The sequence below is a fragment of the Neoarius graeffei genome, chromosome 1 (genome assembly GCF_027579695.1).
Source record: "Neoarius graeffei isolate fNeoGra1 chromosome 1, fNeoGra1.pri, whole genome shotgun sequence".
NCBI lineage: Eukaryota > Metazoa > Chordata > Actinopteri > Siluriformes > Ariidae > Neoarius > Neoarius graeffei.
In genome coordinates this window covers 110,268,312-110,340,400 of record NC_083569.1, presented here as the reverse complement: position 1 = coordinate 110,340,400, position 72,089 = coordinate 110,268,312, and the positions used below count along the sequence as shown (strand labels likewise).

The window sequence follows — 72,089 nt, the reverse complement described above, 5'->3', positions numbered from 1 at the left end:
TAAAATCAACTCCCAAAACCTACAGCCAGTTTCTAGAAGACACATTCTTCAAGCAGTGGTACAGGAAGAAGTCTGCATCATTCAAGAAGGCCATGATTTTTATGCAGGACAATGCACCATCACATGCATCCAAGTACTCCACTGCTTGGCAAGCCAGCAAAGGCCTTAAAGATGACAGAGTAATGACATGGACCCCTTTCCTCACCTGACTTAAACCCGATTGAGAACTTGTGGGCCCTTCTTAAACATGAGATTTACAGTGAGGGAAGACAATACACCACTCTGAACAGCATTTGGGAGGCCGTGGTTGCTGCTGCAAAAGAAGTTGATAGTCAACAAATGGAAAAAACTAACAGACTCCATGGATGGAAGGCTCATGGCAGTTATTGAAAAGAAGGGTGCCTATATTGGTCACTGCATATTTCTGAAATACCTAAAGTGTTTATTTGTTAATTCTGAGTTGTTTTTGTTACACTTTAAAAATTAAAATAAACAAGCGAGAGGGGAAAATTTTAGCTTTTCATTTAGTTGTGTAATAATTCTGCACACTAAATATTGCCTAGACTGCGAGCTGGCCTAGTGGTTAGCGTGTCTGCCTCTCAACCGGGAGATCGCGAGTTCTACTCATGGTGCAATACAGGCACACTGCAATACAGATGCAGATCCAGGTCTTGGCATGGAAGGGACTTTGACTTGAATGTTGCCTAATGAGTGTGGACACATATATTCCCATGAAAAAGCCTAAACTCCCTTTTCCTTTGTTAAACATTCAGGTTTTATGTTGATTAACAATTTGGATTGACTGAGAGCACTGTATTTGTTCAACAATAAAATGTATCCTCAGGAATACGACTTGCCTAATAATTGTGCACTCAGTGTATATGCTGTATGGTATATTTCATGTACCACTAGATACATGTACTAATAAATATAATTATAATTTTACAACCCCGATTCCAAAAAAGTTGGGACAAAGTACAAATTGTAAATAAAAACGCAATGCAATAATTTACAAATCTCAAAAACTGATATTGTATTCACAATAGAACATAGACAACATATCAGATGTCAAAAGTGAGACATTTTGAAATTTCATGCCAAATATTGGTTCATTTGAAATTTCATGACAGCAACACATCTCAGAAAAGTTGGGACAGGGGCAATAAGAGGCTGGAAAAGTTAAAGGTACAAAAAAGGAACAGCTGGAGGACCAAATTGCAACTCATTAGGTCAATTGGCAATAGGTCATTAACATGACTGGGTATAAAAAGAGCATCTTGGAGTGGCAGCAGCTCTCAGAAGTAAAGATGGGAAGAGGATCACCAATCCCCCTAATTCTGCGCCGACAAATAGTGGAGCAATATCAGAAAGGAGTTCGACAGTGTAAAATTGCAAAGAGTTTGAACATATCATCTACAGTGCATAATATCATCAAAAGATTCAGATAATCTGGAAGAATCTCTGTGCGTAAGGGTCAAGGCTGGAAAACCATACTGGGTGCCTGTGATCTTCAGGCCCTTAGACGGCACTGCATCACATACAGGCATGCTTCTGTATTGGAAATCACAAAATGGGCTCAGGAATATTTCCAGAGAACATTATCTGTGAACACAATTCACCGTGCCATCCGCCGTTGCCAGCTAAAACTCGATAGTTCAAAGAAGAAGCCATATCTAAACATGATCCAGAAGCGCAGACGTCTTCTCTGGGCCAAGGCTCATTTAAAATGGACTGTGGCAAAGTGGAAAACTGTTCTGTGGTCAGACGAATCAAAATTTGAAGTTCTTTATGGAAATCAGGGACGCCGTGTCATTCCAAACCACATACTGCATCAATTACAGCATCATGGCTGCGTAGAAGAAGGGTCCGGGTACTGAACTGGCCAGCCTGCAGTCCAGATCTTTCACCCATAGAAAACATTTGGCACATCATAAAATGGAAGATACGACAAAAAGACCTAAGACAGTTGAGCAACTAGAATCCTACATTAGACAAGAATGGGTTAACATTCCTATCCCTAAACTTGAGCAATTTGTCTCCTCAGTCCCCAGACGTTTACAGACTGTTGTAAAGAGAAAAGGGGATGTCTCACAGTGGGAAACATGGCCTTGTCCCAACTTTTTTGAGATGTGTTATTGTCATGAAATTTAAAATCATCTAATTTTTCTCTTTAAATTATACATTTTCTCAGTTTAAACCTTTGATATGCCATCTATGTTCTATTCTAAATAAAATATGGAATTTTGAAACTTCCACATCATTGCATTCCGTTTTTATTTACAATTTGTACTTTGTCCCAACTTTTTTGAAATTGGGGTTGTATAATAGATAGAAATATGCAAATATTAGTGTCCATCATTTCGTGCCTTGACCCTAACAACAATATAAATATGTTCTAATCAATCTAGATCATTCACTGGTGGTTATTTAAAAAAAAAAAAACATATTTACACGGGCTGTCATTAACTTGTCCACAGCTCTCCTCTTCTTGACCAGGGGTGCAAGTTGTCCTGGGCTGGTGGTCACAGATTGTTTGGCACTGGGATTAGACACTGCACTGGCACATGGAGATGTGTGGATATTTGGCACACTTCCTGGTTTTCAAAAGTTTTTTTCTTTTCTGGCCTGTCACCTGTTCCATCAAGAACATCTGTCTTTCATAGCAGTTCTTGTCAAAATGCTGCTCACAAATTCCCACTTGCCTCTAACAATTTATATTCCCCCCCGGTTTATTAATTCACTTTGGTTATTACTAATGATGTATATTCATTTTAAAGCATTACAATATAAGGCATTACATACACTTTAAACCATCAGGCTGAAACCTGAGCGTTCCAGAAGGACAATAACAAATAATAAATACACACCAAAGCTGGCTGTGAAATGGATAAAGCAGGCCAACATTAGGCTTTTGAAATAGACTGATGTCAACCATACTGAAAATGTGTGGACTGCTTAAAAGTCAGGGCAATGCCAAAAAACCAACAAATTTTTACTGAATTCTGCCAAGAAAAGTGCTCAAATATGCAACTGGAATTCTTCAGAAAATTGTTGATGGCTACCAAAAGCATTTGGTCAAGGTGAAACTTAAGGGACATTTAATCAAATATTAGTTGTGCTGTATGCATAATTTTGACCCTGTTAATTTCAGAAAACTCAAAATTGTGCACCCAATTCTTTTTTTTTTGAAAAGACGAACAATCCATTCTTCCCCCCCGAAAAGAAGTACAAAGAAAATCACTGAAACCCAATATTGCCATGATATTCATGTCCATATTGAGTGTATATAAACTTCTGTCCTCAACTGTAACCCCGTGTTGCTTATTTATACCCCTGCTCCAAAGGAAGGGGGCTATACTGGTTTACCTCTGTCCGTCAGTCCATCCAAAACACCCTTTTTCTCAGCAACCACAAATCATAGCCACTCGGTACTTGGTACCAAACTTCAGGTTGAAGTTCTATTGAGGTATTTCACTCACGTGACCAAGTCATGTGACGCTGCCATTTTGGACGGCACGGCTTGAATCAGTTTGAATGCGAGGAAGGCGACAAACGAAAAACATAAAAGAAAAAGGAGCGAGATGCAGAAAACACCTTCACTATCCAGCGACGTAGGGCATTTACAGGGCGAGCAGAGGGAGAGGTATTTGCAAAAATTGAGTTTAGCAGGCTTAGAGAACGACATTTACCTGCTTCCACCAGGATTGTTCACTGACAGCTAAGGTTTGTTCACATTTTCATTTACTTTCGGTCCTCAGGATAAACAAAATGTTATTAAATGTCATTGAAATAACTTCTTAGTCTGTTGAGACATGGCCCGTTATAAGTTTTTCTTTTACTGTATTTACTAGTTTACTGAGCGCGCTCCGGGGCTGGCTGGCTAGCTAGCTAGCGCTCCGGGGCTGGCTGGCTAGCTAGCGAGCGCTCCGGGGCTGGCTGGCTAGCTAGCGAGCGCTCCGGGGCTGGCTGGCTAGCTAGCGAGCGCTCCGGGGCTGGCTGGCTAGCTAGCGAGCGCTCCGGGCAGGGCTCGAAATTAACTTTTTTTCTTTGTGTCCCCCAGTGGTCCCGAATTCTGTGTTGTATTGTCCCAAATGGAAGCAATAGTGTCCCCATTTTTTTCCTCTCTGAAATAACCAGTGGTTAATATTATCATATGAAGTTACTATTATATTTGTAACTATGCGATTTTGAACCCTTTATATCATTTTTACAATAAGTCACAAGACACAAGCGATACATGTCCTATACATCATCTACTTCAAAATTACAGTTATTGCATTTTCAGTTTATTAAACTTTGGCGATCTCGCTGTATGAATAGATACCCGTTTATTTAAAGGGGCCAACTAGCTCATTCAGAAAATGTTTCAACTCCCTACATCTGCAGTACACTTTAGTTGAAAATAAGACCCCTTTTATGTTCATTTCATCTACTTATACCTTGAATATCTGTTGGCACTTATAAGGCCAACTTATCATTTTCACCATTACCGTTATCCATTTTTATGAACTTTCGCTGCCGAAACGTGGGTGCAAATGTTAGCAACATCAACACAGTGCCAGGTCCGAGCCTAGTTGTGCTGCTGACTGACTAAACTTTCTGAACTAGAAAGACACCAAGAAAACTCACTTATTCTGTTGAACGGTATCTTCCGTCAGTATCATCCACATCATTCCTGTTGTATTTTATAACGTGTCTAACAGTGTTCATTAAGTTCATTCAGTTGCTAGCGTTGCCTGCAGACCAGGCGATGACACTTTGGATCCTGAAGGTCCCGGAGACGTTATGTCTGGGCTTTCAGTTTCTTCCCCGCGGTCGGTCCGCTTCAACCACTTAAGCATTTTTGTTCTGGCCAGAGTCGGCGCAGCGTGTGCGGTAGCAATTCCATTCCAAGTCCATATAATGCGGACTCCGGCCGAAGATTCTAGAACAGAATGCGCTGCTCTGTAGCCTACGGATGCAGGTGCATCGAAAGTGTAGCTACTACGTATTTTTCGCTGTTAACGTTTTAAAATTAAAATTGACAAATTAGGTGAATGTCTACGCATGTGTTACGGCTTTGTAAATAATATTAATGTAGAACTTTTTTTCTAGATCTATTTTTTTCCATTGTCCCGGGATTGTCCCAGATATGATAATTTTGTGTCCCGATGACATTTTTTATGGTCCCCGGGACGTCGGGACACCGTTAGTTTCGAGCGCTGGCTCCGGGGCTGGCTGGCTAGCTAGCGAGCGCTCCGGGGCTGGCTGGCTAGCGAGCGAGCGCTCCGGGGCTGGCTGGCTAGCGAGCGAGCGAGCGCTCCGGGGCTGGCTGGCTGGCTAGCGAGCGAGCGCTCCGGGGCTGGCTGGCTAGCGGGTGAGCGCTCCGGGGCTGGCTGGCTAGCGGGCGAGCGCTCCGGGGCTGGCTGGCTAGCGGGCGAGCGCTCCAGGGCTGGCTGGCTAGCGCTCCGGGGCTGGCTGGCTAGCTGGCTAGTGCTCCGGGGCTGGCTGGCTGGCTGGCTGGCGCTAGCTGGCTAGCGCTCCGGGGCTGGCTGGCTCAGTAAACTAGTAAATCCAGTAAAGGAAAAACTTGAGACTGAAAGGTTTTAACAGTCATCCAAATGACTGAACGTAAACATTGCTACAGTAACATACCAGCTACTGTTGTCGACATTAGCTAGCTTGCCGTCCAAAATGGCGGACACCGGGGCGTCACGTGACCCTGTGACGTCAGGTGAAATACCTCAATACCATGTATACTGTTTTCAGTTCTGTTGCACATCAACTTCCTGTTTACCAATTGAATGTATTTACAAAACATATAGGGTGGATTTACAAAATTTTCCTCACATTTTTCTCAGCAACTACAAATCACAACAGCTTGATATTTGATAGTGAGCTTCAGCTTGGGGTTCTATACCATTTATACCATTTTCAGGGCCCTGTACTATGAACGGAGGTTAACCTACCCAGAAGTAACCCAGGGTTCCCCCGCTAAACCGGGGTTGACAAAACCTGGTTATCTTGTTTGGGGTTAAACGGTACTACGACGCCAGTTATGAAGTTGATTTGTTGAACCTGGTTTAACCTGATCAGGGTTAATGCGCGTTCACGTTAAAGGGGAGGTTATCAGCACAAATCCCCACTGTTCACAATGGCACGGTCGCCGCACTTCACGGAGGCAGGGGCGCCCTCATGTGGTGGCTAGGGGTGGCTGCAGCCACCCCCAGATTACTCTGAGCGGAGGAAGAATGCGCTGTCATAATGCAAAGCTACGAGGAGTTCAAAACAACATTCAGAGCAAAATCTAACACAGCGGCTGCCAATAAGGAGCGGCAAGCATGTTGGCAACGAATTGCCGATCGGGTAAATGCGCAAGTACATTCTCCCTTCTACATGTTCCAGAACAGAAGTATAGGATGAGAGAAAGCTTCATGATCAATCACAAGTCACAGAAAATGGTCCTTCGACGTGGCCCCAGTCATATATAGCTTGTTTAATGTCCGAAAAATCCTGAATAAAATTTGGTATGGTAAATTCATGGAGTAGCCTACTTAAGCTGATATGTGCACAGAGTCACATGAATTAGGATGACTGACTGTTCAGTCCCTTTGACTAAGTTGGTGTATGTCCTGTGAACATTTCAGAGGCAACAGCAGTGCCAAACGCACCTGGCAACAGGTGAAAATGAAATATAAAAACATCATTCATAATGGTAAGTGTGTGTGTGTGTGTCGTTCTTTTTCTGTACTGTGTTTCAGATGAAAAAGCTTTTGCCCAAGGACAAGAAGTAGGCTAAACAGCATTTGCCTTTTATTTATTCAAGTTTTATCTGTTTGCCTAATAGTTCAAATTGTTTTGTATATAGTTTATAATGTAGTTGTGTGATATCTCATCTCATCTCATTATCTCTAGCCGCTTTATCCTTCTACAGGGTCACAGGCAAGCTGGAGCCTATCCCAGCTGACTACGGGCGAAAGGCGGGGTACACCCTGGACAAGTCGCCAGGTCATCACAGGGCTGACACATAGACACAGACAACCATTCACACTCACATTCACACCTACGCTCAATTTAGAGTCACCAGTTAACCTAACCTGCATGTCTTTGGACTGTGGGGGAAACCGGAGCACCCGGAGGAAACCCACGCGGACACGGGGAGAACATGCAAACTCCGCACAGAAAGGCCCTCGCCAGCCCCGGGGCTCGAACCCAGGACCTTCTTGCTGTGAGGCGACAGTGCTAACCACTACACCACCGTGCCGCCTAGTTGTGTGATATTAATGATAATATTGTGGGAAAACTACTTTGCACGGACGTTCATTTAATTTATTCTATCGTCATTTTGTTTGTTCTATTTTTGTGTACTTTATTTATTTATCTGTTTGTCTAGTTGTATCTATTTTTCTAATATATTTTTTGCATTAATTGTTTTTTCCTATTAAAATAATATTGTGTTCTTGTTATAACTTTATCTATTTATCTGACTGTTTAGTTGTATCTATTTTTGTTACAATTTCAATATTTTTAATAAGTTTTTTTCTATTAAAATGTTCTTGTGTGATAACTAGTTCTTGTTATATTTATTGTAGTTGTATCTATTTTATATCTCAGACTTAAATATTTTTGTAAAACAAGTGTTTTTCTATAAAATATTCTTGCGTTCTTGATAACTATGTTCTTGAGTGGGTTTTTTTTTTTTTTTACAGAAAAGCCGTTCTGCATGGACATTCATTAAAGCCCTCATTGTTTTTTAATGGTTATTTATGAGCGTTTAGGGGTTACAATAATGTAAGTCTAGGTTGCTTTATATAAAAGGTATGTCCAGAAATATTGATGTCACTGTCTAAGCAGAGGGATCTGGCTTCTTTAGACGCTGTCTTCTTAAAACTGAATAAATATTTAAAAAGAGCCAAATGAGCCAGTCTTTTGAACGGCTCTTTTCAAAGAACGGATCACAAAGATGCGGATCCCATCAAAGAGCCATAAATCCCATCTCTAATCTGCGCTCTGATATCGCACGGGCCATCCAGGTACGCTGGCATTGTCTCTAGAGGAAATGTCGGTGGAGAGGTGGTGTTTAAAAAGGGTGTGGTTAATTGGAAACCTCGGGTTAACCAAGAACATAACCTGAGACGAGCAGGTTTGAGATGCAGCGTAAGTTGCCATGGCAGCATACCTCGGTTTGAACATAGCCAACTTTCGTAGTATGGGTTAATCGGGAAGTTACGCTGCACGTGATCAAGTTACTCTTGAAGTTACCCTGGTAAGCCAGAAAACCCGCTTCGTAGTACAGGGCCCAGGTCTGTCGCACATGAACTTCCTGTTTACCGACTGAATTACAAAAACACATAGGGTAGATTTTGACACAATTTCAAGAAGCAAAATACGATTTCAAAATGACAGTTTACTAAGATACTATTTTAAATACCTGGGGAGAACACTGCTCTTTACTTCCTTGTTTCAGGGTTAATTATTTGTTGGCATCAACATTCATAATAAGCAATGCCGGGGTGGCCCTATATTTAGCCGGGACCATCCCCGGCCCAAACCATCAATGGTAGCCTGCTTGGAGCATGGGGAAAATAATTTTCACTAATTTTGGTTACTGATCTTATTCTTGCATTAATTATCAATTCAACTGCACTCTGCATTTTCACATGGCAGCCCAGACGCCGAAAGCATCGCAGCAGATTAAATAGGCGCTACCAAATAAGGAAATTCTCCCCTCCCCTCTATTGCAGTTGGTTTGGTCCAAGACTCCTCCTCTGTATTGCGGGGAACTCAAACAACATTGGCGCGAAACAGCGCGCGTCAGTGATGGAGGGCAGAAAGAGGCCAGGTGGAACCGAAAGGGCGAAGCTTAAAAAAAGGAAGGAGGTGGCAGCAAAATGTGCCAAATTGACAGATATGTTCTCAAGACCAGCTGGTAGGTTACGAAAGATATGGAGTATGATAACCCTGTTTGTCGATTTTATCAGTCTATGCTAGGCCTATAATGTGTCGATAGTTTGCGATGTCAATTCAGCTTTTTGATGTCATGTGAAATCTCGCAATTTACACGGTATAGATGTGGTGTATGTCTTAATTCTAAGAAGAACCGGACATTGCTTTACATCCCAGTTATTAACAATTTTAGATGAACAGGTCCCAAATGTGCTGTTGCGCGTTATTTCCTCATCCAGCCTATTTCATCTCGCTGTCACACCGTGCATTTCCACAGGCGTGCGCACATTGTGGTTATGAACACATAGGCCTAGAAGTCATATTTGATGTTAAATAATTGTTGTTAAATATATAACTTAGAAGAGGTGTATGCGTATGCCAATATTCTAAGCAGAATCGAACACTTGCTTTAGCCTACATTTCATTTAACCATTTTTGAGTTGCCTAATGCACCCTCACGCTTTATCTGCCGGTTGCTGAGTACCCAGCATTGTTGATTTGCCATTATTTTCGAGGCGTATGCGGCATGTAATGCACAAGCATTGGTTCAAATGCACGCGAGATGGGTGCTTTCGTTATTTTAAGACTATGTGACTAAAAATGTGTTGTGTAATTCGTCTTAAATAACGCGAAACAATCAGCCATACTCGCTGCTTTGCTATTTGGAGTGGCAGGCAGCTGGATTTCGCCCCCGACGTAAAAGTTCATTCCCACACCCGGGCCGAAGATGCCGATTTCTGAAGATGCATGTCCTTTGGATGTGTTTTCAAATATTTTCACTAAGGAACTTTGGGACATGTTGGTGACACAGATAAATGTATATGCGGATTAGACACGCGGCCACACACCATCCAATTTTAAGTGGAGCCCCGTCTCATACTAGATGAAATCGTTCGTCGGTCTCTGCATTACGTTTGTGGTCATTAAACTACTGCGTAATGGAAGTTTTATTAACCCTAAAGTAATGCAGAGAACGACGAACAACATACATTGTCACTACCTGAATTTAAACCAAATAAAAAGCATTGTGAAAGAACAGTTATTTGTTTTATCTTTTTTTAATGTACTCAAATTCCTCCTCCATTTCAAAGTGGCCTGAATGTGAACTAAACTCCCGGACTGAAAACAGGGCCCACTCCGGCCCTGATAATAAGTGACCTATTCCTTCAATTGCTTGCATTCTGATACAAGCGACAGCGGGGGTATACGCAAGTGAGCAGTAGCTCAGTTGATCTTGTTTGTTATGCTTTTCATGTTTGTATCATGTTAACCAATGTCTACTTTGGGTGAGTAATGTTCTCTGTTAATATGTAAACCAATCCAAAAGTCATGAACACTGACCAGCAATATGGCACGAGCATGACAGCTGTTGTCCTGAATGTCAGCGGTGCTGTGATTTGGCTGCAACACAACTGTGATTTATAAAATGTGCAAAGTGGTCATGTTGAACACTTTTATCCCCTCCATTCTATCAGGACCTATTCATACATATTTCCCCATTTACCTGGTGTTCTTACAGAACACTACAACAAAGTAGATCATTGAACAATGCAACAGCAATGCTGGCTGATTTATTTCAGTGTTTGCTTTTCAAAAACAGTGCAGTGGTTTTTCTCAGCAGTAATATGCTTTGAATTTACGGAAGCGTATTAGGGCCACTTGGAGAAAATATTTTTTTCTAAATTCCGAGATTAAAAGTCGGAAATTTCAAGAAAAAACTCGAAATTCCGAGATTAAAAGTCGAAATTTTCGAGAAAAAAAGTCGAAATTATGGCATACAAAGAACGCATGCTGGGCAGCACGGTGGTGTAGTGGTTAGCGCTGTCGCCTCACAGCAAGAAGGTCCTGGGTTCGAGCCCCATGGCCGGCGAGGGCCTTTCTGTGTGGAGTTTGCATGTTCTCCCCGTGTCCGCGTGGGTTTCCTCCGGGTGCTCCGGTTTCCCCCACAGTCCAAAGACATGCAGGTTAGGTTAACTGGTGACTCTAAATTGACCGTAGGTGTGAATGTGAGTGTGAATGGTTGTCTATGTGTCAGCCCTGTGATGACCTGGCGACTTGTCCAGGGTGTACCCCGCCTTTCGCCCGTAGTCAGCTGGGATAGGCTCCAGCTTGCCTGCGACCCTGTAGAAGGATAAAGCGGCTAGAGATAATGAGATGAGATGAGAACGCATGCTCTAACTGCTGCCATGGCAACGAATGGCCACCGGAAAGGGGAGTCGTGGAAAGTGGCTGCCAACCGGCCTGGCCCTGAACATGTGAACTTAGCGACGTTGACTCTGAATGCAAGACACAAGGGATGCAGTTGAAAGGTAAGATTATCATTCTGTTCTGTTTGATGTTACATTGCATTGCGGATATGGTTAAGGGTACGCAATATCAATTAGGATCAGAAGTGACACTTACTACCATGCAGGCTGCATGCTACAACCACAAGGCGTACTGCTAGTTTAGAAACCTGGACATGACACTGCCCTTAGTAGCCGATCATGTCCGAGTGCTAAACGTTTGTGCGTACAGTGAAACGACACAATTGGTGTCCGTATAATGACTGCAGAAACCCATTTCATCTAGCTAGTAACTTATTGCTAATATTATGCTAACGCCACTACAGTAGGCCTAAGCCTCGTCTGTAGAGCAGAAGGGTTTCCAAGTCACCTCTAATATTTCAATCTAGAGACATCAAACATATAATTTGCCTCGGCAGGCTAGATGAATAATTCCACTTGTACCTACCTGAAGTGTCATGAGTCCAGGAGTTAAATTCCTATTAAACGTTTTCTGGTGAGATTAGCCCACTGAATTGTTTTCGTTTTGGATTAATTGGCTATGAAAGTAGTTTAATCAAGGGAGATAACGTTAGCCTAAATTTGGGCTCAGCATGGGATGACTTTTGATGTTATCAGGGAAGCCTGTGGGGATAAGATGGAACAGGCATATCTGTCCATACAATGTGATAGTAAAATATTGTGATTTCTATAGAAAGTATCATATGTGAACGTTCTGTTATGACTTTTCTCAGTTTAACGCACTGATTTTCATATTTTCCTGTATGGTGTTATCACACATGAAAATTAAATACATGATGTCAGAAGCACTTTGCAAATATTATCTGGTGCTACTCAAATTCTTCAGTGTTATAATTTAATGCACTTGATCTGAGAATTTGTTACACATGGCATTACACAATAGTGCCTCGGCCTAAAAAACCGTCCCATCCCTAGCCCAGGGCCCCTACTACTGGGTCCTGGATAATGAATCCCACTTTGCCTCCCACTTCAACACCCCTGCTCCTGGTTTGTTTGTATTGTGCCCACCCCCTCTCCCACCCAAATGAAACCATTTCAACCACTCCATCTTAAATAATCAGGATACTGTTACTGAAACTGTAATACAGAATTTATATACTGAATATTATGTCTGATCTCTAGGAAGAAGTTGATGGGGTTGTATCGACTTGGAATGACCACAGAGTCCGTCAAGTCCACAACTCTTGTTCACCTCATGGACGTCCCTCCATATTACATGCAGTCCCTCAGCTGTACGGAGGCAGAGACTATTTGCAGAATGTGGACCTGGAGAAAGTTGAAGTCTGCCTTGAAGAGTGTATGTTCAAAGACTTTCCATGTGATGAGGATGTGTTTCACACTTGTGTGGACCTAATGTCAGAGCATAATCTGTCATTAACAAATGTGTTTGAAACAGTTAACCTGTATCTCACACTCAGACAGCTGATAAACAATGATCTTGGTGTAAATCATTAATTTTATTGGATGCGGTCTTGTCACCTGTTGTAAGATGAGATAGTACTGTATTCAAGCATCCCGTAACATCCACAACAAGATACACATGATGTCAAGGTTGCCATGGTCGTGGACACCTCAACAGGCACAGGCCATTTCAGAGATGTCTTTGTTTTTTCCTTTGCCCATTTTATTTACAATTTGAAATATTGCAGTTTAACTGATTGCCAATTAAAATTTTTTTTTTTTTTTTACTTGTAATACCTGCTTTAAAAGATGTAGCTTCTTATTTTCACATCAAATGTATTAGCAGTCAAGTTATTTTGTTCTACCATTCAACATTTGCAAATATGAATAAAAATGCAAAATCCTAACAAGTTTTAACTGAATTATTTATTCAGATATTTAAAAGATCACAATACAAAGAATGCAAAACTTTATAATTTCATTGGAACTGTAATGCCACCTTAAAATCTTTACAGAAGGAAGCCTTCAAAAGTAAGATGACTTTTGTAAACAGCAACTGTATGGAGTAAAACAGTGGTTGCCATGAGAAATGTAAACAAGTAGTCATACATTGGTAATTCCGACTAAAATCCATGACATCTCATCTGAAATTATTTATAAAAGATAACTGGAATTTTCTGCTGATAATAACTCTTCCCAGGCAGACAAAACAACAACAGTAGGCCTAATCCATTATTAGAAGGCATTTTGTTGTCCTTAAAGCACACAACAGGTATTCACAATTCTCTGCAGCATACCACTTAAAGTTCATGCCACTTAAAGTGCGTAAAGTAAACTCAAACAAAATAAAAAAAAAAAAAAGTGGTCAACAAGGTGGTGACACTAACATCTAGTGAATGCTGCTGAAAGTCAGTTAACTCACAGTCAAAATCATCAAGCTTCCCGTCTGCATTTCTTCCACCTGGAAAAAACAACTGCACAGCTTTATCAATCAAGTCTGATTTTTTACTTTCCTTCTGAACACTCGTTTTTCTGGTTCCACCTCCTTTTTTGGTTCGTACCTGCACCAATTCCCCTTTCCTAAAATGCAACCATCCCAATTCAATTTTTCTCTCATTCTTCTGAGCATTTCTTGCTGTGGTTTGACACTCACTCTCAGACACACGATCAGCTTTTTTCCCTGCAATCTTTGCTTTAAGCCACTCAAAGACCTTTGACTTGTGACTTCTGGGTTCTTTTTCCTTCCGTCTGCAGTATCCAAAAACAGCCAGCCGGTCACCATAGGAAGGCAGATATTCCCTTAGCTGGTCATCTGTCATTAGGTTTATGATGCTGGAATCAATCTACAATAAATATATACATTATGAATTCTCAGATCAAGTGCATTAAATTATAACACTGAAGAATTTGAGTAGCACCAGATAATATTTGCAAAGTGCTTCTGACATCATGTATTTAATTTTCATGTGTGATAACACTACTTCATACAGGAAAATATGAAAATCAGTGCGTTAAACTGAGAAAAGTCATAACAGAACGTTCACATATGATACTTTCTGTAGAAATCACAATATTTTACTATCACATTGTATGGACAGATATGCCTGTTCCATCTTATCCCCACAGGCTTCCCTGATAACATCAAAAGTCATCCCATGCTGAGCCCAAATTTAGGCTAACGTTATCTCCCTTGATTAAACTACTTTCATAGCCAATTAATCCAAAACGAAAACAATTCAGTGGGCTAATCTCACCAGAAAACGTTTAATAGGAATTTAACTCCTGGACTCATGACACTTCAGGTAGGTACAAGTGGAATTATTCATCTAGCCTGCCGAGGCAAATTATATGTTTGATGTCTCTAGATTGAAATATTAGAGGTGACTTGGAAACCCTTCTGCTCTACAGACGAGGCTTAGGCCTACTGTAGTGGCGTTAGCATAATATTAGCAATAAGTTACTAGCTAGATGAAATGGGTTTCTGCAGTCATTATACGGACACCAGTTGTGTCGTTTCACTGTACGCACAAACGTTTAGCACTCGGGCATGATCGGCTACTAAGGGTAGTGTCATTTCCAGGTTTCTAAACTAGCAGTACGCCTTGTGGTTGTAGCATGCAGCCTGCATGGTAGTAAGTGTCACTTCTGATCCTAATTGATATTACGTACCCTTAACCATATCCGCAATGCAATGTAACATCAAACAGAACAGAATGATAATCTTACCTTTCAACTGCATCCCTTGTGTCTTGCATTCAGAGTCAACGTCGCTAAGTTCACATGTTCAGGACCAGGCCGGTTGGCAGCCACTTTCCACGACTCCCCTTTCCGGTGGCCATTCGTTGCCATGGCAGCAGTTAGAGCATGCGTTCTTTGTATGTCATAATTTCGACTTTTTTTCTCGAAAATTTCAACTTTTAATCTCGAAGATTTCAACTTTTTTTCTCGAAGATTTCGACTTTTTTCTCGAAGATTTCGACTTTTTTTCTCGGAATTTCGAGTTTTTTTCTTGAAATTTCCAACTTTTAATCTCGGAATTTAGAAAAAAATATTTTCTCCAAGTGGCCCTAATATGCTTCCGTATGAATTTGAGGTGAAATCAACAAAAAATGAATTCTTCCAGAAATAGTTCTGTAACTTCTATTTATTGTGTCAGCAAGAGAGACAGCACAGTCTGTATTATACAAATAACAGGAGAAGACTACATGGCAGTTTTGACAAGGCAGGCTTTATAAAAGTTGAAGACAGGTCTGTGAATTAAAATAAAAGCTTGTTTGAGGAAATATCTGCATCCTTAATAGACTTTTAATAACCATTTACAGATGCAGGACTTCAGACATAATTTTTCCTCGTGAACTATTAATCAAAGCTTTACTAAAGAACTGCCACCATTTATAAATCGTTTTCCTCTAGATCACTCATTATTTCTTCCTCCTGAGTCGAACCCGAGTCATGGTGTCGTTGCTTGTGGTTCTTCAGGCTGACGTTGTGACTGAATGACTCTCCACATTGCTCACACATGAAAGGTTTCTCTCCAGTGTGGACACGCATGTGGGAAGTGAGGTTTACTACTTGGTTAAAGGAACGCTCACACACTTGGCATTTGAAAGGCTTTTCACCAGAGTGGATGAGTTTATGCCTCCTCAACCTGGTACTATACTTAAACACCTTGTTACAGACATCACACACATGTTTACGTGGACCTCGATGGGATCTAACATGTTTATCGCGTTTGTGCATCTCACGAAACATCTGTGGACAATCTGGACAGCTGTAGGATGGAGTTTCTTTAGGATGAGTCTGCTCATGGTCCAGTTTTGCAGATTTGGTTTTGAAGACCTTCAGACAGTATTTACATGGATGATCACCAGCCAAATGGACCTGATTGTAGTGCGCCTTTAAGCCGACCTCAGTGAGGAACCTTTTCCCACAGTCTGAACAGACAATTAATTTGATTTTGTGTTCACAGACATGCTCTTTATTTGCTCTAACAAACTTGCCACAATCCTGACACAGTATATTGAATGGTTTGGCTCTGTGCTCCTGCTCAACATGCATTTGAAAACTGGCAACATCATCAAACTGAACAGGTAGAATTTCACAATTGTGTGTTTGAACGTCGTCACCTGTCCTGCACTGAGAACAGCAGAACACTTTTTTGTGTTTAAGGATAGAACAGGAGCGCGAGGCCTCAGTCTCACATTGTGTACACCACACCACAAGTTTACCCTGACCCTCCTCCTTTAAAGCTGTGAACAGGTCTTCATCCATAGACACATCAGAGTCTGTGGCTTCTTCATCTAAACAAGGCTCCCACTCATCTGAACTATCAGACTTCCTCTTTCTTTTCTTTTTCTCTTCCTCTTCTGAAAGGCTTGCTTCTTCATCACTAGATAAACTTGTGGGAGGATGACTCATCCAGTCTCTGCGGTCGCCACAACTCTTACAGTCCTGTGTGACTGAAGACAGCTTCTCGTTGCCCTCAATGGTAGTACAGCACTCTCTCTGACAAAACCAGCAGAACTGGAAAAGCTCCAGCAAACATTGCGTGTTCACCATCACCTCAGTACTCCTGAAATGAAGCAGGGGAGAAAACAATATCAGTACATTTTGGAAATAAAAACTAAAAGGGTCATTATGTGCCAAGTCAATACATAACCCATGCCCTTTGGCCTCAGATTTTCTTAATTCTAGAACTAAATGTCCCTTTACCCACCAAATGAACAAATCTCAAGTTTGAGCCCTGCGTCAAATAGATTCGTGAAATTTGACACCATGTTCTGAGTTTCATCTCATCTCATTATCTCTAGCCGCTTTATCCTTCTACAGGGTCGCAGGCAAGCTGGAGCCTATCCCAGCTGACTACGGGCGAAAGGCGGGGTACACCCTGGACAAGTCGCCAGGTCATCACAGGGCTGACACATAGACACAGACAACCATTCACACTCACATTCACACCTACGGTCAATTTAGAGTCACCAGTTAACCTAACCTGCATGTCTTTGGACTGTGGGGGAAACCGGAGCACCCGGAGGAAACCCACGCGGACACGGGGAGAACATGCAAACTCCGCACAGAAAGGCCCTCGCCGGCCACGGGGCTCGAACCCAGGACCTTCTTGCTGTGAGGCGACAGCGCTAACCACTACACCACCGTGCCGCCTCTGAGTTTCATATTGCATTAAATATTACATCCAGAAACCCTAACTTTTCCATGGCTCTAAACCAGTGATTCTCAACTGGTGGGTCACGGGGCCTTGAATAATAAATCCATCCACACCAGCATTCATCACCCACCAACAAATGGCTTGGTAGAATGATTCAAACACCTCAAAACTTAATTTGGAAGTTTGTAAGCAGAGATGTATGTAATTGGGATTGCAAGCACCCAATATTTAAGTCCACCCTACTGGCTTTGTTCACTGACAATTAGACAGCCTGACAAGTATTTTGCTGTTGAACTATAGCCACACCTCCAAATTTGGAAAGAAAGCGATTTGGAGGTGATTGTCAGGGTGTCGGAACTCAAGGTGGACATAAAATCAATCACCGATTTAACAACAAACATTTTAATGGATTCATTTTGAAGGACTTGACATGCCCAGGGCGCTAAAGCCTGGGCGAGGACTATGGAGAATTTAAGTTGCTCAAACATCAAGATCCCCCTCTCAGCATTGCTGTAGGATCCAAAGGATAGGGTGAATCAATACAGTTTGGTATCGGCACAGCAGAAGTTGACGGAAGGCAACATGATGTGCCATCCAGCTGTCTTAGGGACTCCACTCTGGACTTCTGTAGGGTTTACTCCCTTAGCCTTCTCCTGAAGACAACCACACAGCAGTGGTTTAATCCATAGCTGAGCCGTAGTTGACGAGTTCCCAAGGCGGATCCACGCAATGGTCAGCCTGCAGGATTAACGCTACGTTCACACTGCAAGGCTTAATGCTCAATTCCGATTTTTTTGTGAAATCCGATTTTTTTGTGAGGTCGTTCACATTAACAAATATATGCGACTTGTATGTGATCCTCAGTATGAACGAAAAGCGACCTAAAAGTGTTCCGCATGCGCACTGCAGGATACGACGACGTCACACGCAGTGAGCATGGCCAGTGTTTATGGAAGTAAAACCGCCCGGTTGCGGTATGACTCATCCAATCTAGCTTGAATAGCTGCATCCCCCCAAATGGAAATCAGCTCCCTAACCTCTGCGTCCTTCCATTGAGAAGATTCAGAACCTTCACAGCCCGAAGCGTCCCTCGCATTGATGTCATGCGCAGGGGCGCAGATACGTTTTTTGAACTGGGGGGGGACAAAAAACTGGGGGGGGGACAAAGCTGCCAGCAAACCAACCCCAACCCCGATATGCCTGTCAAACTTGTGGGTTACCATAGCAACCAAGCTCGAGCTCGCAACCTGTGCAGTCTGCGCAGCTCAACCAACCGAATATCAGTCTTTGTTTTGTTTTATGTGAGTTGTTGCAACTATATGTATACACTGCTGTGCACCTCAATAAACCGAATGGTAATTAGTCTTTTGATTTTTCCGTGAGGTTTGCCTTATGCAAAGAAAGACAGCATAGACGTTTTTTCCTCCCTATAAGTAGGGGGGACCGAACGAGGTGAATTTAAATATGACTCGTCCCACCCTCTATCTGCGCCCGTGATTATGCGCCATGTTGTTGTAACTTTTTTTGAGAGACCCGCCGCCTACTTCAGCGCAGAATAGTGACGTTTGTGGCTTGTTGATGACGTGTAAGTCGGATGAATGCGACCTGGCGGTTCAGATTGAAGTCGCATATGAAAAGAGCGGATAGAAATCGGAATTAGCACCACATATCCAAACGGCCTGGGTCGGATTTGAAAAAATCGGATCTGTGTCGTTCATATTGTCAATAAAAGATCGGATACAGGTCACATATGGGCGAAAAGATCGGATTTGAGTCACTTCAGCCTGCAGTGTGAACGTAGTCTAAGTCTTCAGGGAGCTACAGTCTTCCCCCACCAGAGCCTTGTTAGCACCAATGGAGCACTTGCATGTGACGTCACAGCCGATCCAGATTGTGACAGACGCCATCTTGGTCAAACGCCATATTTCCGCCTTCTACTTCTGGTTCTACTTCTGGTTCTACCTTTTCTTCTGGAAAACCCTACTATATACAATTCTACTACAACGGCTGCGGCTACAAGCTCTCCCTACCTGTGCACGTTTTTTATGTGTATTTTTGCGTGTTGTTCATCTGTACCGGACTTCAATATCCACTACAACCGGATGGACTTACTGGACATTGGTTTCCAGCAGAAAATGACGGTTTGTAGCGATTTCCATTGCATGCACAACATTCTGGACGAGATGGCGAGACCAGCGGGGTCTCCGTGGATTGTTATCGGAAGCAAAGCGAAGGAGGCGGCGCCGGGAGCGGAAGCAAAAGAGAGGCTGCAGAGCCGGCCTGTTGACTAAGCTCAGAAAACAGCCACTCAAATCTCCACTTCTAAGCCTCTACCTCTCCAACGCCGGATCCATGGTAAACAAGACGGACGATTTGGAATTACAGCTGGAATTACCTTATTCTATTCTATAATCGGCTGGTCAGTGCTATACTCAATACTTAAGTGACTTACCCATCCAATGAGGATTGTTATTTTCTTGTTTACAAGATGCCACATCTGAGTCGCTGACAAATCCTGAATTTCTGTAAAGATAACTGTCCAGAGATTTATAAGCACGCAGTGCTTCACCACTGAACAGCGAGGGAAAGTTAATGAGGTAATTATACACGTCTGGGTATTCCGCTGGCAGTTCAAAATCCACTGACACGGTCGTGAAAACTACGTCCGGTAAGCCATAAGGGTCACTAATCTGTAGATCGTTTATTTTAGACATATATCTAGTTATCTGTTCATTAGAAAAATGAGCCGTGTAGTCCGTCGGTTGAAATTGATCCATTCTGTACACGAGTGCAGCAGTATTCAGCTGTGTTTTTTACCGACAAGATGGCGGCTGTGTATTTTCCGGTCACGTGACTGCAAGATCTCTATTAAACAACTGGTGGTCCCAGGGTACACCAGAATAGCTTGGTACAAAGCAAGTCAGGGTACTTTTATTACCTTTTTTGGCTCCACTGGCATAGAACCTAGACCAGGCACGGCAGTCTGCACTGGGACATGCTGTGAATGAGGGGTGAAAACCAAAACCACAGCTACCATGACAGGTCACAACAGGCTGTATACAAAGCAACTCTGACTACAAGACACACATGACACAAATATGTACAGACATTCTACCATACAATACCCACACCCTTACAACCCATGGCACTGTTTGTACCGTTGAAGCAATCTCCAATGCCTTTCCTGTGAATAATGGTGTGAAGCAAGGTTGTGTCTTGGCACTGACTCTATTCGGAATTTTTCTCCATGCTCCTCCAGTACGCCTTTGCAGAGTGCAATGAGGGAATTTTCCTTTGCATGAAAGACAATGGGAAACAACAATACTGCCCAACTCTACTCCAAAACAAACGTTAGGGAAGTCCTCATATGCAAGTTGCTATTTGCAGACGATGCAGCACTGGTGTCACACAGTCAAGCTGAATTGCAGCGGTTAGTTAACTGTCTCACACCTGTAAAGAGTTCGGGCTGACCATCAGCCTGAAAAAGACAAACATCTTCACCCAGGATACCATCGACAATACCCATCTCAAAGTATCAGACTCGTTCACCTACCTTGGGTCTACCATCTCAAGCTCCCCTTCCTTGGACGCCGAAGTGAGCTCCAGAATCACCAAAGCTACAGCTATCATGGCCAGACTGAATAAGCAAGTTTGGTACAATAGCCAACTAATGAGAAAACCAAGCTACGTGTCTACGAAGCTTGTGTACTCGGCACGCTTCTATACGCCAGCGAGACTTGTACAATGTATGCCAAACAAGAGAAGCGACTCAACAGCTTCCATCTCCGCTGTCTCAGATGTAGCCTCCAGATCAAGTAGCAGGAGAAAGTGGATAACACCGAGGTCCTTAAGCATGGTAGAATCCCTAGCTTGGTTGCACTTCTCAGCCCGAGATGCTTCAGGTGGCTTGGTCATGTTTGATGGATGGAGCCAGATCGAATTTCAAGGGACATACTTTACAGGGAGTTGTGCACAGGATCTTGGTCAGTTGGGTATCCAAAACTCCGATGCAAAAGGGACATGCGGCGAACCGTCATCAACACTAACAACTGAGAATACATCGCAGACAATTGTGATAAATGGAGAGCTATAGTCAGAGTTGGACTGCAGAGGGCAGAGTCTCACAGAAACATTTAGTTCGCTGAGAAGAGAACCAGAAGGAATGCAAGGGCAGCCTCTAAAAGGTCATTTACCTTAGTCTGCAGACAATGAGGAAGAAACCGTCACTCTAGAGTGGGCCTGCATAGCCACTTAAAGGTGTTCTTCCAGCTCCTAGCACTATACCATCGTCTCCTAAGACAGATGGATGCCAACAACAATCTGATATGTCGTTTAATTCTACCAAATATTGCAATTTGTTCAAAACACCTTCAAGGTTAAAAAAAATTGAATGAATGAAAAAAAAAAATTAGAATACCGTATTTTTCGGACTATAAGTCGCACTTTTTTTCATGGTTCGGCTGGCAATGCGACTTATACTCCGGTGCGACGTATATATGTTTTTTTTTTTTTTTTTTCACCGCGGAATAACTGGAGCTGATGCTGAGTCTGACGACAGCCACGCAGAAGAGGAAACGGCGCTTCATCTGCCGCTGGAGGCAGAGTTGTTCAGAAGCGACACCGAGGATGAGGAATTCAATGGATTTGCTGATTTAGAGTGAAATCATCAGCTTGATAAACTTGATTGACCTGTGTTTTATTATTAATGATAGGCCTATAGTTATTTAAATAAGTTATGTAGTGATTTTAGGCAGTGCTTAATTTGTGAAGTGGGAGGTCCCGGAACGCAGGAGGTGGGTGGGTCCGGCGACTCAAAAAAAAAAAAAAAAAGGTGGGGGATGGTTTACTATAACTTAAAGCACATGCGCTTATTGTGTGTGTAAAATAATAATAATAATAATAATAATATCAGACATTATGATCTTAGAAAACGCTTTAGTGACAAACAGTTACAGACAGTAATATGTCGTGATATTATATTATAAAATATTAATTTTTATTAGTCTATATATTAAATTATATATTACATTTATCTTCTAAAATAACAGACTGTACTCATCACAACCGGTTTATTTCACCATTGGAGATCGGCTCACACAAGACATGAGTTAAATGACTCATTTTAAGGATTTAAGTAGGGGATTTAAAAGCGGTTGTTGTTGTTGTTGGTTTTTTTTTCACTAGACGGTTGTTTTTACTACCGTACCTGTCTTTGGAGATGATATACCTATAGCCTACTTGACCTCTGATTTGATGAAATAAAATTCGACAAAAATGAAGAATGACACTCCTCGATGATGACTACAGCTTTAATAACACAGATGAAAGAGCCATGGGGCGATAATAAGCCCTACCGGTAAAAATATTCTAAAAGCAAACTGATTAATGCATCAGTAATAGGCTACTAATATTAGTTATAATAATAATAATATAGGCTATTAGTAATAACGATAGTGATAGTATTAAAGATAGTAGTAGATATTTAAAATAATGAGACTAGGCTACTTACAGGGCAAAGGGCGCGTTATCACTGCTCAGCTGTTCGTTTATTAAATAAACAATGCAGTCGCGCAGTAACCACGCGCCGCTTATCAGATACAATCACAGATTCCATGGATAGAATAACCCTTCAAAAAAGTGCGACTTATAGTCCGGTGCGACGTATATATGTTTTTTTCGTCTTCATAATGCATTTTTTGGCTGATGCGACTTAAACTCCGGAGCGACGTATAGTCCGGAAAATACGGTACATAGGGAAAGCCATGGCCTAATGGTTAGAGAAGTAGCTTTAGGACCAAAAAGGTTACTAGTTTGATTCCCTGGGCCAGCAGGAATGGCTGAAGTGCCCTTGAGGAAGGCACCTAGCCCCCAACTGCTCCCCAGACTGCCCTGGGTATGTTATATGTCGCTCGGGATAAGAGCATTTGCTAAATGGCATTAATGTGCTATTGTGTTGTGTTTTAGACTCCCATGGCTTCCAGGCAATACCTCAGAATATACTTCTTGTAGAATGTTAAGAAAATTATTATTATACACGAATAAATTTTCACTTACTTATGATATTCCAATGTCTTTTAGTTGACATCTTGATCACATCTAACGCTTGGCGTCTCTGGCCACCGCTGGATGGTGCACGTGACCTAGAAATCAGCTAATCTCACATATGGCTGAGTTGGTATGTCCCTATGTCCCGAAACAGCTTGAACAGAAATATCAGGATATGGTTGTGGTGCCTTATGTGAAATGGCTCAGCAAAGCTTACACCAGGATTTTAAAGTCCTACAGTATTACTACAGTCAACCGTCCCCTTAAAACCATTAGGAACATCCTTGTCCACCTGAAAGACAAAGTGGAGAATGAACAAAAGATGGAGGTGGTATGCCAGCTTCCCTGTAAGAATTGCCCTCTAAGAGTGTATACATTGGAGAAACAGGGAGGAAGCTGATACGTTCACTCAGGCCACACAGACAAGAGCTGCAAGGACTCAGGCTGGGACCATCACACACAAGTCAGCCATTAGACTGTTATGGAAAACCATGTGATTGATTGGGAGGGGGTCAAGGTGATCGATAGGGAGGCACACAGGCAGACCAAATGGATAAGAGAGGCTATATGGATCCAGAAGACAGACTGCTGCATGAATCGGGACATACCAACTCATCCATACATGGGATTAGCTGATTTCTAGGTCACGTGTACCATCCAGCGGTGGCCAGAGATGCCAAGCGTTAGATGTGATCAACATGTCAGCGAAGACAGACACTGAAACATCATAAGTAAGTGAAAATTTCTTCAGTTGTATATAAGAATTTAAGATTAATAAATCAACCAACTGGATGAAACTTTTCGAAAAAAAAAAATTCTTGTAGAATGGTTTTGCACTGGCTGTCCAACACAAACCTTGTTATTCAAACAATGCCAGTGGGAATAATGTGTAATATGTAATGAGTAGGAGTGGGCAAACTGGCGGTTTTGTATCATCATCATTGATGGTGATGTCCACAATCTACTTTTCAAGTAAATTGTAGAGGCCGTGACCTTTTATGTCATCCTACTAATGTTTTCAAACTTCCCATAAAACTTGGATGGCCAGTAATAACCGAATCTATGCAACATTCACAAACCAACATAACGACTGCCTACTAGGTGGATGTGCTGATTGGCCAAATTATGAGGGGACTTCAAAAAGTTCTCAGCCTCACCCGGAAACAAGGGGCACAACTCCCATTTCAGGGCGTAACTAAAGCCTTGTGTCACTGTCCACAAAAACTCAAATAAAAGAAGCAAATCAAAGAGAAAAGAGAGAAACGCTTCTAGCTGGCATACTGTTGCTCCAGGACAACGTGCACGTCCACACTGCACAGGCGGAAAGAGCAGAAGCAGCCAAATGTGGCTTTGAACTGTTGCCCCATGCACCTTACTCACCCGACCTGGCACCGTCTGACTTCTATTGGTTTCCCAAACTGAAATCCCACTCGTGTGGTCACCATTTTCAGAGTGATGAAGTCATTCATGCTGTTGAGGAGGATCTGGAGGCTCAAGATGTGACCACCTTCCGTGAAGGGATAGCGAAGTTTGAACATCGGTAGACCAAGTGCATTGAAGTTCAAGGAGACCATGCTGAAAAATTATACAAGAACAATCTTTCTCCTATGACACTTTCTGGGTGAGGCTCAGAAATTTTTGAAGTACACCCGTATATCATGCGTCATCATCACAGGGTGTCTTTTGTGCAACGTATTTGGAAAACATTTCAAATGAGGTGCTGGTGCCAGTTTTTTTATTTTTATTTTTTTAAATACTCGATGTCAGCAGTGGTTCGGCAATGTGTGGTCAGATATTTCTCAAAGCAAAGTTATCTGTAAACTTTGTTGAGCAACAGTTGCCACTTCCAAAGGTAATACAAGAAATCGTGAACAGAGTGCGTTTCACTCAAGTCGGTAGAACCCCATTCATCTGCATCTTACAAAATATTGAAATAAACAGTTATAATTTACTGATGCATTAGAGCAGTCGAAAAAAATTACAATAAAAGCAGCAAATGACGCAAAGAGGTGACTGAGCTGATTACATTTTATCAAACTATGGATATATGGTGCTGTTCCAAACTGTGATTTAAAGCACTGATGCACACTTTACATCAGGGGTGCCCACAATATTTTGATTCGCAACCTACTTTTAAAATGACCATGTTAATATGATCTACTCGGACTAGGTTGTTACCACTACTAGGCCTACTATGACTACTAGTTCTGCTACTACTACTACTACTACTACTAATAATAACAACAACAATAATGACACTTGTTTTGATTTATAAACATTCATATGCAATTTGTTTAATAATATGCAAACATGCATACAAAAAGGTGACTGAAATTTACATTCAAATTATGTTAAATGCATAAGCTTTGTACTCCTAAACGTATTTTTGTTCAAATCACTGTTAACTTTTATAAACCGCAAACTACTAATAAGTAAACATGAAACAAGCCCACTGTAAAAAAAAAAATGGGCTATGTTTAGAAAAAAAAAAAAGTTAAATGCATCCAGACAGGCATTGTAAACCCCAAAACATTTTTGTTCACATCAATTGACTTTTGTATAGCCTGCTAGACAGAGATTTGACATTTACAACAATTTTATATAAAAACATTTTTCCTTCTTATATATATATATATATATATATATATATATATATATTTTTTTTTAACCGTGGAACTTAGCAACAGCACAACATTAATACATAGCATACTGATGTAGGCCCTAAATCAGATCTTAATCCGATGATGATCGGCACTGGAGGGAGTCAGAGAGGGCTGCATAGTCTGGACAGTAGCTGCTGGTAGCGAGCCTCAAGCAGGCCTCGAGATGATCGTTGGACATACTGGAGCGGTATTTGGACTTAATGATCTTCATATGCGAAAAGGCCGACTCGCACAAATAAGTGGAGCCGAACAATGCGGTTAAGGAGGTGGCACATTGCCGCATGTTCGGGTACTTCGCCTCCGTGAGTAAATTCCAAAACGGCCCATGCGCCCTGGACTTCAACTCGATGTCAGACTGCAGCATCAGCATCTCGTCTTGCACGGCAGACGTGTTCAGCTGAAACAGTGCCGCAACTTTTGAGGCGAGGGAATCCACCTCAGTATCTTCCCCGAATGGGTGGCACATGAATGTAGCTAGTGGCTCGAGCAAAGCAAAGTCTTGAAATCGCTTCTCAAACTCTGACTGGAGAATTTCAATCTGCTCAGTGTAGCGCGCACTGTTAAGTTGCGCAAACGCACTCCCTTGCATCTCCAGGTCCGAGGCGAGGTTTCGGAAGTTTCCTAAATCACGGCGCTGCATCTTTGAAACCAGCAGTTTCATTTTACTGGTTGTCATGGTAACCTAATGTAACATTTTTTTTTTGACGCAGCGCTTGGCTGACATTTCGCTTCAGGGAAAAAGCAAATTTGTTTAAATGTAAAAATGACCACGACGTTTTTTTTTTTTTCATAACAAATATATTAATATTTACATATCAATCATGAGATCTACCATCCCTGCCTTCGAGATCGACCGGTCGATCGCGATTGACGTAGTGGGCACCCAGGCTTTACATGCATGGTACGATCTGCCAAGCACCAAATATTTTTCTATCATCATCATCATCATCATCATCATTCACCACAGGTATAGCGAATCACAGTCGATGACGACTGCACAAATAAAGCACAGCAAGTTTTTCCACCAACGAGTGACTCGTGCAAGAGTGAAAATGTTATTTGAAAAGAGCACATTTGAGTTGATTTGAAACATTTGTGCTGTTTATACTATCAAGACTGTGTGCAGGCTGTCAGAATACGTACACAAAACGCTGTTTAAGTAGGTGTTCTTGCGACATATCTTTGGAAAGCTAAGGTCCTTGTGATTCAAGTGATGCAAACTATTTCAAGATACAACCACAACAGCAGGTACAATCAACAATTTCAAACTTGAGGAACCTCACTCACGAAGCCTCACAGTAATCCACAATCGCAATAATTCTGACAAAAACAGTTTCATACACAGGCAAAAGGTCCAGATCCAATTATTATGTCAATAAATACTCACAGACTGCTGTTACATCACTTGCCTAATTTTCCATGTATTTTAGATCATAATTCATACCTCCAGTTTTCATGCAAACAACTTACCTTTCAGAGAAGACCAAAAGCATGCATGTACTTCAAATGGTTCAAGAACAGCATTCAATTTACTTTGGGTAGGTCTTGGAGAGGCCAGTTTTGGTTTGACTAACTCCACAATCATGTTAAAAGGGGTTAATGTCTGTGTTTGAGTGACTGCTGATCACAACTTGGTTTAATATTTAAAATCAAGTTTTGAAAACAGTCTTTAAAGCAATATAGTGTTTTAAAAATGGTGCAAACAGATAAGTCTGTAGACATGTTTGATTCTGGATATTCTCAACAATACATTTCAAAATCCGGAACAAAAAAAGTCATAATTCAGATTATGAATCATGACGTGTTAAAAGTTCATCATGTGATTTTTTAAGGGGTGGGGAGGGAGGGAAGAGAGAGAGAGAGAGAGATTGCCCACTCTTAAATCCGAATTCTCAAAAGGTGGATGTCAGTGTAGCACTGGTTATAACAAATGATGCTTAAAAGAATCACTCCTGTCAGTACAGGCCTTCAATAAAAGGGGAGATCATCTGAAAGGACACCATCATTCATTTGTGTGAAAAGGAAATGCTAATGCACTCACGAAAACTGTGACGATTCTATCGTAACTGTGACTGACTCGACAGGATCATCGGTGGGAGCCTGTGGTTCAGGGACCTCTGTGGAAAGCTCTCCTCTGTCTTCCTCTTCGAAATCCAGCCGAGGTCTTTTTGCTGGCCTCAGAGCCTTGAAGGGTGGGGACGCCAGAGGACATCTTTTGGTCCAAGGTGCATCTGTGGTAGTCGTGCCAACCTCCACATTTACAGAACCTGTAACTTGTGTACCTAAAGAAAAACAACCATTCTTTAGATATAGCATTTTGTTTATATGAACATTTTAAATACTAGTGTATAAATATTACAACACTATCCATGTCTAGTGCTGAAACGAGTCATTCCACTGTTATAATAGTAAAGCCAATAAGCCACTCACTGGTGATAGACTGGGTCATTCCAGAGTAACAACAGACTATAATGTCTGATCATTAAAGTGCATATTCTGGACCAATTTCATGTTTTTTTTATATGAAAGTATGTCCCTTTACACACTCATCCAGAAGGGTAATTTTGCACAAGGCCATCTGTCTCCAGCAGAAAAAAATAAAATAATAAAACGCGTCTGGAAAAATCCCAAGGGAGTCTGGAGCCAGATTCGTGACATTATCTGTGGAAGCGCCAGCAGGCTGCGCGAGCTTTGCACGGTTTCAGTGCACAGCCTGTGTAGACCAAGCGCTCCCATTTCTCTCTCTCACTGTCCAGTCTTTTGGAAAACAATGAGTACTAATCCCATCATGATTGGTGTTGCTACACCCTCCTACAATACATCTGTTAACCATTTTAATAATTACACGATAACGTTGAAGAAATTAGCAGAAAATCACCAGGTCGTTTTCTCAAACAAACCAGTGCTGACATAGGATTCAGAGGGAGGCGTCCTGCAGATGGCGTCACGAAAATCAATGTTCGCCGGGAAATTCAAATGCCAAGTTTTTTCAGAGGCGGACCAATTCGCCTCAAATGGCTTGATTTCAACTGAATTTTTCTGGTATTGCGCAAGGTAAAAAAATTGCAGAGAATGCATAATGTTACAGATATTTGACCAAGTTTAATATAAAATAGAAGAATTGCATTGATCTTGCTCCTGAATTTACCCGTGATATGCACTTTAACATGTCAATGTGTCATAAATAACAACAGGACAGAACTGTGGTGAAGGAATTTGGCAAGATGGTTACTTTTGTTCACAAACACCACCAACAACAACAACTTGGAGTCACAACTAAACATAGGAAGCTTTTAATACATTTTTGGGAACACAAAAACAAATTAAAATTACAGACAACACAAACCTTTAGTTCGAACACGAGGGCTTAGCCTACGCAAGGAGAGCTGTGTACCCTGAGATGACCGGCCGGGTGGGTCTGTTTGGCAACCAACATGGTTACCCAACAAGGTCTGTGATGTACTCTGGAAGAAAGACAAAAAAAAGACAAAAAAAAAAAGCATAAATAACACCAACTTTAATGAAAAACAACCCAAACAACGTACCTTCAAGATCAATTGAGGCTTTCACATAAAACTTCTGAAAACTTTTACACAGATTCTTGCCACACAAATTCAAGTCCAATCATTGCTAAAGTAATGTTTTTCTACCAAAGTGACAGAAAAAGACTGCATCAAATTACACAAGCTCTTCTGGTTGCAAGCAAGAAGCCTATCCCCAAGCTAGCCTATTAGCTATCATAACTAGAAAGAAATGAAGTAAAAGAAATACCACAGAACTGTTTTGCTGTGGTCTTCACATTGCTTGTTTTTATGGAGACATGCAGATGCATGTGTACAGATGAAACAAATATTCCAGACACTAGTATGTACATTAGGGCTGGGCAAGTTAACTCGTTATTATCGCGTTAAGTCATTAATTAATTAATGCTGACAATTATTTTATCGCACATTAACGCAGTTTTTATTTTTATATTATTGTAAAAGTCTGCTGCTCACAGGCTTTTATTTTGCGAAAGTCTGTTGCTGACTGCTGCCGTGCTTACAGGAACCGGAAAAGAAAAGAATCGGCGGACAAACAAACCAACAAACATGGAGAAGGGTACAGAACTTTTACACGGCCATTTTCATTTCAAAGTTTTTCCAGGCGGCGTAGTCGACAGAACCAAAGTTATTTGTAACCACTGCAAAGCTCAATTTTATCATCACTGGAGTACTTCGAGTCTTAAATATCACCTAAATGCGATACACACAGTTGATACCAGCAAATCATTCAACGAAACAAACAGTGGCGCGAGGCTTCGGCAGACTACGTTAGATGCAGCGTGTGGGAGAAGTGTAGATAAACAAAGGCAAGAGAAGCTAGCAAATGCCATAGCAAAGTGGATAGCAACAGACTGCAGGCCGATTAGTGTTGTGGAGGACATCGGTCTGAGAAACATTCTGAGAATCGCAACAAATGACGGCAGGTATGAGATTCCCTCAAGATGCACCATCACAAGAAGAATACACGAGTTGTATGAAAAGGAGAGGACTGCAAAAGCGACAACTTTATAACGTGCACCCGTTGTTGCTCTCACTGGGGACTACTGGACATCATTGGGTAACCATCATGACCTCGGCGTTACAGTGCATTATACTGATGAACAGTGGGCGCTGCATTCACATGCTCTGACAGTAATGAAGACAGAGGAGAGACATTATGCTGAAACGTGCGCGGGACACTTTATTGAAGTTGCACAACAGCGGAATGTGTCAGTCACCACACTTGGCACAGATAGTGCACGAAATATGATAGCTGCTGTAAGACATCTGCCTTTTGATCATGTTCCCTGCTTTGCGCACAGTCTCCAGCGTTCTGTCACAGTATCTCTGCATAACAGTGCGTTTGACAATGTCCTGGCGAAGTGCAGGAAAGTTGTGGGGCATTTTAAACACAGTCCAGCAAGTGCTGCAGAATTAGAGCAACAAGTTGAACATGGACAGAAGAAGGTCGCCGCTTACGCAAGACGTTCCAACAAGATGGAATTCAACTCTGGACATGATAAAAAGCATCCGCAGAAACGAACAGCCACTGAGAGATGTCCTCACCACAAACACCAAGATTGTCATGCCAACTACAGCTGAAATGGAAAAACTGCAGAGGTTGGAAACCCTACTGGAGCCTTGCTGGTATGTTTTACATCATATTTCTTACTATCCTGGCTGAGTGCATGTAAGAGAGAAATAGTGTAAATAGGCCTGTGTGTGTGTAAAAATGCAGCATGAATATGTAGAGGATATTTTTGTGTACAAGTGAATGCGATTTATTTTGCCTGAAGTGGAGTTGATTTTCTGCTGCAGGTATGTGACTGAACTTTTGGGAGGAGAAAAGTATGTCTCATGCTCTGTGGCTCTGCCTGCTTTTTGCCATCTCTCTCAGGTGATGGAGAGCTCAGACGATGACCCTGCCTATGTGGCCAAGTTCAAGTCTACATCTTGTCTGCTGTACTTTTTGAAGAGACTCTCCCTGCATTACTTTCTAAACTAAAAAAAGCATGGAATTGATAAACTGGTCTCCTAATGAAATTGACAGAGTTTTCTCGATGAGAAGCCTGGGTTCGGGGGAATCCATCTGTCCTGCCGGAACGTTTGCGGCTGGTTACATGATGGACGCGTGGGAGCGGTGGCGAGTTGTGTGCCTGGCGATTCTTTCTGTGGAGGACATTGAAGATATCTACCTATTTGAAACCATGATTACAGCACTTTTGCTGATTGGATTAGGCATTGCCCTGGTATATCGAGGAAATCAGACAACGGCGACAGCTGTTCAAAGCCCCACAAAGCTGCCCGATATGATTGGAGTGGTGGGCAAAGCTGTTGGCACTCAGACTGTGGACATTCAGAACTTGAACCACAATATGGTTGTCATCTCGGAGAAGCTTTCAGCTTTGCAAGGAATGTGTTTTTTGGAGACCAATTTGAACAGAATGGACAGATATGGACGAGCGGTGTGGACGTGCAAAGACTGCGTCTGGAAAGACCAAACAATTTATATCTTATCGACATTCGGCTCCCTGAGACTGCACCGGCCTCGGTTAAGGCCGTTGCTGAGGCAACATTTCCCCCTGAAGGTTACTGCTGGGAGACGCTCTCGCATTCCTTCTCCAACTTTCCACGGTCACCATTTTCATCCCCAGTGTGACAAGCGGGTGCATGACCAGCGCCTTCATGGCTGCAGGAGTGGAAGGCTGCTTGCTTGCGCTGGATTACCTCTACCTCCTCCCCTCCCCCCCACCCCTGATTGCCCCCTCCTTTCCCCCCTCAAGTCCCGTGTTTAAAGTGTACTTGTGTTATTGTGTGCTTATGTGCAAAGTTTTTTTTAAATGTTCCCACACTGTACTCCTGACAGGAGCATAGTGTGTGTGTGTGGGGGGGGGGGGGGGGTTCTTTTTTTCCTTATCTCTCCTCGTGTTGTGTTTCCTTTTCTTTTATCCCTGTCTTCCTGTCCTGTTCCCCCTCTGTAAGGACAGGTTGATGGTCAATTTCACTGGCAACAGTGATAATAAAGGGTTCATTCATTCATTCATTCATTCATTCAGAAAAGACCTGGACACGCAAGGAAAATGCCAATATTGCATATCTGAAGATTGCTACTGCATTGGACCCTAGATTCAAGGACCTCAAGTGTATTGAGGTATTTCACTCACGTGACCAAGTCATGTGATGCTGCCATTTTGGACGGCACGGCTCGAATCAGTTTGAATGCGAGGAAGGCGACAAACAAAAAACATAAAAGAAAAAGGAGCGAGATGCAGAAAACACCTTCACTATCTAGTGATGTACGGCATTTACAGGGCGAGCAGAGGGAGAGGTATTTGCAAAAATTGAGGTTAGCAGGCTTAGAGAACGACGTTTACCTGCTTCCACCAGGATTGTTCACTGACGTACGGAAGTACACGAAGCCCTCGTCTTTATCTGACTTCGGCCCACATTATCTGTGTACCTATGTCGTTAAAAACCCATCGCCATACACAGGTATTGATCTGAAAGCGTATAAGAGTTTGGATGCCTACAAATATTTTGTGTCAGGCTGGGTAACATGCCTACATCAGTGGGTCGTCCCTGGAGCCGGTGGTCGCCATCTGATTACAGCTAAGGTTTGTTCACATTTTCATTTACTTTCGGTCCTCAGGATAAACAAAATGTTATTAAATGTCATTGAAATAACTTCTTAGTCTGTTGAGACATGGCCCGTTATAAATTTGCTGTTACCAGGCAATGACTAAGAACTGTATTATTAGGGTCGGTGTAGTTGTAGCAGTGTATTAGCAACTAGCTGTTAGCACTAGCTAATGTCAATAACATCGTAGCTGGTATGTTACTGTAGCAATATTTACGTTCAGTCATTTGGATGACTGTTAAAACCTTTCAGTCTCAAGTTTTTCCTTTACTGGATTTACTAGTTTACTGAGCTAGCGCGCTCGCCGGCCAAGCCGGGAGCCATCGCGCGCTCGCCGGCCAAGCCGGGAGCCATCGCGCGCTCGCCGGCCAAGCCGGGAGCCATCGCGCGCTCGCCGGCCAAGCCGGGAGCCATCGCGCGCTCGCCGGCCAAGCCGGGAGCCATCGCGCGCTCGCCGGCCAAGCCGGGAGCCATCGCGCGCTCGCCGGCCAAGCCGGGAGCCATCGCGCGCTCGCCGGCCAAGCCGGGAGCCATCGCGCGCTCGCCGGCCAAGCCGGGAGCCATCGTGCGCTAGCTCAGTAAACTAGTAAATCCAGTAAAGGAAAAACTTGAGACTGAAAGGTTTTAACAGTCATCCAAATGACTGAACGTAAATATTGCTACAGTAACATACTAGCTACTGTTGTTGACATTAGCTAGCTTGCCGTCCAAAATGGTGGACACCGGGGCGTCACGTGACCCTGTGACGTCAGGTGAAATACCTCAATACCCAGAGCTGAGAGGAGTGAGGTGTGGGCCTCAGTCACCAGCTTAGTCAAGGAACAGAGGGTTATTGCAGAGAAACCTGTGGAAGAAAAAAAACATCCGCGCCACCAAAGAAAAAGTTAACCCTATTAGCTGCTTCATCTGAACAGGAAGAAGACTCAATTGAGAACAGTGTGCGTCGATACAGAGCAGAGCCCGCAGTGATCAGTTCAGAGTCCTGTCCATTAGAGTGGTGGTCCAAAAATGCAAGCTCACACAGCAGGCTGGCCCCCATGCACTGAAGTACTTGGCCACACCTGCAACCTCCATACCCTGTGAAAGGTTGTTTTCCCTTGCTAGTCATATTGTACAGAAGAGAGCTTCTTTATCATCTGAAAATGTAAATAATCAGGGTTTTTTCTAGAAAAATTTAGTATGCGGGCACTCACCATGGCAAGGGAGCAAAGCGGGCGGGGGGGGGAATGGTGCCGGTTGTCTGTCCCCCTGTCGTGCGAAGCCTTTGAAAAATTGAGGCTACAATGGGACATTCTGAGGCTATCTGAGCAGGAAATTGTAACAAATTGTCTGTCAACATTGAAAAAGAAAGAAGTAATCTTCTTCTGCCCCGGACAGTCTTTGGCTTTCTTCCGTTTCGTGCCGTGGGATGACATCTTTAAATGCCCAAGTGTCAACAAAAACAACTTGCGAACTACTTCTGTCTAAAGCTCCCACGCCGGTGGGTGAAAGGTCATTCAGTCTCGAGAAATCTCGCTCTACAAGTCAGCTGACCTTGTATGTAACCCATGTCAAATCTCGCGAGAGCAGCCGTGACAAGTAAACAACTAAACAACATGGCGCCTCAGTCTGGAAAACGCCAATTCGGATTGTTTTTGCACCGTCTGGCGGTGTATCTACTATGATTGGAATATTTTTGGAGTAATTATAACGTATTTGATGATCAGACACATTGTCACGCGGTGTTGCTGGGATGTTTTCACGGAGAAAAGATCGTTTTGAGAAAGATTGCATGTTGTGCAGTAGCATATAAGTGCATGGCCTAAGTGTGACTTGGGGTTCAATCTGCATTTCGGTAAGGGAGCGCACAACGAGAGTAAGACGGCGCAGCGCCCCTGTTCCCCGGTTTAGACGAAAGCCTGATTAATCTTGTGTGCCTTAGCAACTGGCTTAGTGCAGAGGAGTTTAAAAAAAAAAAAAACGTCAAGTTTTAGGAATCTACAAACTGCACTGAAAGTGTTTTCTGGTTCTTTTTTGAGTGACGTTCTCCAAAGGAAATCCAGTATAAAACATGGACTTTACAGACTAGTCCTATGCACAGTAAATGCCAGCAGTGAACTATTTTTGTGCTTCACCTCACTCTAACTTTGGTACTGAACATATTCCCTGTCCACACTAGGGATTTTGTACTGATACGATACTACTTTCGTACCGCAACACCTGTCCACACTAGCAACTATACCGGTACTGTAGCAGTATAACTGTATTGGTACGAAACCCACAAATGTATGGGTTTTGTACCGGTACAGTATCGGTACTGTAGCGCTTCGCTGTAGTGTGGACAGATGAAGCGGTTCTGTATTGATACAAATATAATGCACATGCGCAAAGTCACACACCTCAATCGATGTCTTCGCTGAATAAAATAGTGAAGAACGGAGATTCGTTTTCTTTGTTTCTTTCTCAACTGCCTCGTGCGTTTTATACGATTCGACTGAATAAATGACCACCAGAAATACAGACTGTATATTGACAACAAAAAGCACACACGTTTTATCCGCCATATTCTCGGAAGGAAGTTACTCAGTAACCACAGAAACATTTCGCGCACGCGCATTTCAACTACCGTGAAAGAAAACCACAAACATTTCTCGCTAGTGTGGACAGATGCACTAAACTGTACCGGTATACTTTGTATCGATACAGTTATACCACTATCGTACTGGTATATATGTGAACACAGCTATAGACTGGTTATGCTACTCCCTGATAAAAGAAAAATGTTTCTGCTGTTACCTCAGAAATTGCCTGTTTTAATGTTATAATTGTGTCTCAGGATTTTGTGGGCAGTTTTGTTTTTTTTGTATATAACAAACAGGATAACATTAATGCCCTGGCAGTGGCAATAAGCTTTAATTTTGTATTTGCTTTGATAACATTAAGTTGAGATTTACACTAGATATTTTATTTAACTGCCACTGTATAAACAAAATGCTGATGTTAAGTGTTTGCAGAACAAATGTTATGGCACTTTTCATATGGCAGAACATTTAAAATAAAATTGTGCTATACGCTACTTTTGAATTCATTATTGGATTTTGCGTATAACAATGTGCAATGCGCAATGATTAAATCAGGGAAATCATGCAATTAATCACGATTAAAACTTTTAATCGTTGCCCAGCCCTAATGTACATATTTACACAGCTTGTAATATACTATTTGGCATGCTTGAACTGATAGAGGCTGGTCTGGTTGCTACTTGTTCTTGAAACTAGTACAGGCTGGTCTGATTACTACTTGTTCTAGTTTGTTAAATCCTTGAGCTTTATCTTCACTTGCACATTCTGCTCTCTGCTTAATGAAGATGACTTTGACCGGTAACGTCTTGCTTCTTTTCATAAGGCTCTGATCCTGACAGGTGATGTAATGCTACATAAAGCAGTGCAGTCTAAACCAGTGATGTAATGCATCACCCATTTACATTATAACTCAGCTTCGTCAATTAAGTCATCGTCATCCAATCACGGGTGTTCTGGCGCAGCTTCAAGATCCAAGAGAGCTTTATTGTCAAAGCGTTCATATACAAGGTGTACACTGCATTGAAATACCATTTCCCTCAGGCTCCCCATGGTGCATTTAGAGAGAAAATAGATTACAAAACAAGGTTGTGGCAGCGGGGGCGTGGTCAAGCGCCGGTCTGTGACAGGAGGGCGGAGTTGGGGAAGGTAAGTGGCAGAATCGCTTCACCTGAGTGTCATTAACCTGTGTTTTGTGTGCGTTCTCCCCAGTAAACCGCCCTACTTAAGGAGGGAAAGGGAGAGCGGAAGGGAGCTTCTTCCCCGGCAGAGCCGACAGTGTGTGTGTGTCTCTCTGCCTACTTGGTTTAAAACATTGTTAGACTGAAAAGTTCGGCAACAAAGCCTTCTGAAAACCCTTGATCTCTGTCCTGCCGTCCTCTGTGCTCCACCCACACGCTATTCGCGCTACAGTGGTGCCGAAACCTGGGACAAGGTGGAGCATCAGTCCTGCAGCCCCATGGAATCCTCCCCGTTCGCGGACTTGGTCCACGCCCTCGCCACGGCTCAGCAGAGCCAGCACCAGGCACTCGTCACGCTCCGGAAGGAGCAGGAGCTCCGCTTCGAAGCCCTGGTGCTGGCTCAACAGGAAGATCGAGAGGCGTTCCGGCGTCTCCTCGCGTCGGCGGGGTCCACCAGCGCCCCGGCCGCAGGCCCGTCTCCCCTCACCTTAACTAAGATGGGCCCGCAGGACGACCCCGAGGCTTTCATCACGTTGTTCGAGCAGGTCGCAGAAGCCTCGGGGTGGCCGGTGGAGCAGCGTGCGGCGCGCCTCCTCCCCCTCCTGACGGGAGAAGCGCAGCTGGCCGCACTACAGCTCCCCGCTGATCGCCGGCTGGCCTACGCCGACCTTCGCCGGGCTGTCCTCCAGCGCGTGGGGCGCACTCCGGAGCAGCAGCGCCAGCGCTTCCGCGCGCTGCGGATGGAGGAAGTTGGCAGCCCGTTCGCGTTCGGCCAGCAGCTCCGAGACGCCTGCTGGCGGTGGCTGAGGGCCGAAGATCGCGACGCCGAGGGAATCATCGACCAGGTGGCGCTGGAACAGTTCACCGCCCGCTTACCAGCCGGAACCACGGAGTGGGTCCAGTGCCACCGCCCGGCGTCGCTGGATCAGGCCGTAGGACTGGCGGAGGATCATCTGGCGGCTGTTCCGGCGGCAGGACAACCACCGACATCGTCTTCTCTCTCCTCTCCTCTCTCTCTTTCTCTACCCCCTCCTCCCGTGTCTCGTCCTCGCCCCATTCCCCCACCACGGAGGCGGGGGCCGGCTCCACCCCAGCCGGCCCGCCGCACCCGTGGTGCCCTCCCGTTTCTCCCTTCTGTGTCTGTCTCTCCCCCCCCTCAGGTGAGTGAGCCTCAGAACACAGCTGCAGAGGGAAGGCCTGGGCCGGTTTGCTGGCGCTGCGGGGAACCGGGCCACCTGCAGCAACAGTGTGCAGCGATGGAGGTGGGGGCGGTGGTGCGGATCCCCGACGTGCCAGAGGCTGCCCTCGATCGGGCCGGAGCGTATCACATACCGGTAAGTGTACAAGGGGCGACATATCAGGCGTTGGTGGATTCAGGTTGCAATCAGACCTCAATCCGCCAAAGCCTGGTGCAAGACGAGGCATTGGGGGGAGCACAAGGGGTGAAGGTGTTGTGTGTGCACGGGGATATTCACAGCTACCCGTTGGTGTCAGTCCACATATATTTCAGAGGGGCAAAATCAATAGTGAAGGCGGCGGTTAATCCTCGCCTTACCCACTCTTTGATCTTGGGGACTGATTGGCCGGGATTTCGGGGTTTGATGGCACGCCTAGTAAAGAGTGGGTCCTGCCGGTTGATAGGGGAGGGTCCCGGTGTCGCTTTGGCTGGAGCGGCGGTCGCAGAGCCGTCTACGTCATCTCCGCGACAGAGTGAGGAGCCCCCGGCCCCTCCTCTTTCTATTGGGGAATCCCTCGCGGATTTCCCACTGGAACAATCGCGAGACGAGACTCTGCGACACGCGTTTGACCAAGTGAGAGTAATTGATGGTCAAACGCTCCTGCCGAACGCCACCCCGCCCTTCCCCTATTTTTCCATTTTGAAGGATAGGTTATACCGAGTGACGCAGGACACTCAGACGAAAGAGCGGGTCACCCAGTTGTTAATTCCAAAGAGCCGCCGGGAATTGGTATTCCAGGCGGCTCACTTTAATCCCATGGCTGGACACCTCGGGCAGGATAAGACACTAGCCCGGATAATGGCCCGATTCTATTGGCCGGGGATTCGCGGCGACGTCCGTAAGTGGTGTACGGCGTGCCGCGAATGCCAGTTAGTAAATCCAGCGGCCATTCCAAGAGCGCCCTTGTGCCCCCTATCATTAATTGAGACCCCGTTCGAAAGAATTGGGATGGATCTCGTCGGGCCATTAGACCGGTCAACACGTGGGTACCGCTTTATATTGGTTCTGGTGGACTATGCAACGCGATACCCGGAAGCGGTGCCTCTTCGCAATATCTCAGTACGCAGTATTGCAGAGGCCCTCTTCCACGTCATCTCCCGGGTTGGAATCCCGAAAGAGATTCTGACTGACCAGGGCACCTCGTTTATGTCACGAACACTGAGCGAACTGTATGGGCTACTGGGTATTAAGCTGATCCGCACCAGCGTTTATCACCCACAGACGGACGGTTTAGTTGAACGGTTCAATCGCACCCTCAAGAATATTATCAAAAAATTCGTAAGTGAGGACGCACGTAACTGGGATAAGTGGCTCGAACCCTTGCTGTTTGCAGTGTGAGAGGTCCCCCAAGCCTCCACGGGGTTCTCCCCATTTGAATTATTATATGGGCGTAAGCCGCGCGGCATCTTAGATGTACTGCGGGAAAATTGGGAGGAGGGACCTTCACAAAGCAAAAACGAAATTCAGTACGTTATGGATCTGCGCGCAAAACTCCACACGCTCACCCACCTAACTCAGGAGAATTTGCGCCAGGCCCAGGAACGGCAAACCCGCCTGTACAACAAGGGCACGCGCCTTAGAGAGTTCACTACGGGAGATAAAGTACTCGTCCTGTTGCCCACGTCGAGCTCCAAATTAATCGCCAAGTGGCAAGGACCCTTTGAGGTCACACGGCGAGTCGGGGACGTCGACTATGAGGTTAGGCGAACGGACAGGGAGGGGGCGCTACAGATCTACCACCTCAATCTGTTAAAACTCTGGAAAGAGGAGGTCCCCGTGGCGTTGGTGTCGGTAGTTCCAGAGAAGGCAGAGCTGGGGCCGGAGGTCCAAAAAGGGACATTGGCATCTCGTACCTCTCCGGTCCCCTGTGGAGACCACCTCTCCCCGACCCAACTCACGGAGGTCGCCCAGTTGCAGGCCGAGTTTTCGGATGTATTCTCGCCCCTGCCCGGTCGCACTAACCTCATAGAACACCACATAGAGACGCCCCCGGGGGTGGTAGTGCGCAGCCGTCCTTATAGATTACCCGAACACAAAAAAAAGGTAGTTCGGGAAGAACTTCAGGCCATGCTCGAAATGGGCATCGTCGAGGAGTCCCACAGTGACTGGAGCAGCCCGGTGGTCTTAGTTCCTAAGGCCGACGGCTCGGTCCGGTTCTGTGTGGACTATAGAAAAGTCAACGCGGTGTCTAAATTCGACGCGTACCCGATGCCTCGTATTGATGAGCTGCTTGATCGACTAGGCACGGCTCGCTTTTACTCGACACTGGATTTGACGAAGGGATATTGGCAGATCCCCTTGACTCCATTATCCCGGGAGAAAACGGCCTTTTCCACACCGTTCGGCTTACACCAGTTCGTCACACTTCCGTTTGGGCTGTTTGGGGCGCCCGCTACGTTTCAGCGGCTGATGGACCAGGTCCTCCGGCCCCACGCCACCTACGCGGCCGCTTACCTAGACGACATCATTATTTTATAGTAATGACTGGCAGCGGCACCTGCAACACCTGAGGGCCGTCCTTAGGTCGCTGAGGCGGGCGGGGCTCACTGCCAACCCGAAGAAGTGTGCGATTGGGCGGGTGGAAGTACGGTATCTGGGCTTCCACTTGGGTAACGGGCAGGTGCGTCCCCAAATTAATAAGACAGCAGCGATTGCAGCCTGCCCGAGACCCAAGACCAAAAAGGGGGTGAGGCAGTTCCTGGGGCTGGCTGGCTATTATCGTAGGTTTATACCTAATTATTCGGACGTCACCAGCCCGCTGACTGACCTCACTAAAAAGGGGGCGCCAGATCCGGTCCAGTGGACGGAGCAGTGCCAGCGGGCTTTCTCTGAGGTAAAGGCTGCACTGTGTGGGGGGCCACTTTTGCACTCCCCTGACTTCTCTCTCCCTTTTTTGTTACAGACGGATGCGTCGGACAGAGGGCTGGGGGCCGTTTTGTCCCAGCAGGTGGGGGGAGAGGACCGCCCAGTGTTATACATCAGCCGGAAGCTGTCAGTGCGTGAGGGGCGCTACAGCACTATCGAGAAAGAGTGCCTGGCCATCAAGTGGGCGGTCCTCGCCCTCCGTTACTACCTGCTGGGGCGCTCTTTCACCCTCTGTTCGGACCACGCGCCCCTCCAGTGGCTCCACCGCATGAAGGATGCCAACGCGCGGATCACCCGTTGGTATCTGGCGCTCCAACCTTTCAACTTCAAGGTGGTCCACAGGCCGGGGGCGCAGATGGTCGTGGCGGACTTCCTCTCCCGTCGGGGGGGCTGCGGGCCGGACGGGCGCCCGGCCTGAGTCGGGCAGCGGGGGCGTGGTCAAGCGCCGGTCTGTGACAGGAGGGCGGAGTTGGGGAAGGTAAGTGGCAGAATCGCTTCACCTGAGTGTCATTAACTTGTGTTTTGTGTGTGTTCTCCCCAGTAAACCGCCCTACTTAAGGAGGGAAAGGGAGAGCGGAAGGGAGCTTCTTCCCCGGCAGAGCCGACAGTGTGTGTGTGTGTGTGTGTGTGTGTCTCTCTGCCTACTTGGTTTAAAACATTGTTAGACTGAAAAGTTCGGCAATAAAGCCTTCTGAAAACCCTTGATCTCTGTCCTGCCGTCCTCTGTGCTCCACCCACACGCTATTCGCGCTACAAAGGTATATAAATTATAAACTATCTATAGCTAGCCAAGTAAACAGATAGCTTTCCATACATATTTTGAACTTGCAACTATTCATATAGTTTTTTTGGGGGAAAAAAAAAAAAGTTTGTAACCTTATACACAAAAACTAACTTGAATTTCCCTCATGCTTATTCAAACATGTGCTATTGAGTTTCACTGATGTCATTGCTGGACGAAAAATATTTTTATTTTTAAAAATTTTTAAATTTAAATAAACTGAACAGGTGCAAGCTGACAGTTTTTAAAATCAAAACATTTAAGGAAAATAAAGTTGAAAGAACAAAACAGAGAGAGACTGTCTATCTAGGCCATGACAGTCAGGTACGTGAGAGGGACAGCACCAGATGGAAAACTCAAATCGGTAAGCAGCCCATTACATACAGAAACTCCATGTGTGGCGTGTTGACCTGTGTATTCATCCTCGCGATAAAGCCCATTTATTACGTGTGTGAACGCAGGGATAACTGACTGGTTTTAGAATCACCCAAATATTAAATCACGGACTATAAGCAAATCAAACTCAGTACTTTTCACAATACTAGTTTCAGTAACACCATTTTACTCACCTTTTCTTGATTGACAGGTTGTGTCTCAGCAATAAGCAGGTCAGCAATGACCTGGAATTATAAAAAAAAAAAATAAAAAAATAAAGTATAAAATGACAACATTAGTACTACGGAGGCTATACAAGCATCATTTTAAATAAATAAATAAATAAATAAATAAATACATTTTAAAAACTGAGAATTAAAGGGATACTCCAGCAGAATGATTTCCAATTTATTTTATGTAAAATTAGTCATAAATTAAAAAAAAAAAAAAAAAAAAAAAAACTTTCATTTTTGGAGACAAAATAGTTGATGAATTTTTTTTTTTTCCAAAAGAAGTTTACCAGCTGGGCTTCCTGTGGTAGTGATGTACATGATGATGTCAGGCAGTGGTCACTTGCAACAGCTTCAGTCGCCTCAGTGCGTTTTCAGTACAAAATCTCTACTACGTTTACGTTTTAGTATGGCTTTACCGTTCCACTTTGAACCAGAATATCATGAAGATGAAATAGTGGATTACGAGAGTAATTCTCTTATCTAGCCTATAGTAGAACGCACCTAAAGCTCAATCAAATGCGGCGTCTCTTGAGCCGTCAGTGATCGTTCTTCAACATCACTGTTTTCTTTGTCACCCATATTTTCTTCCAGTATGGAGCACTTGCATGTGACGTCACAGCCGATCCAGATTGTGACAGACGCCATCTTGTCGGTCAAACGCCATATTCCGTCTTCTACTTCTGGTTTTACTTCTACCTTTTCTTCTGGAAAACCCTACTATATACAATTCTACTACAACGGCTGCGGCTACAAGCTCTCCCTACCTGTGCACGTTTATGTTTTTTGTGTGTATTTTTGCGTGTTGCTCGTCTGTACCGGACTTCAATATCCACTACAACCGTATGGACTTACTGGACATTGGTTTCCAGCAGAAAATGACGGTTTGTAGCGATTTCCATCGCATGCACAACATTCCGGACGAGATAGTGAGACCAGCGGGGTCTCCGTGGATTGTTATTGGAAGCAAAGCGAAGGAGGTGGTGCTGGGAGCGGAAGCAAAAGCGAGGCCGTAGAGCCGGCCTGTTGACTAAGCTCAGAAAACAGCCACTCAAACCTCCACTGCTAAGCCTTTACCTCTCCAACGCCAGATCCATGTAAACAAGACGGACGATTTGGAATTACCTTATTCTATTCTATAATCGGCTGGTCAGTGCTATACTCAATACTTAAGTGACTTACCCATCCAATGAGGATTCTTGTTTACAAGATGCCACATCTGAGTCGCTGACAAATCCTGAATTTCTGTAAAGATGACTGTCCAGAGATTTATAGGCACGCAGTGCTTCACCACTAAACAGCGAGGGAAAGTTAATGAGGTAATTATACACGTCTGGGTATTCCACCTCTGGCAGTTCAAAATCCGGTCGTGAAAACTCCGTCCGGTAAGCCATAAGGGTCATAAATCTGTAGATTGTTTATTTTAGACATATATCTAGTTATCTGTTCATTAGAAAAATGAGCCGTGTAGTCCGTCGGTTGAAATTGATCCATTCTGTACACGAGTGCAGCAGTATTCAGCGGTGTTTTTGACCGACAAGATGGCGGTTGTGTACTTTCCGGTCACGTGACTGCAAGATCTCTATACACTGAAGAACCTACAAAACACACCGGAATACCGATTACAATTCGCCAGGTAAGACACCGATGATATACTACAAAGAATCATGGTAGAACAAAGTCGAAACTAACCTTTCGGTGTCATCGTTTCTCTTGATGCTCAACATTGCATCAACAGACGTTTGGAGGTGCCTGATGGGCAAATATTGTTGGCACCGCATCGTCTTTTAGCTTTCTTTTCAATTTAGAAGGCCCCCATAAACCTTGCTTTTAGTTCCATCGAACCAGGAGGATTCAAAATGTTCTGAACATAAGTAGGGCACCGCAGGCAGGTTGTTTTGAGGCCTTCTGATGGCGTGAATCCATTTCTTGCGAATAACTGGGCGATTCTTGCCAGGTAAACGGTGAAAAGATATCTTCTTTTTAGCATCATTGTGGCATTTATACGCTGCACAATGAGACATACTGATTTAAAAAAAAGTGATAAATTTGGTAAAAATACTTGTAAAACTAGCAAAACTACAATGTAAGCAGAGATGATCGACAGCTGAGTTGCTCCAAGTGACCACTACCTGAAGCCACCACCACAGGAAGCCCATCAAATATTATAAATTTTTTAAGAAGGACATTTATCTCAAAAACTATTTGATCATTTATGCTGCATAAACGAGAGTAAATATTATTTAACAAATCAATTTTTTTTGAGAGTTAAAAATCGATCGCAAAGTTGGCATTCGAGCTGCCCCGCTGAATCAGCCAGCCTTGAGTGACTGACATCACAGCGGTAACCGGTTTTAAGGCCGAGACCTTTGACAGTGAGAGACCAAAGCCAGACTCGGCAGGCGAGTGTGGTTGCAACGGCCTCTTCGTTTGGATTCATTGGAGATTCTCCGGATTCCTCAGATAGTAATACATCTGACTGTGATAGTCCTAAAATTGAGTGTGTGCACATGCTACAGTGGTGCTTGAAAGTTTGTGAACCCTTTAGAATTTTCTATATTTCTGCATAAATATAACCTAAAACAATCAGATTTTCACACAAGTCCTAAAAGTAGATAAAGAGAACCCAGTTAAACAAATGAGACAAAATTATAATATTTGGTCATTTATTTTTTGAGGAAAATGATTCAATATTACAGATCTGTGAGTGGCAAAAGTACGTGAACCTTTGCTTTCAGTATCTGGTGTGACCCCCTTGTGCAGCAATAACCGCAACTAAACGTTTCCAGTAACTGTTGATCAGTCCTGCACACCGGCTTGGAGGAATTTTAGCCCATTCCTCCGTACAGAACAGCTTCAACTCTGGGATGTTGGTGGGTTTCCTCACATGAACTGCTCACTTCAGGTCCTTCCACAACAGTTCAATTGAATTAAAGTCAGGACTTTGACTTGGCCATTCCAAAACATTAACTTTATTCTTCTTTACCCATTCTTTGGTAGAACAACTTGTGTGCTTAGGGTCGTTGTCTTACTGCATGACCCACCTTCTCTTGAGATTCACTTCACGGACAGATGTCCTGATGTTTTGCTTTAGAATTCGCTGGTATAATTCACAATTCGTTGGTCCATCAATGATGGCAAGATGTCCTGGATGCAGCAAAACAGGCCCAAACCATGATACTACCACCACCATGTTTCACAGATGGGATAGGGTTCTTATGCTGGAATGCAGTGTTTTCCTTTCTCCAAACATAACGCTTCTCATTTAAACCAAAATGTTCTATTTTGGTCTCATCCATCCACAAAACATTTTTCCAATAGCCTTCTGGCTTGTCCATGTGATCTTTAGCAAACTGCAGACAAGCAGCAATGTTCTTTTTGGAGAGCAGTGGCTTTCTCCTTGCAACCCTGCCATGCACACCATTCTTGTTCAGTGTTCTCCTGATGGTGGACTCATGAACATTAACATTAGCCAATGTGAGAGAAGCCTTCAGTTGCTTAGAAGTTACCCTGGGGTCCTTTGTGACCTTGCCGACTATTACGCGCCTTGCTCATGGAGTGATCTTTGTTGGTCGACCACTCCTGGAGAGGGTAACAATGGTCTTGAATTTCCTCCATTTGTACACAATCTGTCTGACTGTGGATTGGTGGAGTCCAAACTCTTTAGAGATGGTTTTGTAACCTTTTCCAGCCTGATGAACATCAACAAGGCTTTTTCTGAGGTCCTCAGAAATCTCCTTTTTCCGTGCCATGATACACTTCCACAAACGTGTTGTGAAGATCAGACTTTGACAGAGCCCTGTTCTTTAAATAAAACAGGGTGCCCACTCACACCTGATTTCAATCAATAGGATGACAAACACCTGACTCTAATTTCACCTTCAAATTAACTGCTAATCCTAGAGGTTCACATACTTTTGCCACTCACAGATATGTAATACTGGATCATTTTCCTCAATAAATAAATGACCAAGTACAATATTTTTGCCTTGTTTGTTTAACTGGGTTCTCTTTATCTACTTTTAGGACTTGTGTGAAAATCTGATGTTGTTTTAGGTCATATTTATCCAGAAATATAGAAAATTCTAAAGGGTTCACAAACTTTCAAGCACCACTGTACACATCGAACCATATCGATTTGAACCAATGGAAAGTGAATCCGATAGTAACACATCACACGAGTGTGAACTGGACTAAAACAGGATAGGCATTAAAACTCATGCATGCATTTTCACTGATGAAATGTAAAAGGCTAATTAAATAATCAGATGAACTGAGACAATCACATTCTGAAGCAAATTAAATAAATCTTATACCAATAACTTAAATACACAATACAAGTTACATGTATTAATCTAATGCTCCTCGACAGATCAGAGGTCTCGTACGAGTCTTCAGTAAAATGTGCAGAGCAGAAGAGAGACCACTTCGTAGGCGCCCAATATGACCGTGAATTTTTCGCAAAACGTGTCCATCTTTGCAGTTTGAACATTCTTGGGCCATGAATGCAACATACTGTAAATCCACCTTCTGTCATGTTGCTGCACCCGCCAGCAACACATCTACATGGCACGGTGATAAATTAGCTCAAAATGGAGGATCGAAGTTGAGCAATTCCAGCGTTATGGACGTGACACTTGAACTCAAAATGGCAACAAATGACCCAGTGCATGTTTTATTGTCTCCCAGTATTTAAACAGGTGTTGCATATTTTAAGGCTGTACCATACTGGAGAAGTGATAGAACAAGAACAATTCCCATAGTACATCTAGGGCATGCCAGAAAATGCCAATAAAAGATGCGTTATGGATGTGACAGAAAAAGTATCACTTTTCTTGGGTGACTGTACATTTTTATCAAACTCTGAAATTGTAAACCTAATGTCGAAATGGAGATATCCATTTGATAGAGGGGTCCAAGGTGAATATTAAAAAAATCTTTGTTTAAAATATTTTGTATTTCATGCAGAGTTTCGGAAGGAAAAGTCAGCGTTATGGATGTGACGAAATTCCGTTATGGATGTGACGCGTCTGAAATAGACATGGCATATGTTTAGAAAATCAGCAATTTAACCACCATAACCCTTTGAAAAACTCTCTAAATATCAGCTAAAACTATCAAAGTTCTTAAATAATATTTAGGATGGCTATTGTTTTGCTGTTTTGTGGATTTTTGCATACATTTCTGTGGCTTGTGGCAATAATATAGAATTGTACATGATCAAAGTTGATTTTAGCTTGGGGTTTACATTATAAGAAAGAAAGACTGACAGTGACATATTAGGTTGGTTACAAATTGGTTCAACTTATTCACATCTGTAAAATACAGGCCTAGGTGATATCTCTGGGAGTGGTTTTGATGTATTACATGTTGCTTTATTTTTGCATGGTGAGGTTGACATTTACATGGAATTGCCCAGTTGTAGTTAGCTCTGTGTTTTCGTATAGCGAAAACGGCTAGGAGACTGATAGCCTTCCCGTTGTGACGTCACAGATGTCAAGGTCATTCGCTCAGACCACTACCTATATATGAATCATTTCAAATCATAAAAATTACTATATTAGATTTATTGTTAACACTTAAAACTATTCCTATGCCACTCTTGAGGTCTCAAGGCATTTATAAACGAAAGTGAGGTCATGGTTCTGCGGATCTCCTTTAAGCGTGATGCGTTATTTTGAGTTCCTCTGGGCATAAACATAATTGCTGATGCAGCTAAGCGGCCTGATGTTTGATGGGTGCCTTGCTTTGATTTAGTGTTGTCCAAAAAGCCTCAGTAACGACTAACTGAAACAACTCTATAAATATTGTTCACTTGTGTGTAACCAATTGATATGGTAATGCTTGTTTATCATGATCAGCGCTATTCGTGTCATTGTCCGAAATACTCGAGGAAAATCAGTGAAGAAATGTCGCTGACACCATCGTCCATTTTGTCGAACACAGCCATGTACTGGAAGTGACATCGCACTTTACAGAAACCATTCGGAAAGCAGCTCGGGTGTTTCCGGCAATATTTCTGCCTTTTTCTGTACAAGTGTGATAAACGAGGCTGAAACTATGCGTTATAACAGGTAAAGAGGTCAGTTTTGTCCATAAGTCAGGGTTGCATCTCATTAATGCACTATTTCAGATGTATCATGAGAGGGAAAAAAAATTAGACCTTTCACTTTGCCCTTTCAGTACTGAAGAGCGACACTCAGCCTTGCACCCAAATGATGCTACGCATCGCCCTTCCAACAAACATGGCAGCCTACTGGTGGATTTAGAGCAGCGATACAAAAACACTCAACTTTCTCATAAATGGTCAAACATACCTGAAACTTTTCTTACAGGCTCCCAATATTACAAGCTACCAACCCATGCATGCATTTACGTTACATTTTCCATTCCTTTAAAACTCACCCGTACTTGACAAGAGCTTATGACGAATGTTACATGACGGAACCACTGGCATCATAAGTGATCTTTTGAAATAACTAGTAATTAAAATTTACTACAGGTACCCTTTAATCAACTTTATTCTCAAATCTAAATTTAGCTCATTCTCTTTATCAAGGTCAGAGACGAGAGGTATCTGCTACAACAGGGCAAACGTTTGTGGAAATGTATTTCGGCTAAAACTTGTAACAGTATACGGGACATTCCACCGAATGGGTGCCGTTTGCTTGTTGTACCACTCCCAAATTAAACTTAATTTGATGAGTAGCATGCTATAGATGCACAATGGTGTAACATAGGGAAAAAACTTAAAAATTCAGGTTTAGATTTTATGTACTGAAATAACTATTAGGCACAATTTTTACAATATCTATATAAATAAGTTGTTCTTACCCATTTTAACCTTGAAATCAGCATTTTAATGATTACCCATAATGCATTGTTTATCACGCTAAAACAATCAAAAACGTCATAAGACAGTGGAAATACTACCTTTACTACCTTCACGTGGCGTCTTTCTCGATCGCACATGCCTAGAAGCGTACCTTCTAGAACATTCCTGGGTGGTCACGGACTGTCACGTAGCCTAGTTCGGTTGTGAAACTCGCTAGGATGGAGTATTTTCGCGAGTTTAGTGGCAAACTTTTGCGCCGCAATTTCTCTATTCTCGAAATTTGTAACCCGAAACCCTACAAGAAATGTTTCATAATGTTTGGGATTTTGAAAAATGCTTCTAGCAAGTTTATTTCGCTGTATTTTTCCGTGAAACTTGGCATAAATCATCCTTAAGTGATGAGCGTGACATTGTTATTTTGGTATGGCTCACGGAGTTAGTTGGAAGCGGGAGAAATGAGAGTTTCTCAACTACAGCAGCACTTCTCACCATAGATGCCTGGCGTGTTTCACAGCGTTTGGGATTTACTAAATTGACTAAATCTCTAGATCTACTGAAGCTACGAGGATATAAATCACCAGGATTCTAATTTACTGGGTGAGAAGTATTATATATATTTTTTGAAAGGTTTATTCGCGCTACAAGTCCATGAAAGTTGGAATTCTTTGTGAAGGGGTTAGTTAGATTTTGGTAGCGTGACGCGCACAACAAGCAAAAGAAAAAACTAATTTTCTTCCGAATTTCCTTGCTTTATCAAAATTATTTTTTGATACATTAAAAGACTGTGTGTTTATAATATTTAAGCGATTTTTTATTATAGAGAATATTTGATCAAAACTTTCAAAACCGCATTCAAAGTGAGTTTTCACGGGTGTAAATGTTACGCGTGACGTCCATAATTATGTTAAATTTTAAGAACTAAAATTCTGTTAAAAATTCTAGATTTGTGCTATCATTCTGGGGTTTTGCTGAATAATACTTTAGGGAGTTCTCTTACAATGCTGAAAATTCAATGAGTTTTGGTGAAATTCTAGAAAAAGTTATTTACATTTTAACGCGCCTGATGGCGATTGTGCTCACACAGCGTGCTACTCATAATTTGTTATATCTTTTCAACACTGATTATAACAACACACATATTTAACTATTCAAAATGTGTATTGGTCAACCTCAGGCTGCGTTACAAGGTTTGGAAGTCAAAGATGGCTGCATTTTTTTCAGTCCTGTTACCAAAACTCTGAAATTAACAGGACTGAGTTTTTAGCCTAGGATTAGCTAATACATGGAATTAAGCCACATGGCGTCATCGCTAATAGCATGACCACACTTGGCACATTCTAGTGATTTACCAAAAATCTGTATTTTTAAAATAAACAAATATCATCTAAGAAATACTTTAAGTAACAGGACAGTATGTTGACATTGACCTTATCAGTCGAAGTTAAAAAAATCATCAAATATACGGAAAAGTAAATGAGAGAACTAACTTTTGGTCTTCCCATGGCCTTCAAGGACATGGGACATGGATTTTTTTCTGGGTATAATTATGTATAAAGGACATAAGAAATGCCATCTAAATCACTGCAGGGCGTCAAAAATGTGAAAATCATCACATTATTCAACTTTTTTATACATCAGCGTAAAACAAGGATTCGTTAAATGAGCTAGGTGGTCACGTGACCCGTGACGTCACAAAAACTTTCCAAGGAGCCAGCGCTTGGGTATCTAATGTAAACAGGTTACCGAAATGGACACCATCGACAGTGACATTCCCGATGTTTCACAGAGATGTGAAGTTAGACCCTATCAATTCAAACCGATAGCTGGAAATTCACATGAACATGGATCTTGTCTTTACTCTGACGGGTCTGATGATTCTGAGAGTGAGAGTTCATTCAATCCCCATGAAACTGAAAGCGGTCGGCTCGATAACACTTCCTGGTAAGTTAAAAACAATTCTGCTCAAAGGCTAATGATCTGTTGAAAGTAGTATTATTTTTGTATCATACATTGAAAGTTCATCATAGATCTAGCTAAAGTCCGTTGCAAGCTAGTTTTTTTTTGCTGATATTTTTCGAGATTGATTGAGATACAATCATAGTTCGAATTACGTGGGAGCCAATGGGAGTTGAGCTCCCATTCCCTCAGGCTCCCATGAAAGAAGCAAACTTAATTTTCTGTGGAAGTCTCTCAAATACATCATATATCACCATAATAAGCTTGAATAGCCTATATCACCATATAAATATAAATAAAACTCGTTTCATTTCCAATCACCATGCAGCCATAACTTTGTATTGAACGTGTTATTAAACCGCAACATGTACGGCTGTACAACCCCGATTCCAAAAAAGTTGGGACAAAGTACAAATTGTAAATAAAAACGGAATGCAATGATGTGGAAGTTTCAAAATTCCGTATTTTATTCAGAATAGAACATAGATGACATATCAAATGTTTAAACTGAGAAAATGTATCATTTAAAGAGAAAAATTAGGTGATTTTAAATTTCATGACAACAACACATCTCAAAAAAGTTGGGACAAGGCCATGTTTCCCACTGTGAGACATCCCATTTTCTCTTTACAACAGTCTGTAAACGTCTGGGGACTGAGGAGACAAGTTGCTCAAGTTTAGGGATAGGAATGTTAACCCATTCTGGTCTAATGTAGGATTCTAGTTGCTCAACTGTCTTAGGTCTTTTTTGTCGTATCTTCCATTTTATGATGCGCCAAATGTTTTCTATGGGTGAAAGATCTGGACTGCAGGCTGCCCAGTTCAGTACCCGGACCCTTCTTCTACGCAGCCATGATGCTGTAATTGATGCAGTATGTGGTTTGGCATTGTCATGTTGGAAAATGCAAGGTCTTCCCTGAAAGAGACGTCGTCTGGATGGGAGCATATGTTGCTCTAGAACCTGGATATACCTTTCAGCATTGATGGTGTCTTTCCAGATGTGTAAGCTGCCCATGCCACACGCACTAATGCAACCCCATACCATCAGAGATGCAGGCTTCTGAACTGAGTGTTGATAACAACTTGGGTCGTCCTTTTTCTCTTTAGTCCGAATGACACGGCGTCCCTGATTTACATAAAGAACTTCAAATTTTGATTCGTCTGACCACAGAACAGTTTTCCACTTTGCCACAGTCCATTTTAAATGAGCCTTGGCTCAGAGAAGATGTCTGCGCTTCTGGATCATGTTTAGATACGGCTTCTTTGAACTATCGAGTTTTAGCTGGCAACGGCGGATGGCACGATGAATTGTGTTCACAGATAATGTTCTCTGGAAATATTCCTGAGCCCATTTTGTGATTTCCAATACAGAAGCATGCCTGTATGTGATGCAGTGCCGTCTAAGGGCCCGAAGATCACGGGCACCCAGTATGGTTTTCCGGCCTTGACCCTTATGCACAGAGATTCTTCCAGATTCTCTGAATCTTTTGATGATATTATGCACTGTAGATGATGATATGTTCAAACTCTTTGCAATTTTACACTGTCGAACTCCTTTCTGATGTTGCTCCACTATTTGTCGGCGCAGAATTAGGGGGATTGGTGATCCTCTTCCCATCTTTACTTCTGAGAGCCACTGCCACTCCAAGATGCTCTTTTTATACCCAGTCATGTTAATGACCTATTGCCAATTGACCTAATGAGTTGCAATTTGGTCCTCCAGCTGTTCCTTTTTTGTACCTTTAACTTTTCCAGCCTCTTATTGCCCCTGTCCCAACTTTTTTGAGATGTGTTGCTGTCATGAAATTTCAAATGAGCCAATATTTGGCATGAAATTTCAAAATGTCTCACTTTCGACATTTGATATGTTGTCTATGTTCTATTGTGAATACAATATCAGTTTTTGAGATTTGTAAATTATTGCATTCTGTTTTTATTTACAATTTGTACTTTGTCCCAACTTTTTTGGAATCAGGGTTGTACTTCACCACCACACCACTATGCACGCAAACTGAAATTTGCAGCCTGCGAAATCGAATGTGAAGTTAAAGACCCACTGACACAACTTTTTACACCACGTAATATGTATATTTATTGTTTTATTGCTGTATTGTGAAATAAAATATCCAAAACTCAACTTGAATAAAGGGCCGTCTTTGTAGAAAATCAAGAATTTCAGAGCCGATTTTGTGTTTTTTGCCCCGGCTTCTACAAGCGTCATGAGCCATTTGCCCGTTTTTGCCGCTAGGGCGAGTGACATCACATCAGTGTATGTCGTTCTGGATTGCATGAAAACAAAACATGGCTCATGTCGAAGACGATCACTTCTCTTGTTCTTCGTCAAGTTTCAGTGGCGAATATGCGGATATTTCTGATTCAGAGCATGAAGAAGAGTGTTATGAAGAATATCCAAAACTCGGCGTTTTACCGTATCAGTTTGAACCAACACAGTCGGCATCAATACAAAAATAAGAATAACATAAAGATACAAAAGAACATTTGAACAATTTCATGGCATGTAGAAGTTGAAAACAATGTCTGCATGGTCTGTGACAAACCTCAGATTCAATATTTGGTATAACCTCCTCTGCATGATCTGGCACATGTACATTGGGTTCTGAGTCTTCTATTTCTTGGAGCGTCTAATTTGAAGAAAGTTGCATTATATTATAGTCTGTCAGTATTTCGATTTCTATAATAAGACACGGAGGAGGGGGTGATGAAAGGAATTTGTTGTAATTTTTTTCTTTTATGGTATAGGAAAAAACATGCCGGATGACATCTTATATCTATCACTCCACACATATATCATGTATATTATAGGGGTGGCACGGTTCACAAAAGTCGCGGTTCGGTACGTATTGCGGTTTGAGGTCTGCGGTTCGGTGCGTATTGCGTTTTTTTTTTTTTTAATCTTAAGTACTCTGTATTTGGGCATATAGCCTACTATTTACCTTAAGTAAACATAGTTTAGGATACAGCATTTAAGAGAGGTTAAAATTATAGTTACAATGAAATAATCATGCACAAACTGAGTTTGAGTTGACATAAGCACATTTTATGAACAATCTCTGATGAAAAGCCAGGTAGTATTTTGAAACAGCAAGAGGGAAGACATGGATGATTTCAACAGCTTTTTTATTTACTACAGTATTTATACAAAGTGTCAGGAGTGTTTGCTGCCATGTTGTGGCATCTAGAGGAACCAGGTGTCTTTTGTCACATACAGAGTTTTCATAATTGGAAGAAATAAAAATGAGTTCTTAAAGCTTACTTTTGAACAGATGTGTGTGTTAAAACTTAAACTTTTATGTGGCGACCAACCAACCACCTATATACAAAAACCGAATCAAAAACTCTTCTAATCCCTGAGAGTGAGGATGTATTTTTTCACTTGAAATTAAAGTGCAGTGTTTTGAAACGTATGGCTGGATTTCTTATCTAATCTTAAAGTGCCACTGTATTCTTAGAACGATTTATAACAAAATACACACACAGCCAATATAAAATATTGCAATAAAACCAATCACTGCACTGTTTAAAACAAACCTCCCCTCCTCTCGCCGGAAAAAAAAAATCTAGTTCGCCCATTTTCCTGTGTCATTCTGAGATGCGCAGATAGACAGTAAAGGGAATTCCGAATTCCCTTTACTGTCTATCTGCGCATCTCAGAATGACACAGGATAATGGGCGAACTAGATTTTTTTTTTTTTTTCCGGCGCTGCGGTACGCCGGAAATCCGGCGTGGCGCCACAACGCTATCACCCCTGTTCGCGCGAAAGAGAACCACGTGGTTTCAAACGGGCATTCGGCTTTTTTTTTTTGGCGAACGTCTTAAATAGGGGTACCGCGGTTTATACGCGTATTGCACCGCAACAGGCGTATCGTACGGTTCGGTTTTTTTCCCATAACCGTGCCAAGCCTAGTATATTATCCTAACTAAATATATGAAACAAGGTATTGGCCTTTCAGTTGTTGTACATTACTGGTATTAGCTGCTTTGGCCTATTGATAAGTAATATGCAATGGTATAAGACGCATTTGTGATGTTACAACAAATTTTAAACAACATACATGTATTGAATAACAACACATAGCCGCGTGCCCTGGCTCGTTCTCTTTTGGCAAAGGCACCACCGGACTTTCGCTTTTTGACCGCCCCTTCGGGGGGTCTGCTGTCATCTGTTTCTCTTTTGACAGATTGATTCGGCCCGGGCCTGTCAAACAACGTCGGCACAGCTGACTCCTCCAACACCAGTGGATAAGTTGGATCAAACGTTCTTCGAGTTCTGGACGACAAAGTGAAACAGTGCTCCTCGAAATGTGCTGAACAGAGACGTGACCATTTTGTTGACTTCCAGTTCGCACGTGTTTTGGAAACGTTTCTTTCCCACTCTTTTGCTATTTCAGGGTGTTTTTTCCAAGGAAAGGAATGGAGTTTCACTCCTTCCGACGTGGTGTTAGAACACCCGTAAGCCACACATATAATCCCTTTTCGGTTAGACGCCATTTAACTTTTTCACGCAAGGAAATCACAACAAAACCACAGCTCAATATCACAAGACTTGTGAGAACTGAACCAACATAGTGACTTGTAAACAAAAACGACACACTGATGTGTGACATTGTGACATTGTGCATACCTAACCACCTGTGTTTTCTTTCTCTCCCCCCCACCCCAAATCTGTCCCTCTGAGTTACATGGAATCAACAGGAAATCTTTTGGTGGAGACGGTGGGGACCTCGACTGGCTATCGTAGCCTGCAGGGAATCGGCCGTCAGACATTCTGTCGCATGTCCCAGACCCGGTGAAATGTAACTGAATTGTCTTGGCCAGGCCTAAGGGTCCCATCTGCATCTCATCATTGCTGAGGAGTGTGCTCCCATCACCCAATCAAGCATCCAGCCAGAGCAGGTCATGATATATTTTTTACCATATTAACATGCCATTGTGTGTTATGCCTGATGTAAAGACTCTCGTCTCTGCGAGCCTACCACACAGATTTAATACTTGTGTCATTTTTAGGGCATACCTAACAACCTGTGTTTTCTCTCCCCCGTCCCTCTGAGTTACATGTTGGTCTTGGGATTGAGATGTTGGCCTCTTCTGCCCCTCGGACCTGCTTGGTCCATCCTGGTGCCCTGTGTCTGGTCGGAGTTTTATCACCCCACTCCTGTGAAGGACGGCCCCATGAGGACAGTTGAGGGTTATACCTGTTAAAACTGTTAATATTATAGTCATGCTGTCTGTTGTTGCCCAAATGAGGATGGGTTCCCTTTTGAGTCTGGTTCCTCTCGAGGTTTCTTCCTCATGTCGTCTGAGGGAGTTTTTCCTTACCACCGTCGCCACAGGCTTGCTCATTGGGGATAGATTAGGGATAAAATTAGCTCATGTTTTAAGTCGTTCAAATTCTGTAAAGCTGCTTTGCGACAATGTTTATTGTTAAAAGCGCTGTACAAATAAACTTGATTTGATTTGATGTGACGTCACTTCCGGCACCTCTGAATGAGCCCAGTTCATATCCAGGTCAATCTCCCTGCGCGAAATTTAAAATTACTTCTGATGTTTAAAACGGACAGTTAAACCAATAAATAAAACCAGAATTTATCTTTGGAGTCATATATTGTTTGTTTAAAAATTAATACGAATGACTGTCAGTGGGTCTTTAAGTCCGAAGAAGGCTTGTCCTCTATCTCACAACGATCTTCCTTTGTTTAACTAAATATATATATATATATATATATATATATATATATATATATATATATACATACACACACAATATATATATATATATATATATATATATATATATATATATACATACACACACAATATATATATATATATATATATATATATATATATATATATATATATATATATATATGCAACACCGTGCGTGTGCGCATGCGCGCGCCTGTGTGTGAAAGCTGTGCACTGCAGTGCGCAAAAGTGCGCTGGTCCAGGAGAGCGAGTATGCATTGCTTTTTTTTTTTAAATAGAGACCCCCATAGGGTCAAATTTATAATTCGAACCCTGGATACAATGCTTCCAGAGTCCGAGATGAAAACATTCAAAATGGCGAAACGCCATCACACAGCCAACAACACTACGCCGTTTGGCGAAACAGATGAGTCAGAATTATGATAATCAATAATTGATACACCCAAAATTATAATACTAATCCTTACCTGGGCTTTCAGTCGCTTAGCGAATGCACCTCGTGGTGGCCGTCGCACTTTAGGTTTCACTCCGCCGTCTTGTTCCTGAATTGGGACGTTGGGAACGGCTCCATCTTTAAGTAGCCTCTTAAATTTGGCTTGGCAATTAATATCGCTCAGTACCTGAGGATTAATGTTGAAAGAATCCTCAGTGAAATGGTCCGAACACAGTTTGTGGGAAACAGTAGGTACAAAGTTTTTTCTACGGCAGTAGTGAGCCCACACTTTTCTCAGTTTCGGGTCCTTGGGGAATGCAAAAAAACTGACTCCAGGGCATTTCTCATTGGAATTATTGCAACCATAAGCAGCACAATACACCATGATGTCCAATGTACGTTAAAGACTATAAAAACATTTTTCTTGTCATCCACTTCTCCATTCATCTACCCGCCCGCTTGTGCTGTGCCCGAAAATTTTTGTGACGTATGATCACGTGACAGCGGCTCTTCCGGTTGTAAAATATGCATATCGGAGCTCGAGCAGAAATGCCATATAATCATCACGAATATAACGATTTTGCTGAATTTAATAGATAATTTTGTATTTGTTGATGCAATTATTTCATATTTTTAATGGAAAGAAACTGATATAGGGCGGCACGGTGGTGTAGTGGTTAGCGCTGTCGCCTCACAGCAAGAAGGTCCTGGGTTCGAGCCCCGGGGCCGGCGAGGGCCTTTCTGTGTGGAGTTTGCATGTTCTCCCCGTGTCCGCGTGGGTTTCCTCTGGGTGCTCCGGTTTCCCCCACAGTCCAAAGACATGCAGGTTAGGTTAACTGGTGACTCTAAATTGACCGTAGGTGTGAATGTGAGTGTGAATGGTTGTCTGTGTCTATGTGTCAGCCCTGTGATGACCTGGCAACTTGTCCAGGGTGTACCCCGCCTTTCGCCCGTAGTCAGCTGGGATAGGCTCCAGCTTGCCTGCGACCCTGTAGAAGGATAAAGCGGCTAGAGATAATGAGATGAGATGAGAGAAACTGATATAGCATGCATTTATGTTTCATGTCCCATGTCCTGGGCAATTCCATGTAAATGTCAACCTCACCATGCAAAAATAAAGCAACATGTAATACATCAAAACCACTCCCAGAGATATCACCTAGGCCTGTATTTTACAGATGTGAATAAGTTGAACCAATTTGTAACCAACCTAATATGTCACTGTCAGTCTTTCTTTCTTATAATGTAAACCCCAAGCTAAAATCAACTTTGATCATGTACAATTCTATATTATTGCCACAAGCCACAGAAATGTATGCTAAAATCCACAAAACAGCAAAACAATAGCCATCCTAAATATTAAGAACTTTGATAGTTTTAGCTGATATTTAGAGAGTTTTTCAAAGGGTTATGGTGGTTAAATTGCTGATTTTCTAAACATATGCCATGTCTATTTCAGACGCGTCACATCCATAACGGAATTTCGTCACATCCATAACGCTGACTTTTCCTTCCGAAACTTTGCATGAAATACAAAATATTTTAAACAAAGATTTTTTAATATTCACCTTGGACCCCTCTATCAAACGGATATCTCCATTTCGACATTAGGTTTACAATTTCACAGAGTTTGATAAAAATGTACAGTCACCCAAGAAAAGTGATACTTTTTCTGTCACATCCATAACGCATCTTTTATTGGCATTTTCTGGCATGCCCTAGATGTACTATGGGAATTGTTCTTGTTCTATCACTTCTCCAGTATGGTACAGCCTTAAAATATGCAACACCTGTTTAAATACTGGGAGACAAGAAAACATGCACTGGGTCATTTGTTGCCATTTTGAGTTCAAGTGTCACGTCCATAACGCTGGAATTGCTCTCCTTTCAAAAGACACAACTGATGTAACTTCCTGTTGAGCATGTGATTTATGGAATGTTCCAAATTTGTCAGATGGGGTAATATGTTTGGGTAACAGGACTGAGTGAAAACCCAGGGACATGACTAAAATATGTATTTTAACGAAGATATTGTGGATTTCTTATGAAAAAAATAGATTTAAACCATGGATAGGATATAGAGTCACACAACAGTGCAAAAGAAATACTATTTCTGAAGGATTTTAATCATAACATTTCATAGTTAAAGTGCCATTCCATCATTGGATGTATTTTTTTTGGCATAAAATACAATATATTTTATGACAACATGACTAGACAGAGAAATCTTTTAGCTTCAAAATGATATATCAAACATAATTTTTTGACAACGACAAGTATATTAATTTTGCGACCAAAGTCACCTACCCTTTTAATTTCCGCGCGGTAGTGAAACGTGATGTCATCGGCAGGTTCCCCTTCTTGTGTACCACGTCACGTGTGATGTGGCACAGATTATCAGCAATGGCGGATAGAACGCGATTGTCAGCTTCGGAAAAGAAGCGAAGGAAAATAGCAAGTGATGCCCAAAGGAGACGGTCGATGGTGAATATCGGCACAGCAATCGACAAGTGGAAATCGCGTTCTATCCGCCATTGCTGATAATCTGTGCCACGTCACACGTGACGTGGTACACAAGAAGGGGAACCTGCTGATGACATCACGTTTCACTACCGCACAGAAATTAAAAGGGTAGGTGACTTTGGTCGCAAAATTAATATACTTGTCGTTGTCAAAAAATTATGTTTGATATATCATTTTGAAGCTAAAAGATTTATCTGTCTAGTCATGTTGTCATAAAATATATTGTATTTTATGCCAAAGAATACATCCAATGGTGGAATGGCACTTTAAGTATGAAGTTAGAGTGCGGTGACAGGTAACACATGCTATTTTTCAGTGTTTTAGGTAGTTTTTATTAATCCTTACAATTATATATATCTTACATTTGAAATCAGATCAATGTGCAGGACATTCTGCGTAATAAGGAAATGTATTTTAAAGTACATTTTTATGTGCATTTACACAATTTTCTAGGGATGGAAATGGCACCGATTCGGTGGAATGGCTCATACATATAGGATGTGAACATGAACTGAAAATGATTCGAGCTTCCAGGAAGGAAGGACATAGCAACTCAAATCATCACTCTTTACGACCGTGCATCTCAGCATGCAACGGCAGAACAGAAGACTACACTGGGTTCCAGTCCTGCAGCCAAGAACAGGAATCTTTGCATCAACAGCAAGAATCAAGATAGAGTTCCTATTAAAGGAATGGAAAATGTAATGCGAATACATGCATGGGTTGGTAGCTTGTAATGTTGAGAGCCTGTAAGAAAAGTTTCAGGAATGTTTGACCATTTATGAGAAAGTTGTGAGCGTTTTTGTATTGCTGCTCTAATGCCACCAGTAGGACATCTATCGGTCTCATCACCACTTCCGCTTCACTAAAACACAGAGCTGACTGCAACTTCGAGCCTCCATTTTGAGCTAATTTATCACCGTGCCACGTAGATGTGTTGCTGGCGGGTACAGCAACATGACAGAAGGTGGATTTATGTTGCATTCATGGCCCAAGAATGTTCAAACCGCAAAGATTTGGATACGTTTTGCGAGAAGTTCACGGGCACATTGGGCGCCTACAAAGTGGTCTCTCCTCTGCTCTGCAAATTTTACTGAAGACTCGTATGAGACCTCTGATCTGTTGAGGAGTGTTGGCTATAAGCCCGTATTGAAAGAGGGTGCAGTACCAACAATTAAAGGAAAAGAAAACTACAAGAAAAGGAATTTATTTAAAGGAAAGTAAGTTAATTTGCACCAGTTCTCCCGGAGTGTGAGCTGAGAGTTGTTGCTAAAACCCGGGATGGAACGGGACGACATATTCTTGCTCGGGCACTGACCTTCCCGTGGTTGCTGCTAAAACCGGTGACATCCCGTCCCAACCCGGGTTTTAGTAATTGCCCGAGCTGAGCAGTAACGGCGGAGTACTCCGTATGCAGAAAATGGAGAATGAGTGGACCAGCCGTCTGATTTCTGCGCAGGATATTGCTGCCATCTCACCCTTATGTGGAAGAAGCGAATGAACGGAGAACTGAACAAACAACTGAAAGTCAGAATGTGTACTCTATGATGTGTACTCTATGAGCGCTCTGGAGCGAGTGACTTCCAAGATGGCCGCGCAGACCGCAGTGTTACTATTTTTAGCATCATGTCGGAGCACTCTATAGCTCTACGTACCTTTATCTTATGTCGTTTCACAACACATGTTCTGACAGGAGGACTGTCTTTGGAGGAGTCGCCTTGTCCCAGGCGACTGCTGGATCCGGCATAGCTACTAGTAGACCCCCTCCGGAATACTGTAGGCACTGCTGATGGTAGCAGCACACGTTTGTGCTGAACTGCACACCCAAGAGATTCTTTTAAGCTGGGAAGGGTGTCAAAACAATCCAAATCGAAGTGTTCAGAGCACAGGACAGATGTTGGTGAGGGCTCCCACTTGTCACGAGTGCGCCTGACTTGCTTCACCCACTTCGCATGCAGCTCGGGATCTCTGGGAAACTTGAATAAACTTACCCCATCCTTGTGGGTTTTGGAGCAAAAGCCGGCAACACAACGCGAAGGCATAATATATATATATATATATATATATTATAATAATGTACAATAATGTATAATAATACTAATAATGATAAACTGAACACCTGTCGCATCAACAACAAACTGGTAAGTTAGGAGGAAGGGTCTTTCGCTGACGTCATATAGCCCCTCCTCCTCCTTCGTCTCCTGGGTGCTGCAGCCCCGTCAAATTTGCCCAAATAGCTGCATTTTTTTTTTATCATAACTTGTAAAATAGGCGCCTTCGTGAATTAATATATGGATCATCGGGAATTACTTTTTATGTTATAAAACATCGCCAAAGATGTCAAAAACGTGTCATCAGACCTTTAATCAGTTTGCGTGGCCTGAGTCAAAACAGTCTCACAAACAACCGAATTTCCCCTAAAGGCGAGAGTTTCTACAGTCTGACCTGTTCCCAGGTTGTGTAGCAGCTGTTTCGGAACACAGAAGAAATATTTTCGCTAATTATCGGGTTTATTGTTCTAGCAGCTATGAGCGTTGCCCGCCGCCATTTTTTTTCAACAATGTTTAGTACATCCCGTTGTCAAGCACAGCGAGCCAATCAAGATACAGGATTTTACGTCAGGACGAATTTACGTCTTTGGACCCCGCCCACAAAATAGCTGCGCTGGCCAGACGAGTGAAGCCATCTGGCCGCCATATTACCACACCCATCGCGTGTATTTAAACGTTGAAATCTGGAGCGCTCGTCTGGCCGCCATCTTACCACTCGCATCCCGTGTATTCGGCTTGTGTGTTAAACCGTCGTATCTGATCGAACATGCACCAAGAAAAGTATCTCCTGACTCTTTTCCTCCTTTCATTATCTCCTCTTATTTTCTCCACTTGACCCCCATTCAGGTGACATTGGGCATACACTACCGTTCAAAAGTTTGGGGTCACTTTGAAATTTCCTTATTTTTGAAAGAAAAGCACTGTTCTTTTCAATGAAGATCACTTTAAACTAATCAGAAATCCACTCTATACATTGCTAATGTGGTAAATGACTATTCCAGCTGCAAATGTCTGGTTTTTGGTGCAATATCTCCATAGGTGTATAGAGGCCCATTTCCAGCAACTCTCACTCCAGTGTTCTAATGGTACAATGTGTTTGCTCATTGCCTCAGAAGGCTAATGGATGATTAGAAAACCCTTGTACAATCATGTTAGCACAGCTGAAAACAGTTGAGCTCTTTAGAGAAGCTATAAAACTGACCTTCCTTTGAGCAGATTGAGTTTCTGGAGCATCACATTTGTGGGGTCGATTAAATGCTCTGAGCATTTTATGCTCAAAATGGCCAGAAAAATGTCTTGACTATATTTTCTATTCATTTTACAACTTATGGTGGTAAATAAAAGTGTGCCTTTTCATGGAAAACACAAAATTGTCTGGGTGACCCCAAACTTTTGAACGGTAGTGTACCTAACTTAGACTTAGGCAAAACTTTATTTATCCCCGAAAGGCAATTAGAAGGGCGAAGAGTGGTACATTAAAAGAGCAAGAAAATAAAATCACAAAAAGAATAAAATCACAAAAATGGGTGGGCAAAAAAAAAAAAAGGCAGCAGATAAAATATGGCAAATAAATAAAATGATGCGTGGATAAAATTAAAATGACAATATGATTAAAGTGACATTGTAGTTAAAGTGACGAGGTGATATTGTAATATTGCACATCAGGACGTGTGATATTGCACTAGAGTATTGTACAGAAGACTTACGTTATTGTAACTGTCTTAGACTTCTTAGAGTTCAGGAGGAGAATAACACTTGGAACAAAGGTTGCTCTCCTACTCTGGGTCTTACAGGCCGGACAGCGGAACCTATGACCAGATGGCAGCTGCTCAAATGCTGGGAACAAAGCATGAGTCGAGTCCTTAAGAATTCAACGAGCCAGGCCACTAGCCTGCTGCTCGTACACAGTATTCAGGTGGTGAGCAGGAAGTCCAATAATCTTAGAACACACTTTGACAATATTATGCAGGCAGTTCCTATCCTGTACAGTAATGAATACCAACAGCATATAGAAAAAGCTAAAACACTTTCAGTGAATATATAATAGAATGTCAACAAGATGTTCTAACTGACAGAAAAAGAGTTCAGTTTCCTTAGTAGGTACATCCTCTAGTAGCACTTCCTCAGGATCCCTTCTGTGTTGGAAGAGAACCTCAGTTGGCAGTCCAGAATGGTTCCCAGGTATTTATATTCCTCAACTGTCTCGACCGGAAAACCGTGGACCATAGTGGTGACAGCCGCCGCCAGTTCCCTTTGGCTGCTGGAGAAGGTCACCACCATCTCCTTAGTTTTACTAACATTCAAACAACCTGTGTTTTCTCTCCCTCCCCCCAAATCTGTCCCTCTGTTACCCCTTTTCCACCATATCAGTTCCAGGGCTGGTTCTGGGCCAGTGCTTAGTTTGGAACTGGATTTTCCATTTCCACTGACAAAGAACTGGCTCTGGGGCCAGAAAAACCGGTTCCAGGCTAGCACCAGCTCTTTGCTGGGCCAGAGGAAAGAACTGCTTACGTCAGTGGGGGGGTGGGGGGGGCGGAGTTGTTAAGACCAACAACAATTGCAAGACAGCGAAAGGTCGCCATTTTTAAATAAGCAACGAGATATCATGGATGCAGTTAAGCAGCAGTCATCCATTGTTGTTGCTGCTTCTTCTTCTTCTCCGTGTTGTTGTTGCTTTGATGTTCGTGCCAAGGTTTATGCAAACACAGCGGCGTAACTGACGTATACAGCGACGTAATGACATGGCTCCCCTTCGCACCCCGAGCTATGGAAAAACAAATTGGTTCTCAGCTGGCTCGCAGCCCTGGAACTGATTGGATGTTAAAAGGGTATGAGTTACATGTCGGTCCTGGGATCGAGATGCTGACCTCTTCTGCTCCTCGGACCTGCCTGATCCATCCTGGTGCCCTGTGTCTGGTTGGAGTCTCATCGCATCGCTCCAGTGGAGGATGGCCCCATGAGGACAGTTGAAAGTCACACCTGGAGGACGCTCTGGACTCTTGCAGTAATGCTTTTATGCCTGAGGACTACAGTTGACTTGCTAACTTTAGGACTGCAGTTGTCATGAACAGTTTTGCACTCAAGTTTCCATCAATGAAGAGTTTATAACAGGGGTGGGCAATTATTTTTTCCATGGGGCCACATGAGAAACAGAAAATTTTGTGGAGGGCTGGACCAAAAGGCTGAACTAAATTCTGCATAATATTAATTGTATTTCTTTATGTAAAGCAGTAAATAACATTGTTTTTACAAGCTGCTAAGACTGGTAAGAGTATGGAAAAAACAAGGTTGCCTTACAAAAAATGTCATTTATTCAATCAAATTTCCCAAAACAATGGTTAACAAAATGTGAACGTTTGTACCATTGTTTTTTCAGTCACATTCACCCCAAAACACAATAAAGATATCACAATATTGTCTTTCTACTCCACATATCAAGCAAGATACATCATATTATAATAATGATGCCGTGTCGATTCGGTGTAGGTATCAGATCTACAGATCGGCTCGGGCTCCGGCGCCTGCTGGTGACGTCACACTATGTGATTGGCTGGACCGTTTGAAGGATGACATACAAGTTTGTGGTTAGTCTGGGCAAATTATGGAAGTAGTTATCGTGGGATTAGGTTTCGTGGGATTTCATGTCATGTTCATGTCACACACATTGCGTTTTTCTTGAACACAACTTCAAAATAAAAGCAATGTACATTCAGTCCATGCATGAGGTAAAATTAGAAAATACGTTTATTTTGTAATTTCTAATTAACCTTACGCGGGCTGGTCAGAATGAACCAAAGGGCCGGATGAGGCCCACGGGCCGTAAAATGCCCAGGTCTGGTTTATAACATCAACAAAATTGACTTCTTTTTAAAACTGTTAATATTATAGTCATGTTGTCTGTTGTTGCCCGGATGAGGATGAGTTCCCTTTTGAGTCTGGTTCCTCTCGAAGTTTCTTCCTCGTGTCGTCTGACGGAGTTTTTCCTTGTCAATGTATGCCACAGGCTTGCTCATTAGCTCATGTTTTAAATCATTCAAATTGTGTAAAGCTGCTTTCCAACAATGTTAATTGTTAAAAGTGCTATACAAATAAACTTGACTTGACATATCTTTATAGCGCTTCCCTTCATTGTTAGTGTTTTTTCCCTTTTCCAGTTCAGTCTCTGCTCATTTTTTGAATGACTCTTTTACTACTATAACTCTTTTTAAGGAGATTATTTCAGTTTTTCTCTTATATTTTGTATATTTCTCTTTCTTTCCTGCTTTCATTCATTCATTCATTCATTCATTCACACAAACAACAGTATTTTTTGGTCACATAATTCACTGTCACAATATTCATGCAGCTTGTGACCAATAAATACTGTTAAGACATGACTGTGAGAATGAAGTGAAAATGGAAAATAACATGAGAAAATAATCCTGTTTCAGCAACTGTCCTAAATAAAAAGATAATTGTGGCAGCGGGGGCCAGGGGCATCATAGTGGGGGGGGAAAGGGGGACTGAGTTACCACGGCCCCAAGTGGGGGGAGGGCCCTTGAGGAGTCTGTAATTTTATTTTCCTTTAAATATCAATACCATTTAAAGATCACAATATATGTTGCTAACAGGGGCGATTTCTCAGAGACAACAAGGGAAGCCGAACTTCCCCTAAAATTCTCTCCCCAAACTGCGGCGTCTACGACGTTGAATTCTCATTAAAACAATAACTTGCATAACATAACATATGCCCAAGATTGTATTTACGTTCATAACTATCCCTATGTCATCCTGTAACTTATTTGAATGATGTCTGACGAACTTGCAGTTCGCTACGAGAATCACTTTTGCTGCCAGGCTGTAACCTTTCTTATTTCAATGGGCTCTATGGACTGGCAGCCAGTGTTGCCAGATTGGGCGGTTTTAAGTGCATTTTGGCGGATTTGAACACGTTTTGGGCTGGAAAACGTCAGCAGTATCTGGCAACACTGCTGGCAGCCGGGTATCCGTTGCAGCCAATTTTGGCTAGTTGTTATTGGTTAAAATCAACAAAATCGTCACTTCCAGGGAAGCCGGGTATCTCTGGAGGTAAACGGGACATGGGAGGGCCAAGAAGCCGGGCTGATAAAGGATTATTGGAGGTGGTGTTTGAAAGACATGAGGAGGGAGCGGTCGCTGTACTTCGGCAAGGAACACGGAAGCATGATCAGTCAGTCCCTAGCGGATGTCGAGAAAGTGTAGTCGTGTGCCAAAGTGCTGTCCGAATTTCTTTTCATATAAATGTTTCTTCTCATTGATGTCTCTGTACATTACTCTGTAAATAAATGTAAATATTACTCGTTGTGCTCCATTAACTTTCATCCATTCTATCAGTTTGATCATTCGTGAATTCACTCGTTTATTTCATTTGTAGTTCAATCAACGTGGTTGTAGGCTAGCTTGAGCCTTATTGGGATCTGCAGTGCTAGCTGCTAACAGCTGGTATCTGTCTGCTATAATGGCAAATTACGGCCAGTCATTTTGCCCCGCCTCCGACTCGTGCTCCGTCTGGTGTGGTCGTGATGTCCCGTTGCTCGCGCGCCGCAGCAGAGACCCGCGCGACCTTCAGCTGGTACAGTCGCTGTTCTTTTACCACCGCCGTTATTCTCATCTTTCCAGTGTGTTCTTGATTTTTCCATTGTGTCCTATTTTGCCATATCAAGACCCAAAATGGTATCGTATTATTCATATTTAAGTGAATAATCAATTCAGTCATCATAACTTGGCATTTTTAACCCAAGCAATCAAAAAGAGGAAATTTTTTCAATATTTTCAAAAAATTTTAGAAAAACATTTGAATTGTAATAAAAAAAAAAATTCCACAGCAGAGGCCAGATAAAGCAAGACGCTATCTTTATTCTTATTAAACATGATAAAAGAAACATTGAGTGTTAGGTAAATGCAAAAAAAAAAAGTAAAATTAGAAAATTTATTTTTTGACCATAATGTCCCAAATGAGAGACCAGTTTCTGAGACAGACCCACATAACAACAAATTGACTCATGACAAATAACAAATAATTGAAAAATTGTATTACGTAGACCTAAAACTGAGCTTCCCCTATTTCAAAGCCCACCAGCTGCCACTGCTTGCTAACTAATGTAAATGTAATGTTTTGGGTAAATAAATCGTTTGATTAATGGATTGAATTGTGTGTCCTAGCCTACATATAGTGTCTGGGGACAGGCCCCCCCGCCCTTTGCATGAAATGGTTTAGTCCACTTTCACCGGGCTTTTTAACTAGGCGCATTTAAAGGTGTCACTGCATCGTTTTTTTTTTCATTAATTTTGCAGTGGTCTCTAGTATGAATGAATGCCCTGTGAGCCGGTTTTGATGAAAAAAATGCTGTGGTTCTCCTGTTTCAGGCTGTTCTAGTTTGGTGGAGGAGTGGGTGGCAGGAGAACGACAGGATTTCAGCTCTTATTCATTAATATTCATGACATGTAAATGTATTACTTCTGATTGGCTAACAGCACTGTGACGCTTCCTCCAGTGGGTGATGGGCGAGGCCATGACCACTAATTTTCGAAGTGACGTAAGTTTGTAGGGCTTTTTCTGATTCGCTTGTTTTTCCGTCTATTTTCTTTCATAGGCTAATACAGGGAATGGGGGTAGAAGAACATTTTCACATGCAGCATGCATATGCAACTCTGAGTGACCGATGGTATTTCAAAAAGAGCAAGTATTAAACGGTTTGTCATTCCATGACACCTTTAAACGCTGAAATCTGGAGAGCTCATAGGCTCATCAGAGTGAAGTCATCTGGCCGCCATCTTACCACTCGCATCACGTGTATTCGGCTTGTGTGTTAAACCGTTGTATCTGATCAAACTTGCACCAAGAAAAGTATCTCCTGACTCTTTTCCTCCTTTCATTATCTCATCTCATTATCTCTAACTGCTTTATCCTGTTCTACAGGGTCGCACACAAGCTGGAGCCTATCCCAGCTGACTACGGGCGAAAGGCGGGGTAGTGGCGGTGGTGTCATGGTTAGCACCGTTGCCTCACAGCAAGAAGGTCCGGGTTCGAGCCCCGTGGCCGGCGAGGGCCTTTCTGTGCAGAGTTTGCATGTTCTCCCCGTATCCGCGTGGGTTTCCTCCGGGTGCTCCGGTTTCCCCCACAGTCCAAAAGACATGCAGGTTAGGTTAACTGGTGACTCTAAATTGAGCGTAGGTGTGAATGTGAGTGTGAATGGTTGTCTGTGTCTATGTGTCAGCCCTGTGATGACCTGGCGACTTGTCCAGGGTGTACCCTGCCTTTCGCCTGTAGTCAGCTGGGATAGGCTCCAGCTTGCCTGTGACCCGATAGAACAGGATAAAGCGGCTAGAGATAATGAGATGAGATTTTGTATATTTCTCTTTCTTTCTTGCTTTCATTCATTCATTCATTCACACAAACAACAGTATTTTTTGGTCACATAATTCACTGTCACAATATTCATGCAGCTTGTGACCAATAAATACTGTTAAGACCTGACTGTGAGAATAAAGTGAAAATGGCAAATAACATGAGAAAATAATCCTGTTTCAGCAACTGTCCTAAATAAAAAGATAATTTTGTTCAGTCTTTGCGTTGGTGCGATAGATAGATAGATAGATAGATAGATAGATAGATAGATAGATAGATAGATAGATAGATAGATAGATGAAATGGATGAAATAGAAAGATGCATCGTAGAAGCAAAAAACTGAAATGATCTCTGTTGAAATAATTATAGTCGTAAAAGAGCCGTTCAAAAAAATGATCAGAAACTGAACTGGAAAGGGGGAAAAAACAATAAAAAGTGAAGGGGAGTGCTATAAAAATGTGTAAAAAAAATGGGGGTAAAGGTGAGAAAATAAGAGTAATATCTCACATCTCATTTTCTTTAACACACATTGGGTTTTTTATACTATTTAACTGTGATATTGATATTTTTATCTGATATAAATAGATATTGTGTGATGTTATTTAGGTTCTCTTGAAATTGATGCTAAAAGTGTTTGTTTTGGAAATATTGATTTGTATGGAAAATTTTCGAATAAATGGAGTATTAGAATAATTTATGGTTTTGTGATAATTATGCAGTAAATTGGAATTAATTTAGTACTTGTTTAATTTTGTTATTAGTAGATGATTGATTATACGTAAGTTGTAACTATAGCTACTGATTGGAATCAGTCGGTTTCTCAATAGTTAATCTGTAATATCTGAATGTAACTCTTTGTTCCATCCATTCTTCTCTGTTATGCATGTATTGTCCATGTATTTTCTATCTGGGATTAAATTGATTCATACTAGTGTTTACCATACACACACAGACAGGCTGGTTGAATTGGTGAATCAAATACTTTAAAAGCCTATGACAGGAGAATTGTCATTTTTCACTCCTGTATTCCCCCTACAGTTCCTAAGTGTAATTCACTTTTATACTACTCACATCAATACACTTGCCATATACATATACACTGTTTGCTCAGCATTTTAATGTGGATTCTGCATGAACTGGAAACTGCTGGAACACCAGTGTCACTGTCAAGCAAGTTTTACATCACCATGTACCGAGAGGCTGCTTTCCAAGAAATAAGGCCCTGCTCCAAATTTGACATAGAAAATGTCTGGAATTTGGCCATAGTCATCAGAGGTATGTTTGGAAGAATAAAGGTGAGGCATTCAATCTCAAAATCACTTGAGCAACTGTAAAGCATGGTGATGGTAGCATCATGGTCTGGGTCTGTTTTGCTGCTAGTGGAGCTGATGCATTGCATAAACTGGATGGATGTTGATTGATCATGTGTCTTCAAACCATCGCTGATCCAAAAGGCCATTAACTGATGGAAAATCAGTAAGATCAGCAGATTTTCACAGAATCTTTAAAATGTACACTTATTCGGTGTAATTACTGAAAGAAAATATGAAGCGGGCAATAACAAGGGAATCAATGAACTGTCCAAATGTCAGATCAAATGTCTCATCTCATCTCATTATCTCTAGCCGCTTTATCCTGTTCTACAGGGTCGCAGGCAAGCTGGAGCCTATCCCAGCTGACTACAGGCGAAAGGCAGGGTACACCCTGGACAAGTCGCCGGGTCATCACAGGGCTGACACATAGACACAGACAACCATTCACACTCACATTCACACCTACGGTCAATTTAGAGTCACCAGTTAACCTAACCTGCATGTCTTTGGACTGTGGGGGAAACCAGAGCACCCAGAGGAAACCCACGCGGACACGGGGAGAACATGCAAACTCCGCACAGAAAGGCCCTCGCCGGCCATGGGGCTCGAACCTGGACCTTCTTGCTGTGAGGTGACAGCGCTAACCACTACACCACCGTGCCGCCCCCAGATCAAAAGTCATTTATTAAATCACTGAGTTTCTTTTTTGCTCCAATAATTCCCATGTGGTTGTTCTGGTGGTGATGAACACTGGATGAATCAGATTTATTATTAGTAGGCCTAGTCATGTAAACACTGGTAAACAGTGGGTCTAGATTCTAGTGTCAACTTGACACTTGTCATACTGATCAGCCTGAAAATGAAAGATTGACCAAGCAAAACGGTTCAACAAAGGACAAAATAATGGAAAAGAGACAAAAACAACCGAACAAGACATTCACTCAATTCACTCATGGCTTACCTCACAGCAAAAGGGAATGCCTAGCCAAACTCATTGGAGGGAGAGCTCTCATCCATTGTAACCTAAATGGCTTAGCAGTCAGTGCTCTGTTAGACACTGGAGCTCAAGTAAGCATGATTGACAGAGACTGGAAGAGTATGTACTTACCTGACATTCCTATAAGGCCACTCAGTGACATTATTGGTGATCAGGAAGAGCTAAAGGTGTATGCTGTGAATGGGGATGTCCTCCCGTTTGATGGCTGGGTTGCCCTTACAGTCAACCTGATCAGAAATGAAGATCCTAATCTGTCAATCATTGTGCCTCTTCTTGTCAGCAGCCTTGCTCTGGAGAGACCACTGCTGGGTTTCAATGTGCTGGAAGAGATGATACAGGAAAAACCTGAAAAGCTGATTCCAACCCTCACTATCCTACTCTGTAATGCCTTGTTGATACCAGCAGAAAAAGCAGAGCTACTGGTGAGCTTCATCCAGGCCAGCAAACCCTCTGTGCAGTGCGGGCACCTACGGACAGGCAGACAGGACACT

General features: G+C 42.6%; 1 protein-coding gene across 2 annotated transcripts; it reads right to left on the bottom strand.

Annotated features, from left to right (window-relative positions):
- Positions 1–15,261: 15,261 nt before the first annotated feature.
- On the bottom strand, positions 15,262–61,925 carry LOC132889502 (zinc finger protein 43-like). Of its 2 annotated transcripts, none has more exons than XM_060926080.1 (5): positions 61,526–61,925; positions 42,360–42,410; positions 29,353–29,470; positions 28,048–28,288; positions 15,262–16,704 (listed from the first exon to the last, which is right to left on the bottom strand). In XM_060926080.1, exons 1-5 carry the CDS (start codon positions 61,910–61,912, stop codon positions 15,525–15,527), a joined length of 1,977 nt encoding a protein of 658 aa, XP_060782063.1. In that variant the 5' UTR covers positions 61,913–61,925; the 3' UTR covers positions 15,262–15,524. The 2 variants fall into 2 exon arrangements, with proteins under 2 accessions (XP_060782063.1, XP_060782071.1); XM_060926088.1 differs by lacking the exon at positions 61,526–61,925 and adding an exon at positions 57,382–57,807.
- Positions 61,926–72,089: the final 10,164 nt, after the last annotated feature.

Coding starts and splice junctions, on each gene's coding strand:
- LOC132889502 (XM_060926080.1), bottom strand. CDS start 61,912: ATGCCTTCGCGTTGTGTTGCCGGCTTTTGCTCCAAAACCCACAAGGAT. Junction 42,411..61,525: donor TGAAACGACATAAGATAAAG/GTACGTAGAGCT, acceptor TTATAATTCCAG/GTCATTGCTGACCTGCTTAT. Junction 29,471..42,359: donor AACCTGTCAATCAAGAAAAG/GTGAGTAAAATG, acceptor TCTTTCTTCCAG/AGTACATCACAGACCTTGTT.